This window comes from Electrona antarctica, assembly GCF_951216825.1.
Source record: "Electrona antarctica genome assembly, chromosome: 7".
NCBI classification, from domain to species: domain Eukaryota; kingdom Metazoa; phylum Chordata; class Actinopteri; order Myctophiformes; family Myctophidae; genus Electrona; species Electrona antarctica.
Window position 1 is genome coordinate 20,582,992 of NC_136812.1, and position 62,624 is coordinate 20,645,615.

At 42.1% G+C, this 62,624-nt stretch overlaps 4 protein-coding genes across 5 annotated transcripts in view; 2 read left to right on the plus strand and 2 right to left on the minus strand.

Moving 5' to 3' along the window:
- tnfaip8l1 (tumor necrosis factor, alpha-induced protein 8-like 1) overlaps positions 1 to 958 on the plus strand; it is a 31,034-nt gene extending 30,076 nt beyond the window's left edge. Inside the window, exon 3 of one of the 2 annotated variants that reach the window (XM_079506397.1) lies at positions 1 to 957. This exon is cut by the window's left edge and continues 2,001 nt beyond it. The gene's annotated coding sequence lies outside the window, so the exon portion shown is untranslated. The other variant, XM_079506398.1, reaches the window with a different exon arrangement.
- A 22,765-nt stretch (positions 959 to 23,723) lies between these two features.
- Positions 23,724 to 32,545, minus strand: mydgf (myeloid-derived growth factor). The gene is made up of 6 exons (XM_079504959.1): positions 32,124 to 32,545; positions 31,139 to 31,189; positions 30,732 to 30,793; positions 29,795 to 29,876; positions 25,985 to 26,057; positions 23,724 to 25,283 (listed from the first exon to the last, which is right to left on the minus strand). The coding sequence occupies exons 1-6, from the start codon at positions 32,280 to 32,282 to the stop codon at positions 25,204 to 25,206; spliced, it is 507 nt and encodes a 168-aa protein (XP_079361085.1). The 5' UTR covers positions 32,283 to 32,545; the 3' UTR covers positions 23,724 to 25,203.
- Positions 32,546 to 46,388: 13,843 nt separating this feature from the next.
- loxl5a (lysyl oxidase-like 5a) lies at positions 46,389 to 49,786 on the minus strand (the record flags this gene model as incomplete). The annotated part of the gene is made up of 7 exons (XM_079505415.1): positions 46,389 to 46,501; positions 46,611 to 46,726; positions 46,946 to 47,041; positions 47,161 to 47,317; positions 47,773 to 47,910; positions 48,475 to 48,583; positions 48,715 to 49,786. 7 exons carry the CDS (start codon positions 49,784 to 49,786, stop codon positions 46,495 to 46,497), a joined length of 1,695 nt encoding a protein of 564 aa, XP_079361541.1. The 3' UTR covers positions 46,389 to 46,494.
- Positions 49,787 to 55,071: 5,285 nt separating this feature from the next.
- mibp (muscle-specific beta 1 integrin binding protein) lies at positions 55,072 to 60,267 on the plus strand. The gene is made up of 8 exons (XM_079505044.1): positions 55,072 to 55,306; positions 56,117 to 56,207; positions 57,141 to 57,189; positions 57,508 to 57,682; positions 58,798 to 58,869; positions 59,414 to 59,520; positions 59,803 to 59,888; positions 60,005 to 60,267. The coding sequence occupies exons 1-7, from the start codon at positions 55,275 to 55,277 to the stop codon at positions 59,886 to 59,888; spliced, it is 612 nt and encodes a 203-aa protein (XP_079361170.1). The 5' UTR covers positions 55,072 to 55,274; the 3' UTR covers positions 60,005 to 60,267.
- The last annotated feature ends 2,357 nt before the right edge of the window (positions 60,268 to 62,624 follow it).

A 62,624-nucleotide genomic window follows, 5' to 3' on the forward strand; every position in this document is an offset into this window, starting at 1 on the left:
TCTGCCAAAGAGAAGGAAAGCTGATGTTTTTTCTCAGCTGCCCTGAAAGCAGTCATTCCAAAGGAACATGCAAGAAAATCAGCACTTGGGTGATTATGGCCCTGATGATGAAGGTGCTAATTTTCAAACTTCACCCCTCTCACTCAACCGTTCATTTGTATATAATTTCCCTCCCTATTGTTCTCTTTTTGCCCAATTTGTTTGAACCATTCCATTTGGTGTGGGAGGATAAATAAAGTCAATGCTTGTACATGGGTTTAGCAAACGGGTCGTGCTAAATGCCTTTAAATAGCTTTCTCTCCAATCCCTTCACATCTCGGGTTTAGGTTAAATCTCCCCTTGCTGAAGTCCACTGCATACTTAGAAGAATGAACCACCACAGAATGTTTAAGTACCTCTGCAACAGCTACACTTATTTTACTTAAACTCCCCAACGAAGCATACTTTTCATGTTGGATTTTTACCATGTTGATTGTGAAATACATATAAATATTTTTTTATTTTCATTTATGTACATATGATCATCTGTTGTGTACTTTATGTGTACTGTATTGTGAAATATATAATACAATTTACTTTTTGTAAAAGAATAAATGGTTTGTCTTTTTCTCGCTCATTAAAGCACCAGGCCCCCTCCTGGAATTTGTCGGCCAAATCAGAGGCTAATCTGACTGTTTCTGACCTGGATTTAGCCAAATCCTGTCCTCCTCCACCCAGCATTGTTGGGTCTTTGTTTAGTTTAATAGCTTCCTACTGTGTATGAATGACAAACACGTGGAGTCATTTGCCTCCACAATCCCCATGACCATAATTTCATAGTCCAGCCTGGGGTCAAATGTGGAACAGCATATTGGTAATGAATCTTCATGCTTTCTTTTTTATTTTATTTTATTTATGTTTTTATGTTTAACTTGTTGCGCTGCTATTTAACATTATGCAAAAAATAAAAAACAATATGCTATTCACCCATCAATCAATCTTCAACTTCAAAATGTTTTCCATGTTTGTTATGACACGCCCACATTCCTCCAAACATTTCAATTATAATTGTTTCTATTTTGTTTTCTGTGAGTTGTCACTACTGGCTCACGCTCACCTGCCAGGCAGTGAGGAGCTTTTTTGTCAGTGTACATTTGTCACATTTCTGAGTTGTCACAACTGCCATACCCTTATCTGGCTCACCTTCCAGTGAGGAGCTATTTTGTCACTGTAGTTTTGCACATACGGGAATTCTTTCCTCAATTATTAGGAGCAGTGGGCACAACTGACGATATGCACACCGCGACCATCTTGCCATTAAGTTAATGACAGGGTGGTAACTAGCTGCAATTTCCCTTTGACAGCCCATGACTCACCAACATTAATTGCAGCTGTATGAAAAGCTTGCTATGTGTTTGTTTCATAAATATCCTGTCAATAATCTTTTCCTAAGTGTTGGGAGTTTGGAAGTATCTCATAACATGTCTATGGTAGATTTTTATGAAACAAACGCTTTGCAGATAATTCAAGCTTTTCATACAGCTGCAATGCTGGTGAGTTTGATGTCGTAAAACATAGGACTTTTCTGTTTGAATGTATGGGCTGTCAAAGTGCAGCTAGTTAACACCCTGCCATTAACTTAATGGCAAGATGGCCACGGTGTGCATATGGTAAAAAACAAACAGCGCCCAGGGAACAAATACGAGGTTTATGCAATGCTCAGGGACACTTCAGCACTAATATCTCAAGAAAGACAGAATCTGTCAGCACCACTGCCCTAAACATGTATAGTAATGAAGTTGTTAGTAGGAATAAACACAGGAGCACTCAAGAGGAAGGGGACTAAAAAAAGTTAGGAGCCAAACCGAGTTTCTACCCTTTTTCTTTTTTGAGTGGTGCAACCACTCCAACGAACAGCAATGTCCGTTTGTGTGTGACTATGTGTGTGACCAGTACCAATTAGTACCAAAAGTGGCGCTGTTGTGCCAGAAACGGAGAGAGAGAGATAGTGCTGCATGTTGCCTGCTAATGAGAGAGAGAGGGGGGGGGGGGGGATTTGCACCACTCCGTTCACTTCACACGGGTGTGATTTTTTTTAAATACCGGTAGGCGCTATTTTTTTTTAAAATAGCACCACCAACGCCTGACTTTGTGTGTTCCGCTCTTGACGTCATTATATGTGTGTGGCCAGGTCTATGGACAGATTTCCATGTTTTCAATCGGAAATCTGTAAAGAGTGCAATGAATCAATGAAGACAATTGGTCTGTGTAAGATAAGACCCCAGTGGGCCAGTTGGGTCCATAGATATTAAAAGAAATAGATGCCTCATTGGCTGCTGCAGTTAATTGGAGCAATGTGTCTCCAGCGAAGCTAGGAACATCCTAGCATTGAAGGCGGAAGTGACTACTGGCCAATCACAGCGTGTCTTTTCCGGGACTTGTCAATTCAATCCAAAGGAGCTATATTGGCACGAGGAAACAAACGTTTACATTGCTAAAGCAAGTGCCGCTGGGAAATAGGGAGTCGCGCCTCTGATTGGCCTTCCGAACTTCCCCTTCTGTGACGCACACGGAAGGTTAATTGGCAAGCTTCCGCTATTCTTCGCAAGGAATCTCGGGAAAGTTTTGCCTTCAACACGCTCCAGAGCCGAAGGACGACCTTTTTATGTCTATGGTTGGGCTATGGTTGGGCTCTGGCCCTACCCTACCTTATTGGTCAGGGTCCTTTTCAGCAGGGAGAAAACTATTAAAAAAGTTATATAATATATACTGAAAATATGATTAGTAATTCATATAGGGTACATATTGCAGGGGCTATGTGTATAGAAAAGAGCACTGAGCCAAAAGCCAAGTCAAACGAGTTCAGGATATGATTAGGTTGCTTTTTTTGAGTGTAATCTTCAAACTTTGAAAATTAAACTTCAACATCATTCAATTTGTCACGACTTGATTAGTTGATATGAATGAAGGTTCTAATATGATTTGGTGTGAACCTGCCTTTCATCAGGGCATAATTATAATTTCTACATAATGAATTGACTACAATGAAGCTGTCTGCATCTTAAGGAGTGAGATGAATAGATGAGCAGCAGCAAGGAACCATTACTTATGCCATGCATATTCAATCACACTTTACTGAGTTACAGTATCACTGATGGTCCTGTTAAGCGGATCTGTTCCAAACCAACCAAAGCAGCATCCCACACACCTTAAAGGGACACATCACCCTTTTAGCAAAAAAATATATGTTAACGACGTTTAGAAGATTTAGAACACTTTCCTGGCGGTCTTTGTGTGTTTAATATGTGGTTTTAGATATTTTAGATTTTAGCAGTGAGCCCAGTGTCTCTGATGTCATGGACACTCGCTCACTTACTTCCTGGACTACAAGTTGTCTCAGTAAGACAGCCCTCCTCCTATCCACAAGGAGGAGCAGTGCACCCAAGCATTATGGGAATTGTAGTCCAGGAAGGAAGTGAGCCCAGTGTCGATGACGCTACATACTAATTTCCTACACGGGTTGTGCTTATAACCACGCCCCCGGGCAAGTTAAGTTTACTGAGGTTAGGGTTAGGTATAGTTTTACTGAGGTTAGGGTTAGGTTTAGGTATAGTTTTACTGAGGTTAAGGTTAGGGTTAGGGCTAGGTTTAGGCTGTCAATCACAGCGACTGGCCAATCACAGCGCGTCGACTGCACAACCCGTGGCGTGTAGGCTTTGGTATGTCGCGTCGATGACATCAGAGACACTGGGCTCATTGCTAAAATCTAAAATATCTAAAACCACATATTACACACACAAGACCCCCAGGAAAGTGATCTAAATCATTAACATATTTTTTTTCTTGCAAAAAGGGTGAAGTGGCAGCAATGGGCCCTCCTTTGTAATTTTATTGCTTCGACTTAAGTATGTAATCCATCACTGTAAAAATGCAATTATGTAATGCAATTAATCTAATGCAAATATATTTACAAATTAAATTTTGCGATACAAATCTATATACACATAGCCTATATATGTATCACAAATACAAAACCGCCAGTCATTTGCATTTGTCAAATGGATACAAGCTGATTTGGGGATTATTATTTTTTTGCATATTATATTTCATGGCAAGTCAGATAAAAACATCTATACATCAAATTCCAATCAGTGCTTGAGTTTATAATAACAAATCAATACGCATGTTAATTGGGAGGTTTAGGGGCACTGGAGTAGAAACCTAATCAGGATTATTTATAGATCTTATATTGTAACCTTGATGCTATACAATAACTGCTGCAGCAGCTGTAGTAGTATAGTAGTCTACATTGTCCCACTATAGTGGGCGCTACTGCAGTGGTTCCAAAACTACTAGGGGTCAGGACTCCCAGGGGGTCCCCAAATTATTTGTGGACGTCCCCAGATGATTAGCTTAAAGTGCACCATTGTTTTCTCACTCAACAGCAAATGAACCAACATGCAGTAAAAGTGTATAGTATCTGCACATCATGACAATAAACACATTGTTTTGTGCCAAACAAATAATTAGAAAGAATAAAAAAGGCCAGGGTACAACACTGTGTACACACTTCTTTCTAATTATTTGTTCGGCCCAAAGAAAATTGCTTATTGTCATGATTTGTCAGGAGTCTTTGTCCGAGGCTAATATAAAAAAATAAAAACTTTCTGAAAAACGTCTATGGAAAAATGAATGGTAAATTCTCTTCCGGTGCCCTCGTCGATCTGAAAGGGGGTGGGACTGCAACGCTGCATGTCCGTTGTGCAGAACACACAGGTGGTGTAATGCTCAAAAGTGTAGCTATAGCTATAAAGCAAACTGCAGCCTGCACCAATAAAAGTCCAAATGCCTCCCCCAAAAAGGGACACAAGAAAGGCCATGCAGGGAGAACAAGGACGAACAATAAAATGAAAGGAGCAGACAGTCAATGGCAAAAAGAAAAGTGTGAAGAAGCACCAGACGTCAGACGAAGCAGAATGTGGCAGTGGCACGGTAAGGAGCTATAGGCAGCAAATAAAACGTTTGTTAGCTAGCTTAAACTTTAAACTAAGACTACAAGTTAGACGCGTGAACGCAGGAAGCGAACGCAGCTGTTGTGGCAGTCTGACACAGACACACACACATACACACAGACTTTTTTCAAATATTGAATGAGCTGAACCCTTGTCATTTTTGGGACGGATACGGCATAGACTACGGGCATAGACATCATCTTTTTCTTTTGGCTATTTCTAATGCCATTGACAATGAATGGCCAGTTTTGAGTGTTTGTGCAAACATTCATTCATTCATTCAAGTTTTATTTATTCTCGAAATTACACTGAGTAATTAAACTCATTTTCAGTGTCGTCGAGTAACACAATATCATATAGAAAAACATCACAATACATCAGAAGATGGGAAAAGAAAAACAAAAGGTATACAGTACATGTGAATTACATAGGTTTACAACACAAACACAAACATTGAATGTCATTGACAATGAATGGCCAGTTTTTAAGGGGCGCTAGCCCCTTATAAACAGCTTTTGTCCCTACACTTGTCTCAAGATTTGCTATTGACATTGAAAGGGGAATTCCGGTCAAATGTCCGCTAGATCTTGTCCCCACCCGTCTCAATATTTGCCATTGACAATGAATGGAGAAATTATGTCAGAATTCCGCAAAATATGACATAAATTAAACATCAAAACATTAAACGCCATTGACATTGAAGGGAAAATTCACGTCATATGTAAACGATCAGCTAACCAATCACAGGCAACAGGCATTCTGATTGGCCAGTATGAGATGATGCATGATGATGTATGATAAGAGCTGATAATTCCGCTAAATATATGACATATGTCATAGGTAAACAAGCAAATCGGCTAACCAATCACATGTTGGTGGGAGCACTTGGCCAATAAGGGACCACCTATGTAGCAATGTCAAATGTCCGCTAACATAAATTGATGTACGATGACAAGAGTGCCCTTCACTTCACACAGGTGTGATTTTTTAATAGCCATCGGTTGTCTGCGATTGACGTATACGGTATATACGTTTTATAATGCTTTATTGTCTCCACCAGGCCAAAGGCATGGGGAGAGAGTATGTTTGTCTCCACCAGGCCGAAGGCTTGGGGAGAGAGTATGTTTGTCTCCACCAGGCCGAAGGCTTGGGGAGAGAGTATGTTTGTCTCCACCAGGCCGAAGGCATGGGGAGAGAGTATGTTTTACTACAAATACATCAAAACCAACTTTTAGCCCTGAGCCGGTTGCTAGGCAACGCCTTGCTCTCCCCCGCATGCACGGAGCGTGCTCGTTCATGCGTAGACTACTGTTATAATTAGGAATTCTGTGTCACGTCCTGTCCTAGGACGTACCACGCCTGGACCGCCGTCCCTACCTTTGCCCCTCTGTTGCCTCCCTTCCCCTGGCTGATTGTGAGACTGTCTCCACCTGCGCTTCTAAGCTGAAGAGACTTTGGTTAATGAGCATGGAGGTATATTAGTGACTCTATGTTATTGGTTAGGTTGCTCGATTATAACACTGGCCACATTTACATGCAGACATTCATTCGGAATGAATGGATTCATTCCAGTCATCAGAATAAAAATGCTCATGTGAACACCTCAATTGGAATAGAATATCCCATTCTGAATGAATTTTCATTCCGGTCTGGAGGGGTGGTATATACCGTTTGAATCGGTATAGATCACCATATAAACACTTTATTCCGAATGCTACTGGGAGTTTGGAATACATGTATTATTTTACACATGTCTGCCCTTAGTAGACTATAGTGCTTTATGCCCATGTCCATGCAGGGATGGCCATTTGGAGACATTTTATGTGCGCAGAAATGCGCTATTTTACCCATTAGAAAAATACAAATACACCAATTTTTTTCCCCATAATAAAATGCGCTATTTACGTAAAAACCCATCGGCGAATTACAGTGCCATTGCCAATTGCAGTGTATGGGTGTATGGATGCTGTGTTTTTTAGTTCTGGGTTGTTTTGGGTGGAGGACGCGTACAAATATATTTGTATTTTATTTTATCAGATAATAGCTGTTAGTGTTTGTCGGTTATTCATTTCTTAAGGGATAACGGTTATGGGTTGGCCATCTCTATAGTCCAAAGTTATATTCCGAATGAATGCTTTGGTCATGTAAACAATTGAGGAATAGGAATACTTGTAATCAGGTTCCATGTAAACAGTTGGGTATGAATCTCTGTTCGGAATGAATTAATTCATTCTGAAAACATTTTGTGCATGTAACTGAGGCCACTGTGTTTCCCAAGAGTGGGACTTTATGTTATGTATGCCCTGGGAGGGTTTTCTGAGTTCAAATAAAAGTGCTTGAGTGGCAAGTCGTTGTTGCCTGGGTTATTCTGCATACGGGTCCAAATACTGAGGTGTTCCTGACATTCTGGCTCTTTTCTCGAAAACTACGTCGCTGTCCGTTGTTGTGCTGAACCTCGGATGTCTATCCGAGGTTCTGCGTCTGCGAGCGGTGAAAACGGAAGTACTTGAGTAGTAATCTCCCCAATTCCGGCTCTGCGCAAGCTATTTACCACTTGTGGCCACACGACCGCAGTGTTAAGGCTGAGGTTAGGGTTAGGGTTTGGGATAGTGTTAGTGTTAGTAATCGGTCGGACTAACGGGAGGTCGGAACAATGACATGTCACCGCCCAGACTGTTTTGCAGCCTGACAATGTAGTAGCACTGATCAGTGCAATACATCAGGCGATGCTTGACCTACCCACAAAGCTGATGGGTGTCACGGTACTAAAACCACCGGACCCAAATGCAGACAGAGACAATGTTCTAAAGTTCAAGGGTGTTCAAAGTTCAAACAAACTTGGAATGAATGAGGAGGGAAAGGTGGTAGGCAGGCAGAGCAGAGCAACATGCAGTCAAGTAGACAGGAAGCGAGCAGGCAGGTGAGATCTGGTGGAGCCTTATAATATATACTCTAAGGGTGGAGCAGAGGAGAGAGAGAGAGATGAGATGAGATGTACTTTATTATCCCCGCAGGGAAATTGATACGTTACAGCAGCATAATGTAAAATGTAAAAATAAACAACAGACAAACAGAAAACACATTGGACACAAATGGACATAATCACAACAAGACTTAAACAAAAAAATCCATTTGAGGATGTTCAGGTGTAGGACGGTTGTCGAATTATTATCTGTTTGAGAGCAATGTAATGTGATGCAATATGATATGACCTTATTACCTTTATACTTTTATTTTACTTTATTTTATTGTGTGTCTGTTTTGGTCCTGTATTTCAGTCTTTTCTATTAATTTATTTTTCTCAAGGTGTTCTTAATGTATTGTATGCTTATGTGTAGTCTATGGTGTATATATGTATGTATGTATGTATGTATGTATGTATGTATGTATGTATGTATGTATGTATGTATGTATGTATGTATGTATGTATGTATGTATGTATGTATGTATGTATGTATGTATGTATGTCTTGTGTGTAGAAAAAACAATACAAACAATTTAATAATAATAATCACAACAAGACCAAAGCCCTCAGACACAGGACCATAAGCATTGGGGGAGAAAGTTCTTATGTGTTGTATATGGCGGTTGGCAGGAAGGAGAGTCTATACCGCTCTATGTTCATTCTCGGAGGGAAGGTGAGCCTACGACTAAAGGTGCTCTCTCTTAGTGCTCTCTCTTAGCCTGCAAGTCACCATAGAGTGGATGGGAGGGGTTAGCCAGCATGGAGATCAGTTTGTCCCTAATTCTCCTGTCTGCGACTGACTGCAGCCCCTCCATCCTGAGGCCCACCACAGAACTGCATGGCCTTCTTTGTGATCTTGTTGAGCTTGTTCAGCTTCCAGGCCTTAATACCCCCACCCCAGCATACCACTGCATAAAACAGAACGCTGGCTACAACGGACTGATGAAACATTTTCGGTAGCCTGCTACACACATTAAAGGACTCCGCCTGGTGTCTATCACCAGCTATTTGGTCTTCTTGATGTTCAGAAGAAGGTGATTTTGTTCAGCCCAGCTGCGATGAAGTTCTCCACCACACCTCTGTACTCTGTGTCATTGTCCTCAGTGATACAACCCACAATGGAGGCAATGCTCCTTCCAGCCCCTCCCTTCGTGGGGCAGAAATCTGGGTCGCGCCTGGGATGCAACATTCTAAACTCTGTCTATATGGCTTGTGCTTATAACCACGCCCCGCTTCGCTTCTCACCCACAAGGCCATTTTAATATAGGATTATACAATACCATTATGCAATCTAGCCGAATACTAGGTTTTGACCAGCCTAGTCCTCTTTTTCTACACCAGTGCTTCTGACCGCTCCCGAGATGCTGCTCATTGATGCAGGATGACAATGGTGATAGTGTAGCCTCGGCCGGCAGGCGAACCCGGGTTCCCCATTCCCCAGGCACGTACGTTACCAGTCGACTAAAGAGCCACTGTATAGCCTACAGTCGTCCCCACCACCTGGAAGCGCGTCCGCACGCGCCAGCCAGGAGCTCAGCTCGACTGACTGGGGGGACCTCCGCCCCAGGGAGACTGACGGCGCTGTCGACTACTAGTTAAGGTCTGTGCCACCCGGGAACATACATGCAGAGGTTACCCATACCGCTGCCACCAATGTAGCCTCGCCTGAGTCGCCCGGGAGGCGAACCCGGGTTCCCCATTCCCCAGGCACTTACGTTACCAGTCAAACTAAAGAGCCATGGCCCAATGGACGAGTAGCAACGCAGCACCGTATATCCTACAATAGTGGTCCAGTATTCTATGTCTACTTCAGTGCAGTGGCCTTACAGTATCTACAGTACTACTATTATTTTGTACTTTTGCATTTGACAATGATGGATTGCGCACAGTAAGTAAGTGAAACCAAATGTGAAAAAACACCACCCGGAACCTTTAATTTGAGTCAGTGGAACAAAGATGACAAAGCGATGATTCTTGCAGGGAAATGTAATGTTCTCTGCCGGACTGTATACATTAGGAAATGTGCTGGGAAGGGTAATCCTTAATTTATGTCATATAACGGTGTCACAAAATAGGTTTAAATTGAACTGCAATTTCATAGACCAGTACTGCGGGCAATTTGGAAGGGCATACCACGGAAACCTGTTTATCGACATGGCTAACAACAACCATGTACTCAGTTTTTTCTTCTCTTTTTATGTACCATTATTGCACCAAGAATAAAGCATATTGCATTGTGTTCAAACAGAAGCTGCTGTATTCAAAACCCATCATGCCCCACAGCGCTATTTCTATATCTATATCAATGCCATAACATGATATGACAGCCAAGACATTTTACTAAAAGCCAGCGGACTGCAGTCAAAAGCAGAGTGGCATTGGAAAAGAAAGAAAGAATGTTAATACTTAAGCTTTTTCTATGATAGCCCCTTTCTATTTTCAGACAAATCCTGCACAGTAACTTTTATTTATTGACCTATCTCTGTATATAAATTAGAAGTTTATATATCCTGAGCAGAATTCTGAAATTCTGAAACAGTGTCTCTTGTATCTTGTGTGAATAAGTGATCTGTCGTTCTCACACATGCAAAGCATGTTATTATTACAGTATGATACGGTCAGGTGAGACACTTTGATGCTGTAACTTATTTCTATGGAAATTCATCTGCGGCGGTCCAGCATTACATTGTGCAGGCTATAGTATACACTATGAATCTGATTAGGCCATGTGCACTGTGAGGAAAAATGGAAACCAGTTTATATGAAACCTGTGTTGAATTTTCAAACAGCATCAACAAGGTTTTTGTTTTGTGCGTTGCTTTATCTCATCAGTTCCAATCTCATGCAGGTTATCTGCTTGAGCACACAGTAAAACCCTGAGTATATTATATATACCCCTTCATGGTCCATTTTTACACTCTCTGTGTTAAACTAACATGGAACCCTTTACTCTGTAGTCTCTTCACATCGTCTCTCATCTTGTATGCGTAAAGATGCTCTCCCCTCCAGCAAGCACGGCTATGTCTAACTATCTTTTTTATAGCTAAGTCTAACTGCAACTCGGAAGTCTTTTAAAACTCCTTTTCTCTTACACTCTTTTCTGCACTTGTCTTTCTCTGCTGCGTAATTTATACTTCGTCCTATAACGTGCCGCTCGCCGGAAATAGCTGATCTATTAGGCTTGTGTCTTTTGCTCTTTCTTGTGTCCCCCGCATATCTTGTTATCTCTCTGTCTGTCTGTCTGTCTGTCTGTCTGTCTGTCTGTCTGTCTGTCTGTCTGTCTGTCTGTCTGTCTGTCTGTCTGTCTGTCTGTCTGTCTGTCTGTCTGTCTGTCTGTCTGTCTGTCTGTCTGTCTGTCTGTCTGTCTGTCTGTCTGTCTGTCTGTCTGTCTGTCTGTCTGTCTGTCTGTCTGTCTGTCTGTCTCTCTCTCTCTCTCTCTCTCTCTCTCTCTCTCTCTCTCTCTCTCTCTCTCTGTCATCACACGCGTGCTATTTCCCGCCTCTGTTATGTCTCTTGCTCAAGAATCCTCGGGGAACACCTGACTGACATGTTATTCAAGGATGAAAGGCATGGTGGAGAGGAACCCAAAAGCAAAAACAAACATATATGTATGAGAGGGCATGAGACACTGTGTCACCGTTAGAAGAACAAGCTGTGCCTCCTCGGCCCTGAAGATGTTCCCCGCCGCAGTGGACGGAATCGGAACTTTCATTTCCACTTCCATTTATATCAACCAACACTTTGTGCTGTAAGAACACCCCCCCCACACACAGCACACACACACACACACACACACACACACACGTGTGTATCATGTATGTATCTATATGCACATGCCACATACACACTCTACAGTCTACACCCAGGCGTTTCTGCTGTCCGAGGCACAATGTAAAATTAGCACGCACCCCAGAGGCATTCACACTGTAACTAAAAAGCCATTTTGCACAGAGCTTTTGACAGAGACGTGGGGTATCATCATTCAAAGGGGTACATGTAGATCCATCTCTACCAGTGAGTTATGTAAGCCATTCAATGGTGTGCTATCCTCTCTCCCTCTCTCTCGCGTGTGCTCTCTCTGTGTCTGATGTCTCTGCTTGGGGAAACTGTGTCGGGATACTCTATCTGCAGTGGCTACAAAGTTGTGCAAGGCTGCAAGCACACACACACACACACACACACACACACACACACACACACACACACACACACGCTCTGCTGGTTCTCAATGGACAGGCAGCCTAGATGTAGCTGAAAACAACAGGGTGGAGGCTACATGCTCTCTCTGTCTCTCTGCCATGGCAAAATATATTGTAGACGTGCATGTCCAGGGTCAAACATATACTTTCAAATATAGAATTTAATTTGGTCAGTCTTTGCACATGAAATTCAAATATACTCTGTATACATTGGTGTATCTCTCGTTTCCTACTCCTCCAGTACTAGTTCTGAAAAACAAATGCCTTGCAGTGGCCAAAAGCCCTGCTGTGTGAAACCCATTTGCCCTGCAGGGATGCAGGCAGGAGGAGAGGAAATGAGCGTGGAGGAGCAAAGGAAGTGAGAGAAAGTGCAGAGTGGCGTGATTAGGTAAATGACTGGGTTTGTATTTTGTACTTAAGGCTCATGTACTGTATCTACGCAGTCTCTCTCTCTTTCTCTCTCTCTCTCTCTCTCTCTCTCTCTCTCTCTCTCTCTCTGTATGTCTGTCTCTCTAGTCTCTCCCACTGACTTTACAAGAGAGAAGATATGGCCCACTCTCACAAATGCTTGCAAGTCTGGTTTATTTGGCAGGTGTTTTGTGCTTGTTCTAATAAACAAGCCCTAATAGGCTTCATCAGTGTCGAGCAGGAAACAAAACAGCAATACAACAATAGTGACACCTGTTGTGGATTGTCACTAGATTAGACTACTTAGATTAGGCATGAATTAATTAACTTTAGTTATGATTGTTAGGCACCGTTAGTGTGGTTACGTCTAGACATTTGGTGGATTTGGTGTGGTAAACCTTAGGCCTTAACCAGACATTTGGTGTGGTAAACCTTAGGCCTTAAACTTAATTGATTTTGTTTGGGCATTCTGTCTTTTCAGGGTGGCCATTGTGATAGTTGTGGCTGGAACTGATTGGCTACTTGGTACCAGATGAAGTGATTACTATGAAAACCAGCATTTCCCGTTCGTTCGTTCGTTGCATCACCCATGCCTCTATATATGGTCACGCCGTGGGACATCACGCCTCCATATATGGTCATTGGTCACGCCTCATGGCATCACGCTTCCATATATGGTCACACCTCATGACATCATGAGGTGACTATCATCACCTGGATCTCCATATATGAAGATCACGACACTGACCTCATCAAACCCTGGATAGCCATACATGGAGAAGACTGGATCATCACCTACATGGCGTGATGTCACGAGGCGTGACCATATATGGAAGCTTGATGCCACAAGGCGTGACCATATATGGAGGCATAGGTGACGCAACGAACGAATGGGAAATGCAGGTTTTCATAGTAAATTCTTTCTTCCGATTGGCTACGGCCGATTACATGACACGCGCGTCATGCAGTGCAAAGCATGTTGGGTTACAGGTGCTGAGGTGCATGATGGGTGGGCGGACTGCCATTACCTAATTTTATGGGTCACATGTGTTCGTGTAACACCAATGTTTTTTATTTTTTGCGTGGCGTTACACGTCTAGTTGTGTACAGTTAATATGGAAACAATGGATGGAGGCAACTGGTCTGGTCACTCTGGTGGGTCAGCTACCACTACCTACGCAAGTGTTAAATGAACAGCAGCTGCGACAGGATCTCATTAGGCCACATTGACTTTAAAATGAGCAACTGTTCTGTTTCTCTGCCGCGTTATTTATGGAACTCGCACAGTGGGTGGCTGATTGTTTTGAAAGCTGAGAATTTTAAAGAGGTGCATTGGGCCAAGGTCCAAGATTCCCTCACACACACAGTTGTTTTATACGGTGGTTACATTAAATGACCTGCTTAAAATTCTAATCACTGTGTTATCCATTGGATCACACCAACTCAGTAATATATAAAATTATTACATTCGGTAGCCAATATGTTAATTTCCCCCAATTTATGTTAATTTGCAGTCTATAATCTGAATAGCCTGTATCATTGATTACCTTACCTGCTTATTGTAATTAGCTATTATTTCCAGCATTGTAAAAATATGTCTAATTAATAATTATACATCAGTTGAACTGTAATTTCCAGTCACTAAGCTACGAAACCTTTTTATAGTGAACAGTGACACTTTAATCAACCTAAATACACACACACACACACACACACACACACACACACAGAAAGAGAGACATACAGTACGTGCACAGTGCACACACAAACCCGCTAACTTTTTCTTTTCATCACTTAAACCCTAGACTTAGTAAATTGTACCTGAATTGGCTTTGTACTTTTTCCCTCTACACAAAAAAGAAAAAAAAGAAAAGAGATAATGATCGCAGATCGGCTACCCTCCTATTTTTGGGTAATCTTCCCCCAGAATATGGATGGTGGGGTTCAAGTGGTTAAGAACTATATAATGTGTTCTATTTTAGTGATTTTGGACGACTTACTACAGATCAATGTGGTTTGTGGTTTGTCAAAGTGTGTGTTGGTTTGTCAATATGTGCAACATCTGTGACAAGCTTTATTAGTGGGTATCTGTTCAGTCTGATTCAGTCTGCCATGCATCAGTTGCGTTGAAGAGATGTTTAGACATGCAGGTGTGTTCACTGAAAGACATGCGCGTGTGTGTGTGTGTGCTCGCATGCGTGCGTGCGTGAACAAAAATGCAGATGATTAGTAATGCATATATACTCTATTACTTCTATTCAATTCTATTATTCTATTACTTCTACTTAATTCCTCATGCAGACCAGATCCAGCTGACCAGAAAGTATGACGAAATCATATTAGCCACAAGATCATACAATCCCCTCTGAGTCCCTGAATTAAGTCATATTTCAACCGACCCATTACTAACCCCATTACCCCATTATCCCAAACCCTAACCTCGGTCTTAACCGGCCACACAGGTCGGACTATGTCCGACTTATTATGGGCAGTCCCCGGTTGTCTCTGGCAGGTTCACCATCGTTTCATTCTCCATGCAGGGTGGGGAAAGAGCAGAAACACAACTGGCAGGTGTACATGGGCTTGTCAGACACAAGAAATCTAATCCAGACAGCCAAGAAGTGGAATATGAATGAGAAACCCCAAAATAGCAGCTGTCTCCGCATAATTGGAACAAATGGTAGATGCGGGAATGCAGCAGAAAATAAGATGGCAAAAACAACGGGCATACACAGTACACGTTGACACAGTTTTGCTGACAGTCACAATGGGCCAAGGAGAGTCGTCTCGCAGGCAGGCTGTTTTTCGCAGCTGGGCGGGTTCAAGTGTCTGTAAAACTAGCGCTGATCTCTGTTCTTATACAGTACAAGTTGCAATTATGTGCCCCCTTCACCACGCCCCCCACCGCCCTCCACCTCGCAAACTCCTCTCAAAGAAACTCTCTTTTATCCTAGGCAGCATTTAATTGTGAGGAGCTGAGCCAGAAAAGGAATAATCAGATGAGAGCTGGGGGGGGGGGGGGGGGGGGCTACTAACCAGGGATTAATAACACTGGCATCTTGATTGAAGTTCAGTTGCTCTCCCTGACAAAAAGGGAGGGTGGGAGAGAGAGGGAGAAAGGATACAGCAGGACGGATAACGGAGAAGACACGAGGGAGTGACGGAGAGAGAAAGAGAGAAGAGGGAAAGAGTGGGGAAAAAGTGGGCAGAAGAGAGAGGGAATGAGCATGAGGGAGGGTTTGATTAAGGCAGGGCAGGGGGATAGAGTGATGGGGAAAAACAGATAGATAGAGATGGGGAGAGAGGAGGGAAATAGAGAGAGGGAGTTACGGCAGTGAGAGGGAGTGGGTGGAAGAAATAGAGAGAAGAGAGCAGTACGGCGCAGTGCAGGAGGGCGGGGGGGGAGGGCGAGCAAGAGTGACTGAGACAGAGAGAGAGAGGGAGAGGCAGAGGCAGAGACAGGAAGCAGCGTGCCACTGCTACTGAGCCAGAGAGACGCAGGCAAGGAGAGAGAGAGGGAGACAGAGTGAGAGGGAAAGACCCTCAGCAGCTTTAAGGCCAGACACACAGAGAAGGGGAGTGAGTGAGGGGCTCACAAGCACTGCTGCTACCTACAACAAGAACAACGGAGAGAATAAAGCGAGAAGGAGAACCAGGAGAGGACGGGAAAAGAATGGAAAACAGTCAGGTACAGCCCCGGACGGGAACATGAGTGGGAGGATATAGCTGGAGCTAAGCTCAGGAGGGGGAAGAAACAGATGAAACTTTTGGGAGAGAGATTGAGAGAGAGGGATAGAGGCAAAAGAGAAAGACAAGATTTAAAGATAGAAAGATCAATGACAACAGTTTATGTTGATGGCAAAGTTGAGAAGAGGCTTGTGGAGAAAGAGGAGGAAGGTCTCTCACCTTCAGGAGTGTTCTACTTCCTCGTGTTCCTCTTCATCCTGTGAAGCCTCTGGACAGCTTCTGTCATGTTCTCGAACAGCAGGGATCCGGGACTTGGGGAACGTGGAGGCTTCAATAAGCCCCACACCTCTCACTTCTTGCCCTGGTTCCGCAGCGGTTTGAAGCCCCACCGCCCCAGTGACCTGGGGCTCAACAGATCGTACAAGTGCACTGCCGGGGAGCCCCGCGAAAACCTTGCCCCAATGGAACGAACCAAGGGGATCGGATTCTTTTCCAGGGAGCTGATCCAGGGAAAGGACAAGGGGAAAAAAGGAGAGCTTCGGTGTAACGGTGTGAGACTCGCCAGGAGGCTGCCTGAAATGTTGAGAGCACACAGCATACTGCCTGAGAAAGTGGGTAAGAGAGAGGCCAGTCCAGCTAAATGGAGCCAGTCTCCAGAGCTCGATAGAGACCCAGACATAGTGGCAAGCCCAGGGGACCAGCCTCAAGGTCTGGACCACAGCTCTACCTCTGTCCAGGACAATTACTCTGAACGCTCCACTGTCAGCAACCATCGCAGCCACTTTAACCTCCTTCATTCCCAGACAGACAGAGCCGGCCCCTTGGTTAGGAAGCACGTGCCTTTGACTCCTGTTCACGTTCCTGCATCTCCAGGAGAGTTCAAAGGTCAGGTGGCAAACATTAAGACACCTGTTGTGGTATGCGCAGAGGAGGGGAGGGAGAAGCCGTGGCACTACGACAGCTACACCCACCACAAACGAGACTCGCAATTATCTGGCTGGCTCGACACACAGGGAATAATAGACAGGCGGCAGGGATTTGGCTCCAGTCTCAGCCACTCCAAAGAACTGAGTGGGGACTCCCAGGGCCAGAGAGACCAGAGCAAGCAGAATGGAGACATCTTCTCCACTGACACGCCTTGTGATGGAGTATACCGTAACAGAATTCTACGAGGCCCCAGGAGACCCAGACCCAGCTCAGAGCACATTGTGACCCAGTGCCAGAGGCAGACATGTGTCCGCACCAGGCCGACCAGCGGAGGTGAGCCGCAGACTACTGCAAAGGATGCCGGCTTGTCAGGACCACGGTGCAGCAGAAAGGCGGTCCGGAATCAGATTAAACGAGTGATGGATAATTTGGAGCAGGTTCTAGGAGCACTGAAGGACGTCCACCAGGAAATGAGAGAGGTAACAGTGATATTGACTGTGAAGATTGTGATAAGCGCAGCTCATACGATCAAAGAGATAAAGAGATCCCAGCATCTTGATAAGTGGTGTAATGTCTGTCTCATATCCCTTTTATGTTGCCTAATGTCATCTTCTGACACAATAGTTCACCCAGTAAAAATCAGTATTCAGGTCAATATTCTTCCCAGGACTCAGCCAAACAACAATGTATGATTTATACAGCATCTCTAGAGGCAGAAAGAATATATAATTTAATTTAACCACTTTTCTTAACCTTGCTGGAAAAGCGTATGCCAAAGGAACCCCCAGGCAGCTAGGGGCCTGTACACTTTCATAAAACAGTGCAAGCTAGAGATTGTGACCTCAGAATTACATGCATTAAAAAGTTAAATTCACCTACAATATTATAGGTTGCCATTACTGTTCTGAAACAGCACTACAGGAGGCCCACTTCATGTGAGCCATCACTCTAACTATCCAGCATAATCTGTGAGTCTGCACCACAGCGGCACAGGTGACAATTCATCACACAATTTTCATATACGTGGACGTGGCACTTGATGTGATGCTCCATTTACAGTGTGTTCTCAGTGGTTGATGTGATAATGCTGTCCAACAGTAGGCACTGTATGTGTGCTTCTGACCCCAAGCCCCCTCTCTCTCTCTCTCTCTCACATACACACATACACACACACACACGCACGCGGCACGCACGCACGCACGCACACACACTTCTCCATTTTCCCTTTCTTTTTCTCCAACCGCCCTCCTTCTAGACAGATGGCTAGATCCAAGCCTTTTATAATCCATTCATGGCTAAGCATCTCTGCCTCATATTCCTCATCCCGTAAACGTGACACGTAAATCTGGGCTCTAGCTCCCCAGCATTTGATCTGCATCTGCAGGGCTGGTTTAGCTTGAGGTGGTAACCTCATCATCAGCCTGTTTGATATACTAGGTTCTTTTTTCAAGAAATAATATTACACTGAATAAAGAGCAAACATTGTGGAAAGCAACCAGAGATTTTTTTTGTCTTCAGGACATAGAAGAATGATCAAAAGAGGATGAGTCGTCTATTTATTTCTAAGTTTTATTATTCTGTTGCATGAGCTAGCGCTTCAGCTATTATTCATACTAAAGCATTTTGAAAAGATGGGGAGTCAAGATTAATGTGAATTATATCTTAATGAAACAAAAAATGAGAGAGACCAAAAACAACACAGAGATAAAAGGGAGGCTGAGTCGTACAACTCCTTGTTCCCCAAAGCTTGATTAAAGTATTTCTCATCTCTTCGGCCTCCTCTTCCTCGAGGCCCAACAACTTGAAGAAGACCTGAGGAGTTTTTTTTAATAAACACACTTGGGAGCATGAAGCTGAAAGGCAGACATATTTTTTTCTCTTTTATCTCTGACGACTCTTGATATTATTAACAAGCAGCCACCTGCCCGCAGACACTTCATGTGCATATTCAGTGTACTTTCAAAGTAATATAAAGAAATGAAACGACGACGACGACAACAACAACAACAACAACAACAGAAAAACCTTAATAAAAAAGGACAATCCAGGTCGTCTTTGACATCAGTGAGGTTGTTGTTGAGCACAGAGAACAAAATAATAATTCATTTGTTCCAGCAGGGAGCGAGGAGGATTTATCTGTTCACATAGAGCAGGTGGAGAGATAGGTCAAACATTTTCCCCAGTGTAATTTTCTCCAATCTCTCCAGCTTCCATCAACGTGTGCGTGCGGGTGCGTTTGCGTGTGTGTGTGTGTGTGTGTGTGTGTGTGTGTGTGTGTGTGTGTGTGTGTGTGTGTGTGTGCGTGTGTGTGCGTGTGCGTGTATGTGTGTGTGTGTGTGTGTGTGTGTGTGTGTGTGTGTGTGTGTGTGTGTGTGTGTGTGTGTGTGCGTGCGTGTGCGTGCGTGTGCGTGCGCGTGTGTGTGTCCACCTGCCCCACTGAACCTTCATGGCATCATTCTGTATAGGTGTGTGTGCACCGGTTGTTTTGCATACACTCATGCATTACTGTGCACTCATTTAAATGTGTGTATATCTATATACAGTATGTGTGCGCCTGTGCATGATGTATGACCTGTCTCCCTAGTATCCAGGGATGTGTGGAAGAAATGCACCTACTCTGTATGCCAGCCTTTATATTCCACACACCTTTATAGGCCAATATGAATCTTTATGTTATAAATCCACAGAATGCATCCATTGGGTAGCATGATAAGTTATGTCTTTTCAAGCAGATATAATTTGACTTAATGTCAGTTTGAAAATATTTGTCTGGTTAAAAGGTTGATCACCTAAAGGCAATTCTCTAGAAAACAGAGAATTCAGTCTGTAGGCTATAGTATTTTGTGAACAAATCTGCTGGCAAAGCTACCGTTCCTTTGAAAGAACTGGAAATTGGTTTCCATTCTTTTCTTTTGTGGTATCGTTTAAGACGCTGGATAACTCATCCATAATGCCATGACGAGGCATCTGTTTGTCTCACGGTGACACAGAATTGGAGCTCATAGCTCAACCAGCGTGCTACCTAGTTACTGCTCCATCACTGTATCCCCATCCATCCTTTGTCTTCCAGGTGGTGGAACAGATTGACTATCTGACCTCAACTATTGACCTAGATGAGGTGGAGCTGGCAGGAGAAACAAGAGCAGGAGGAGGAAATCGTACCAAGCCACCTGCTGACAGTAGCTCCAGTTCCAGTTCTAGCTCCAGTGGCGTCACTGTGAGCAGCATTCACCAGCGGCCCTCAGACCAGGAAGAGAATCCAGGAAGTTCAGACCTGACCACAATCAGCAGAGGTCAGCTGCTCAATCATACCAGAAACGTGTCTCCACTAAGCATGTTACAGCACACCCAGGGCACTGTGCTATCGACAGAAGTGACTAAAACACCCAATTTTCCCCGTAAACTTGGGTGTTCTCTAAAGCGATGTGCCCCGCCTTCGTATCACCAGAACCCTCCTCGATTGATCAGAACTGGAAGTCTTTCTCAACCTCAAAACCCGGCATCCTCTTCCCATACAGGCAGTCCTCTTGCTGTTCGCCCCCCTACTCCTGGTCTCTCTCCCTTAACGGTCAACATCCATCATCCAAACAGCATTGCATTCCCTAGCCCCTGTCCTCAGCCTCAGTCCCCTGGGCCTTCCTCCCCTCTCTCCCCCATGCCTCCACAACCTCCTGCCCTCAGCCCTTCTGTCATCATAGAGACCAAAGTGGTGTCTGATCAGACAGTGCATAGTGACCACCCATCTGCTAGTCCACTCTCTCCATTATCGGGCCGCCCTCCCTCTCCCAGCAGCCCACCCACGGACTTTGACTCTCAGCACATGACGGGTGGAGAGAAGGCATGCTCAGATAATTTAGCTCCCCAGGACCACACACCCCCTGCAGGCACAACAAAGATACCTCCAGCACAGAGCCGCAGGGGCCGCAAGCCTCCACCATACCCACACAACGGACGCTTTGAAAGGGTGAAGAAAGTCAAGGACCCCCGCAAGGCTCCTCCGTATCCTGAGAAAAGAAGGCTGCTCTCTACCACTGTGTGAAACAACACAGCAGGAGGGGGAGGTTGATCGAACAGAGCCGAATTCACAGTCACGGCCACCGGCCTGCAAGAGCAGAGAGTGATTTAAGACTCGTCAAATTGAGCAGAGACCAAGTTTCCAAGGTGATGGGACGAAGACGCAACTTGGGGTGAGCATGTCAGGCAAGACAATTTGGCTCTCCTTGTGTACCTTTTCTGTTGGTCTCTCACTCTCATTCTCTCTCCCTTTCACTGTAAGACATCTCTGTGTACATCTGTTGAACTATATTATCATAACAGCTGTCAATGCTGCAGGTTTGAGTCCCTATATGCTTCACTTGGCGTCTCAGCCCACTCTTTTGCCCCCTAGCCTCCCACAGACACATTTTAAGGGCGTATATGGTAATATGAGAATAATCTCTTGTGCAATGAGAAACTCCCAATTAACGGCTCACCATACTGTACGCATTATGCCAATCTGTGCAGTCTCCAATTGTGGAAATGGTCACTCCACTTGAATCTGTGCCGTCTAGGTTAGCATACATAATTCCTGTTTGTATGTTGATGACTACACACTCACAGTACACAGTATTGGCTCAACCGTGTGGAAACTACACAAGGAGTTAGAAAGGTCATGTAGTATGAGAATATTAACAAGGCCAAACAAGGAGTGAAAAAGGCTCTCTGACTCATAGCTGACAGGGTCACCAGGCCAGTTTCTGGGTGGCGACAGGTGTCACGGCCCCTTGGCCTGGCCTGCAGGGCCTATGCTGTGTATATGGTGTACTGCCCTGTGTGTGTTAATCCCACAGATCATGTGGGAGACAGGGGCACAGTTGGCTGTTAGTTGTACCCTTCAAGGGGGCCCCCGATGTTAGAGAAATTCCATCTCCGTCCTGGCTCTGGCTTGACCCAACCAGCCACAATTTCCATCTGTTCCCCTCCAAATGTCAGGAGACGCAGAGGAGGAAGGGGGCAGGTGTGCATATGTCTGAGAAGAATAAAGGGAAGAGAGGAGTGAGGAGTCTGCCCCCCCCCTGAAATATAGGCAGATGGAGAAAGAAAGAAAGAAAGAAAGAAAGAAAGAAAGAAAGAAAGAAAGAAAACACATTGGAATGCTGGCCAGACTCATTACAGTCATTTACCAGAGCAAATCGATGACTCATTCCATTAGCTCAGCCTATGTCTCCCTCTCCAATGAGATCCATCAAGCCATGAGTGTACATAATATAATGTAGTTCATTTCAATGCCATCTTGTGGTTCTTTCGTGTACCTCAAACACAACTGTTTCTGGGCTGTGAAACATGGTTCTAATCAGGGCTCTTTGGAATGGATGCCAATATAATTTCAGGCAGTGTTGGACAGTGTTAGTTGTTTTTCCCTCCTTGATGGTCATACCGTAGCTGTAGCAGTTGAAGTAAACATCGTTTACTGGTACCAGATGGTGAAATGTAATGATGTGCTTAAGGTTTGGACAAGAGACAGAGACAGAGACAGATCACGGTCTCCATGGGAGAATGAAACATTGGCAAATAAAGACGTATTGTAGTAACATTGGAGACTAATTTAAGCACAGATTTTCGTGGTGCCACAGTGAATCCTTGTTCTGAAAAGGTGGCCTATGTGGTGTCTTAAAGGTTCCAGACGGGCACGCACACGCACACACACACACACACACACACACACACACACACACACACACACACAATGTGCAATGCCAAATGTGCTATATCATAGCTACTGATATAGTAGTTATGTACGAGGTAGTAAAAGTACTTATAATTAGCAGTGGAATAGTCTATTTTCGTGTGGGTGTGAGGACCCGTAGTTGAAATAGTGTAATCCTTTAGAACCCCCACCCCCAAAAAAAAGAAGTCAAAGGACATTCGTGATTGCAGTATATACCATCATCCTTGCGTCAAAGATTTTGACACAACCTTTGTTAATTTGAAAAGACAATAGAGATTACTGACCTTTCCCTGGGCTTAACATAAGATGAAGAAATCCCTCTTGGCTCGGTAAGCCCTGTAAGATCACCCTCTATACATTCCCATGCACACCCATGGATTCACTAGATCTCCCCTGTAAAGCTTTTATCCCCAAACCCAATAAGAAACAATGGAAGCATCTTATCTTGTGCAACCTTCTGCTAGATCAATGTCAATTTGTGTGGTCACATTTTAGTTTTATTAGTATACATTTGTAAACTCTAATACATGATGGAATGCACATTCTGTCCCATTTGTATGTAGGGCCGGCCCTTTATTTGACCACAAGTTCTTATAATAGACAATAGCAGTTTAATTTACAGTCCATTAGCACTGGGACTTGAGATGATTGTGGATTAATGGACTAATGGATTAATGGATCAGGGACCTCACCATGACCCAGCTCTGCCACTGCTGTGAATATTATGCCCTTTATGCTATAGCACTCAACTTCTCATTTTATGTTTCCTCTTAACAAATTGTGCAAATGTTAAAATCAGATTCTGACTGACAAAACAAAAACTTCCCATTACATCCAAGCAAGAGACAACATGACTTTATTGAAACATCCATCATACATGATCATAAATCAGAACAAAATAACAGTAGAAAAAAAAACAAAAAAACAAAATTGTGTAACATCTATCTTGTGTCTTTCCATTCCCAATTGGTTGTGGTATTTCCTGTTGTGACCCCAGAGGGAGCCTAGCAAGTGACGGGAGGGGATGTCACTGTCCCTGCCGAGGATCACTTCTAGACAGACTCTTCACCCAGACAAAACATGGTATGTCTCTCACAATCCATCCACATCTTTCACAATTATCAAAATATTCAAACTGAATACCAAACCAGAACTCATCCCTCTGAACGCTTGTGTGGATCTAAGGAAATTGGATTGATGTGAAAAAAACCAATTGAATTTGTGCAAATCGTTGATTATTATTATTATTATTATAAAGCCAACATTTTAACTCAATCTTTGCTTCTGGGGAACAAAGAATTTTGAGATGGGTTCCGCAGCCAAATCCATATCATCTTGGGGGTCCTTGACATGACAAGGTTTTGAAGTTCGAAGTTTTTTCATATAGCAACACAAGTTTTTCAGAAAACTGTTAGGATTTAGAAGACATTTGTAAGGTTTTAATGGGTTACGGAAATATAACCTGACACACGAGAGGGCCAGGTTCAGGACACTGACACGTCCAATATCCCTCCAGATTCACACAAGTCAAAGGGCTGTAGCAGTTTGGCGATGATTGGTTGGTTTCATGCCATCAACCCCCTGACAACAATTTTCACTAAGACTTCTCATTTCACGTGAGGGGAATCTATGCATTGAATGATGATATGGCTCAAATGGATTGCCCCAGAGCATATCTGGAAGGGATGCGGATAAAAAGAATGAAATAGAGATAAGGAGAGAGATGAAGACAGGTGATCTGCTCAACAGTGTTAATCATTCTGCAACTCGGGAAGAAAAGAAAGCAAGTGAAAATTGTAATTGTTCTGGGACACATGACGCTGATGGAGATTACTCACTTTCCCCAGGCATAAACGTAGAATGAATAAATCCCTTGCAACACTAAATATTTCTAGCTATACATCCTCATCTTATGACCTCTATGCATTCTCTCTGGTCCTACAATATAATAAGATTCCCCCAAAGCAAAGCTTTTAGCCTCAGATACTTAGAAACAATAATCAAAGCACTTTGTATTACAGCATAATGTATGGTAGGACATTGAGGCTCGATGTAATGTGTTCCCTGTTCATTGTGAAAAATCAGTTTCACAGAGAACATAACATGAAATTATTGTTCTGTAAAAAACAAAGTGCTGATATATTCAACAGTAAAGTAGCTTTACAATCCAACCTCTGGCTGTCACTGCACAAGAATTGCTCTCCGTCACAATTCCTCCATCTACTGAGGCAGGCAGAGCATGGAGCTCCCGACCTCAGAGCTTCCTCAAATGTTCCAATTGGTCAATACGACCAAAGTTAGGTTAGGGGTCCTTCCCAACTACAGCTCGTCATGTCGTGTCTGGCCAATGAGGGTCAGTTTTGAGAGTTCAGCCCGGAACTTTCCATCGTTCTGGGTAACTATAAAGGAAGATTAAAATAAATATAAGGTTTTCAAGTAATAAACATGTAAATAAGATATACAATATACAACAAGGTCGATATTATAAGATAAGGCTGTAATGTCAGCGCTATCCATTCTCTATATACAGTGGGTTAAAAAAAGAATAGAAAGCCAAATAGCATAGAAATTCTGAGCACACCTTCAGGTAGATTAGCAAATTCTCTCCAATGTCAAATGATACATGGCAACAAGGTTCTGTTGACATTTACAACAATTTAAAATGTTTTCATTATTTAAAAATAAGTCTCAATTAACATCCTGGCTACAGATACAGATGTTTAGTTAGTTTGTGTAAATATGTCTTGAAGTACTCATGCACAGTAATCTTCATAAAAGCTTCCAATTTAGTCTCTGAATGAAAATGATAGTAATATCATTTGTACTCTTTGTAGCTCTAGTACACAACTGGTGCCACAGCGTGAGTAACAACAATCCAGTACAGAGATAGTATTCTATCCCAACCCACAAATGTAGCGAGAAAGAGAGAGAGAGAGAGAGAGACAGTGATGAACAGAGGAAGAGGGAAAGCAGATGCTAACAAGAAACAGGAGATTGAGCTATAAGACAAGGGAGGCAGTATAGAATACAGTGAGAGATGATGTTGACAAGTGAGGGGGAGCTAACATTAAGTCAACAACAGTACAGTCAGTCATTTCACCTGTAGAGTCTCCTACTGAAAACTCCTCCGGCTTCAAAGGCACATCGTTCTGTCCTCCCACCGCCGTCTGTGACTAGAGCCCACGCACACACAGCAGGAGATGTGTGTGTGTGTGTGTGTGTGTGTGTGTGTGTGTGTGTGTATGGGGGGGGGGGGGGGGGGGTGGGGGGGGGGCACAAAAGGACAGGAATGAGCGAGGGAAAAAAAGGAGAAAAAAAAACATTAGGAGGCGGCACTCAAGGAGACAATTTGATTCCAACAGGCGTGGCGTAGAGGTGTGTGTGTGTGGGCTGAGACAAGGTCAAGGAGATTCTGAGTGTGTGTGTGCGGGCGCGGGCGCGCACGCGTGCGTGTGTGTGTGTGAGAGAGAGAGCGAGCTGGCAAGGACAGTTATTTTTATCCCATCACTTAGAGAAGTTGCTCTCCGTGTGTTTGTGTCTCCTTGCAGGGCACGGCGCTGGAATGGAAGAGGAATTTGTGCTCGCTCAGACTGATGACAAGGTGTCAGAGCTGTCCTGACTGAGGAGTGAGGCATGTCAAGGTGTACTGTGCTTTACCGAACCAACCACCACACTGACGTTATGTACGACCAGCGAGTGAATAAATAACGTCGACTGTGCTTAAGACATTCTGCCTTCATGAACTGAAATCCTCTGCCAAGCCTAATGAATATTCCACTGGAGAATATACTCATAATAAAATGAAGGTGAGAAGGAGAAGAAAAAAACAAGGTTGTACTGTTGCTTTGACTTACTATCTGTGATTATCAAAGCTGAGATTTAGCTAGAACAGTCACCAGTGGACAATTGCGCTAAAAATGCACAGGATCGCAATTAGGTGATTACAGGTTTCCATGGAGATAATTGGTGGTGTGTGTGTGTGTGTGTGTGTGTGTGTGTGTGTGTGTGTGTGTGTTTTTTTGTGGGGGGGACTCAGAAGTCAGATTCAAGGGAAACGGAGGTTGCACATTTCAGTGCCATTGTATAGTACTGTACACACTGCTGCTAAATGCCTTGTGGATTAACACCTTTTACAACATTTGTTTTCATCTAACAGAAAGACTATTTGATGTTCCAGTTCAGTTTATTTGGGTGCCTGGGTCTCAACATGAAGGATGGAAATAAAAGACTTGTTATACTACACACTAGTGCCTGGGTCTCTACATGAAGGATGGAAATAAAAGACTTGTTATACTACACACTAGTGCCTGGGTCTCAACATGAAGGATGGAAATAAAAGACTTGTAGTACTACACACTATGCTCTTAGCCTTTGGGAATAAAACGTACCGTTTGTGATCAATTGTACACACATCCCCCTATCTTGGTACCGAGCCAACCTGCAAACCACAGTAGTTCCGTTGCAACTCTCTTTTTATTTGAAAAACATTTTCATCCGTTCTGGGTCTTATTCAGGTTAAGTAGGGGAGCCTGAACAAACAGTCAAAAAGGACACTATACCTACCTATATAGGCTGGGTGCTGGATCAAAATAAAGTAATAAATGAAGAAATGAAAAAATCCACACACCAATTGATGCTCCCAAAATATATTTACTGAATGGTACCATTCAGTAAAGATATTTTGGTGTGCAGATTTTTTCATTTCTTCTTATTCAGGTTAAACCTCAAGAAGACCCAGAAAGGATCAAAATGTTGTTTTCAAGACACGCAAATCTTACATTTACAATACGATTGTTTTTAAATTAATTATGTTATCAATTAAAATATTTGTGTTTTGCAAATTATTTTGAGGTTCCACTAGCAATACCCTAATGGCCCACAGGTTGGGCACTGCAGATCTAGAGACATTTACATTCTGTTTTTAATTCATTTCATTGTTTCGCCCCTCCCGTTTGTAATGCGGGAGCTTGCAGAAACTTCTGGGAAGTCCGATTATTTCATTGTGTGCCAGCTGGACCACAGTCAGCAGTCACCATCAAATATATACATCCCTCTGAGACCACCTCATATGTGTAAATGTAATGTAACGTAATGTACTCACTCAGTAGAGCGACTGAGAAAGGCAGTGTTGGAAAGTAACTAAATATATTTACTTAAGTACTGTACTTAACTAATATTGAGGTATATTTACTTTAATTTCCAATTTTCTCTTCTTTTACTCCACTACATTTATTTGAAAACTTTAGTTACTAGTTACTTTGTAGATTTTGATTATTATTACAAAACATACAATATATACTTAATACTTAAAATAGCCGATATACAAGCTCACAATGCGTCGCAATGTGAGCTTGTAGATCTGCTAAGGTTTATACCCTTCAAAACTTGAAATGGGACATTCTGCACAATGAGTACTTTTACTTTAAGTACATTTTGATGCCAATACTACCGATATGCAAGTACATTTTGAATTCCTGACTTTTACTTGTAACAAGAGTATTTCTATATTGCAGTATTGATACTTTTACTTAAGTAGAAATGTGAGTACTTTTCCCCCCACTGGAGAAAGGGGACTTTAGTTACTTTAAGTGCATCTCCTGTCCTGTCAGTGGAATTGTTGGCACAGTAGCAGATGATTTATTGCTTGCATACGAAGCAGAAATATTTGCTAACTTGTGATTTACTTTGGTTTTTCCAACATTTTTGCAGTTTGTAAATGTAATCCTTAAAGGTATATTCAGTGATTTGACTTCATTCAAATATCACTTATTTTTTCTTTTTTTCTGGATAATCCTCCCTACTATAGAGTGTGCTGACCATATAAGGAGTTCCTCCCTGTCCCCAGTGAGCCCCTGGGGTCAAAAAACCCTAGTTTCAGTTTTGGTGGCGGGTGGCAAAACCGTCATCCAATCAGGATGAGTGGGGCCTTCCTCCAATCATGATCGAGTGGGGGCGGGCCTTGGTGCACGTGCTGTTGGTCTGTTGCACTTCTCCCCCACTGTAGAGCGTGGGGGGGAACATTTTGTTACCGGGGCGGACTGGGTGGTTTTCCAAATCACCAAAATCACTGAATGCTCCTTTAAACTTATTTTGGATTTCGGAATGCGATGGAACGGAAGTGTTGTTCCCATGGAGGCAATACCATGGAATCATTTTGAAATTACATTTGACATTTACTGCTTTACTGATTGACTTCATTGTAGTATGGTTATGGTACAGAAAAAGATCTACAGGTTATTTGTTGAACATCACTAGTACAGCCACTCAACCAAAACAAAAGCTAGTGCTCCAGGTGTTCGTTAACCACCTTTCTTATTATACATCAATGTCACATGGTGAAAATGCCAGATCTACTCTGCAAAAATGTTTGCCTATAATGACGTGACTGACGTCCCCAAATTAGGAATACCAGGTTGGTAGAAACCAAGGAGCAGGTTTCTGTTAATCTGCTTGATTCTACATTCTGCAGGCCTTGTTGTAAGCAGGGAAATAAATGCTGGATCTGATATGTAGCCAATCAAGGATATAATAATTGGTTCCCACAACTCTTTAAAATTATACATTATGTGTTTAAGTGGATTCTCAGGCTGAAAAAAGTAAACCTTGAACAAAAACTTAAAAGTCAACTGACCCGTGCTGTCTCACTCTCAGTATAAAGCAATTACACACTTCAAATTTACTTCACAGTCAGTGATTGATCAAGAGACATTGCCACAGCCTAAACTTTCATTTCACAAAGGGAAAACTGGCATCATTCCGACTACGTGGTTTCCGCTTGCGCTTAGAGTTAGTATTGAGTGCGTCGGAATTGCAGTGCGTCGGAATAGCGGGCTTCGGAATGCCCTTGTGTAACCGGCGATATTAGCATAAGAGCCTTAAAACAATGTTGTTCCCTTTACCCAGTACTTACATATGCGTTGGCATATTCAATCTTGGCTCCCTTCAGCTCAGCTTTGAACTGTGTGAAGAAAAGGTATGACTTTCCCTGGGGCCTGGCAGATAAGAAAAATTGCATTTGTTATCATCAACATTAATTTCCATCCACACTGACCGTACACTTATCAAGTCAGACATCTGACATTTGAACCTCCCTGAGCAATTGCAACATTGTAACATCTGTAATATGTCATTGCTCAACATTGAGATTTGATTATGGCAAAAGAGAAATTAAATTAAATCCTATAATGAATGCATTGGAAATGAGGAGCACAGATTTTGTAAGACTGGATGTCTGGGTCAGTGGGCTTAAGTGCTGAATAAGTTATAATGCAACCTTGTATCACAATGCATTGTGTGTGTGTGTGTGTGTGTGTGTGTGTGTGTGTGTGTGTGTGTGTGTGTGTGTGGTAGTAACACAACACCACAGCTTAGGAGCGGCAGTGACTCAAGGGTAGAGTGGCCAGTAGAGCAGCCAGATGGGAACCGTGAGGTTCCCAGTTCGATCCCGGGCTCCCCCAGAGTTAGGTCGCATTCACACCAGAATGTTATACTGCGATTAAAACAAATCCTGCTGCGTATTGTCGGAAAGTGTGCTTCGTCTGGCAGATGTGAAATCTCATTCGAACTCTGATGCGGATTAAACAACCGCATTCTACTTCGCCAAAAACAAAAGGGGGTTTTGCTTCGCTTCCAACTAAAGCGCACATGACTTCGATTCACTGCAGGTGTGAATGCAATCCAAATCAAATAAAAGAAATTAAGCAAAACTGTGGCGGATGAATTAATGGTGGAGACGGAGAAGGCATATTTTACGCAGCGCAAATAATGGGTGAATGTATTTGTAATGCACAATCTATGTAAAGCGCTTTGAATGAAACCGCTATATAAATGCACCATTTACAGCTTACCTCCACAAAGAGCATGAGAAGAGTCTGTCATCATCACTCAGTCCCACACTCATCAGCCATTGCTGTTCAACATGACAGAACATAATTCATTATCATCATGTGAATATATTATTCACATCATCTGACAAGTATCAAGGTTTTTTTATTGTGGGTCTACGAGTACATTTATTTTTGTTCAGGTAGACTTTGTAGCAGTAATCAATATGAATGCATTAACAACAACAGTAATAATAAGACATATATATATATATATATATATATATATATATATATATATATATATATATATATATATATACACTGAACTACAATTACAGTAATTACTACACGATGATTGGTTGACATGCTAAACATTTTTTAATGGGAGAGAATGTGGTTGTGTGTGAGAAAGAAAGTTGATATGGTACCTCATTGGTTCCCCCTTGTGATGCATATGTGAATGAGCACTCATAGTCTTGCTATAACAGAGGAAGTAGAACATACAGTACTATTAGGACTTATAAACAATGGCATACCGGTAAATGTGTAATTCGTGTTAGACTGCATTAACCAGTTATAATTATTTAAAAAGTACACAGTGTCCTTTCCATGGCTGTCTATTTGAATGATAACTGGTGTGTATGTATGGGCAATATATGTAACAATTTTTTGAAAAATAACACCAAGGCAGGTTCCAAGTTCAGTATTTACAGAATAAGAAATTGACAATCAATCAATCATAAACACTGTGGGTCCTGCTAAGACCTTATTGTTAATGGGTCCTGCTAAGACCTTATTGTTAATGGTTGCGCGTCGGTGTCGCGCACTGAAAATGGCAGATCTACAAGCTCACAGGGGGCGGTGCTGTGACGCTTTTTGAGCTTGTAGATCTGCCATTGTAGATGCGCGACACCGCGTGCAACGAAGCATATCAAGCCTCTGATTCTGGACCAATGAATGACGTCCTTGTGGCACTCTGGCAACGACGTGTCAGCCTCTCAACGGCTTGCCGGCTTGGCTCCTTCCCTCATCAAACCGCGACGACAGCATTTTATAGCAAAAGCTACTACTTTTAATACAAATAAAAAAAATACTAAGCACGACCGATTTGAATGGCTACATCTAAATCACGCTTTGTGCTGCTATTGCTGCAGTAATAACGCTATTACAAACGACTGACGACTGTATTTTGCCATTTGATTTGTAATTTCGAGAAATTCTAACTATGGAAGGACCAGCTAGTGACCATGCCTGTTTAAGTGTACTACAGTAGCCTACTAGATGTTGTAGACAGTACACGTTACATTTGGATGTGTGAGTTTAGTATATGAATACAGAATGCATCGCAGCATCGGTTCTTGTTTAACTCATTGAAAACCCGAATGGCATAAAAGAGACAGAAGAATCACTTACTATTCCCTCAGCGAATGTGTGCACGACTCCTCCTGGTTTAACATTGAATTCCACTGTTTTCGTTTGCTCTTCAGCATTTGCCAAAGCAAATGTCGATATTACCACAAATACAAAGAGGGAGGCCACATTGTGAGCATAAAGGTTCATTTCAAGCGCCATCCTTTCTCAGTTGTGTTGTGGGACCAATTTGACACCAGCACCGCCGGGCTTGCCAGATATGTATGTGGGTCGACTGTGAGTGTCGTCACACAATACAATACAACAACACAGGGAAGGGTATCCGGATTCCGGAATGCTCGCCTTAAAACTATATAAAACACGTTCGCCCTCGTTTTTTCCGCCGACCTCACGCCGAACGCTCAGACAGTGGGGCTGTTCTTATGGCTCTGGTTCTTGTATTCGTGTATCTGTTTTTTTTAAGGTTAGAAATAACAAATACGGTACGCAAACGGTCTCTCAATAACAACTCCCCACCAGTAGGTGGTGGCATAAGACCAATCAACACTGACAACACACCCTTCGCCAAACAACCTGATTGATTGATTGATTGAAATATTTATTAACAGTTTGCAGAATTACAGTACATTTCAAGCACAAACTCAATACAAAGACTGTTAACTGTGAGTGGACGACCCAATGAAGCATTACACTTGTTTACAAGAGGGTCCACCTTGTTCAATTCATCAAACTTTAATCACTAATCAGCTAGAAAACACCAGAGCCTTAGATATAGAAAATACTAAAGCTAAAAGCTTAAAAGATGTCTGGTTGAGTGGAGTACGTAGTTCAGGACATGAAATTTGAGCCTCACTCCTGAAATTTGAGCCTGTGGTATAACAATCAACAATTCAACATGGACTCACCTAATACTGGCGAATAAAAAGCCCCATATGGCGAACGTTTCTGTATTAAACCTATTTTTTTTTTTACTTGTCTTCATACTGTAACTGAGCAGAGAACCAAGCAGCAAATTCACATCAAGCCTGTGTTGTGTTGTGTTGTGCCTGCAAGAGGAGAGAGTCTTTGAGGTGCAGTTTGTACCACAGCACCTCAAAGGCCCTTAAAACAAGGCTTCAGACTTCCCAAAACCAACTTGTCGGGCTCCTACTTGGCCTCACCCCCCGAACTCACCTCACCCCTGCCCACTTTGACAGGCTGGAATGGCTTAGGGTCGAAGACAGAGTACAGCATCTTGCAATGGGTCTGGTCCACAAGATTCGATACACCACCAAGATACCCATGTACCTGTCTAGATACTTCCTTAATGTTAACGAAGTCCACACTGTTATGGCCTTGTGGGTCATATTGTGTATATCCCTGTGTTGCTTCTGTCCCCTGCAGGTGCTGAGCATTGTTGTCCCTAATGTGTTGCTGTCCTGAGGAGGGCCTGGCTTGGAGCCTGATCAGCCCTCTGATTGGTCCTGTGGCAGCTCAGGCCTCGCTACCTGGACTATAAAGCTCACTCTGTGCCTGGACTTCGGGGTGGGAACACTGCTGCGTGTGGTGTGGGAGCACTCCAGCGTGTGGCCTTCCCTCCAGCCGACTGCTTATGTGTTTCATGTCCGGTTTAGTTGTAGTTCCATTTGTCTGTCTGTTAGGTTGTGTTGTTTGGTCATCTGTTCCACTTCATTCAGTCATGTAAGTGTTCATTCATTCTGGGCTCACAGAGCCACTCTGTCATTATCATTCATCATGCACTATGCCACTTTGTAAGTTATTTGTGAACTGAGTATTAAAGCAGATACTCTTTTATGAGCCGTGTTGTTCTTTCATACATGTTACGGGCAGTAAAACCCCTAGACTTAAACAGTTCGTAACATATTTGGGATCTCGTCCGGTCTTTTGTCTTTTTCCAAAAGTGAACCTGTTAATTGGGATTTCTTTTTCTAAAAGTTAACCCATTAGTTGGGATCTCTCCTGGTTTTTTGGCTTTTCAAAAGTACCCATGTTAAGTGAATATTAAGTGGCTGTTTGTCAGTTTTTTGTTCCAAAAGAAAGTTGAGCTTGTACTGTGGTCATTTGGTCTCTCTTTCTTGTTTGGTTGTTGCTAAAACTGAGCCCATACTCCTATATGGTGTCTCTTTTTTTTTTAGTAATATTCGTTTGGTGAACCTGCATTTGTTAAAAGAAAGTAACATGATGTTTTCTTTTTTTTCGGTCCCGTTTGTGATCGGCTGGAGTTGCTATTGGTAGGTATGTTGCTCGTATTTTGTTGCACCTTAAGTTTGGTTAGTTTAGTATAGGTGAATTGGACAAACTAAAAGCTGTTAGATTACCAAATTTCTTAGAATCTCTGTGGCGGGGCTGCTGGGAGGCGATATAGACAAGGGTGGTGGTGGAGCTGTTAGTTCGAGGTGGCTTTCTGAATGTGGCATCTGAGAGACGGATGGTCAGTGCAACTGGTTGGATAGGGGGGGAGGATGAAGCGGAGGCTGAAGATTCTTCCCTGGGTGCCGCCAGAGGTGCTGACCTGCCGAAAAAGGCTGGGGGGGTTCTGGGGAACTAGGGATAACCCTTTGGGGGGTGAGTCCTGATAGGGCGCCGGCTGCGACGCCTGCTCCCCGGCCTGATGACACAGCCACGGGAGAGAAATGCCGGTCTGGAGCGCGGTGCTCCTGCTCTAAGCCCCACCACCCAGAGATTGCCTTGGTCCCGTTTGCTGCAGAGAAGGTGAGAGTGAAGTCTGCTTTTTCAGCGTTTGTGTCGAATGTGTTGCTGCCACGGGAAGATTGGCTTAACCCGTGAGGAGCTTGACATGCTAAATAATGGTGCAGAAAATCGAGTCACATAGCTGCTTTTGCTCTCTGTTCAGTTGTGCTGGTATCGCACTAATTTTGATATAATGTAGTGGTGCGGCGATGGCACCGTTCGTATTTCTGAAATCCATAACCTGATACTGACGAGGGTGGATATGAAATGTAGTGAAATGTTTATTTGGCCGTGTCGTGGTGTGTGCAAACTCCGGAGGCTGGCACCCACGGCAGCAGGCAAACCTCGTAGCGTTTCTTTTTTTTTCTCATTCAAGTTGTCCTATGTTGGACTCAGGTACATTTAGTGGTTGTGCATTCAACCGTAGAGGTTAGTTAAACAAAGTGGGTCTTTCATACCTCGTTTTTGGTCCGTTGGTGGGTAATTCAAACTAGTTCTGAAAGTGTGACAGGTTATTTTATAACCTTACGTACCAAGTTGAATGTAGTTTGGGTATTTGTTTGTTAGTTGGCAAGGCATTTACCACAACTAAATGTGATGTCGATATATGGTGTTTTAAACTGTTCAGGTACTATACTTGCTTCTTGTCGCTGCTATTTTGCTTTTGACAGGCCGCGTGTTGTGTCTATTTTTGCCATGATGTTGTAGAGGCTTCAGAGGCTTCTTTAAATTATATTTGTAGCATTTTTCGATGCGCGTCCGCGCCGCTGTTTTTTTTAGAAATAGTCAGATTTTTGCGAGCAGAAACCAAATTCGTTTTTGCAAACCGGTGGTTTTACACTTTTTCGTGGATTCATAAATACTTGTGACGGGGTTTGGTGAGCCATTGCCCTGACGTAAAGTGGAATTCAGGCATGTGTTTTTATTGCCACGGTTTTTCGATAGCACTTGTCACTTTACACATTTGGGTGTAAAGGCTTGTGTTTTGTGTCGGCTAGTGCCTTGAACAGGTTGAACGTTTCAGTATGTATTGTGGAGAAAGCGTCTTTATTCCACTCTACAGAGTATTAGAGCACTTGTATTGGAGGGTTGTTAAACGCTGCCCTCGTGTGGGCGTTGTGAGTGTGGCAGACCTCCAAATTCAATGGATTGCTCATTTAGGGGTCCTGAGTAGGACCAGGCGTACAAGTTAAGTGATTGTGGATCCAATCAAATTTAGTGATCATGTAAATCAGATTCATCCTTGGATATCCTTTTTTGTTACGCACTAAAAGGGTTGAGATTTTGAAGGGTGGTGATCTGAATGTATTGTGATTAATCTGTCATGTGGGTTTGCTTAAACCATATTGGTCTGTGTAGTGATTAAACTAGTTCTAACATGAGAAGGGTTACGTGGTAACCTGACGTACCAAATTGAATTGGTTTTCGCTAAGCTAAGTTTTTGATTGCGGTCTCAGGAGAGACGTTAGGAGTGAGGGAAATGTCAGTGGAGATTTGGGAAGAGTCTCAGCAGAGAATGTAGTATGCAGATTGAATCTCAGAGGAGGTTTGGGAAGGGTTCTCAGAAGAGAATGTAGTAGGAAGAGTGAATCTCAGTGGACATGGGGAAGAGGTCTCAGTCGAGACATTAGGAGAGAGGGTCTTAGTGGGGGGGAGATACTGTAGGAAGGAGTATATTCAGCATGTTTTGTGTTTTTTTTTTTTAGTGATGTGAAAGTGGAATAATCAAACCTTTTTTGTTACGGGTAAAATGTTTGATCTTAGGGGGGAGGTGTTATGGCCTTGTGGGTCATATTGTGTATATCCCTGTGTTGCTTCTGTCCCCTGCAGGTGCTGAGCATTGTTGTCCCTAATGTGTTGCTGTCCTGAGGAGGGCCTGGCTTGGAGCCTGATCAGCCCTCTGATTGGTCCTGTGGCAGCTCAGGCCTCGCTACCTGGACTATAAAGCTCACTCTGTGCCTGGACTTCGGGGTGGGAACACTGCTGCGTGTGGTGTGGGAGCACTCCAGCGTGTGGCCTTCCCTCCAGCCGACTGCTTATGTGTTTCATGTCCGGTTTAGTTGTAGTTCCATTTGTCTGTCTGTTAGGTTGTGTTGTTTGGTCATCTGTTCCACTTCATTCAGTCATGTAAGTGTTCATTCATTCTGGGCTCACAGAGCCACTCTGTCATTATCATTCATCATGCACTATGCCACTTTGTAAGTTATTTGTGAACTGAGTATTAAAGCAGATACTCTTTTATGAGCCGTGTTGTTCTTTCATACATGTTACGGGCAGTAAAACCCCTAGACTTAAACAGTTCGTAACACACACCCACAACACCAGAGGGAGTGCAACAAACCATGTGCAACCCAGATTCGGCACAAACAAGGGACTAAATTCTTTTCGCTCCTATGCCACCAAAATGTGGAACGCCCTACCAACAGTCATTTAGACATGCAAATCCCTTGACTCCTTCAAATCCGCTCTCAAAGGGCACCTACGGGCGGCTGCAATTCGAAACTGGCCCCCGTAAAATCTGAATGCCACCCCACCCACCCATCCCTTTCCCCCTCACTGTATAGGCCTATGTTTCTTTTCCCGTTTTACCTTCTTTTCCCGTTTTACCTTCTTTTTTCCCGTTTTACCCCCCCCCCCCCCCCCCCCAGATAGGACGTATAGGGCCTTAGTCCTATACTCCCCTCAGAGGGGTCATATTTTATATTATATTATATACTGTATATATTATTTTGTATTGGGATGTTGATATTCGGGACGTAGGGCGTATAGGGCCTTAGTCCTACTCCTCCTCCCAGCCAACACTCCCCACTGACAGGTAGTTCAGTTCAGTACAGGTAGATTTACATCAAAAGGGCAGGTGAGCTCAAACCCACAATTCAACATTTTGGTTTTAAGATGTTGATATTAATTTTGTATTCATCCTTAGGACCCCAAATCACACCTTGGAAAGCATGAGTGTCAATTTCAAACAAAGTGTTTTTTGACTGGGGGGGTCATATTTTGACAGCAGGTCATAATTTGACCCCCCAGTATTAGGATGTATTAGGATGTTGACCCGTTCTGGACTAAGGACAATGTCAGCGGCTGGGTGCGGGACCAGCAACAGCTGAGGGAGGAGCGTGGGATGAAGGAGTATATGCAAGCCCGGTACATGTTCATCCTCGTGTGGGCATCCCAGGGCAACAGGACCCAGTGCCTTTTGGCTGCTCCTCTACCTCATGAAGCACCCAGAGGCCATGAAGGCTGTCAAGGCAGAGGTAGACCAGCTTCTGCGGGAAACCGGGCAAGAAGTGAAGCGCGGTGGGCGGTGGCCCTCTCATCGACCTGACCCGAGACATGCTGATGAGAACACCGGTCCTGGACAGTGCCGTGGAGGAGACCATCCGACTGTCTACCGCACCTGTCCTCACCAGAGATGTGCTTCAGGACATGACCCTGAAGATTTTATCTCTTCCAGATTAGATTACTGCAATGCACTTTATTCAGGTATCAGTAAACAGAACATTCACAGACTACAACTGATACAAAATGCAGCTGCTAGACTACTGACGCGCACAAAGAGAAGTGAGCACATTACACCTGTCCTTGCGGCACTTCATTGGTTACCTGTACGTTTTAGAATAGATTTTAAGATTGTATTACTTGTTTTTAAAGCTCTAAATGGTCTGGCACCTGCTTACATCCATAATCTTTTAACTCCCTACAAGCCTGGCCGCTGCCTGAGATCATCCAGCAAAACCCTATTAAAGGTTCCAAAATCTCGCCTTATCACAAAAGGCGACCGGGCCTTTGTTGTACCGGCCCCTCGGCTGTGGAACTCACTGCCTGAGGATCTCAGGCTGGCAAACTCAGTATCCTCTTTTAAATCGCGGTTAAAAACTCACCTTTATTGCACAGCCTTTTTATGAAATGTTTTAATTGTGTTTATTTTGTTTTATTCTTATTGTATTATTTTACTGCTATTATTATCTGTAAAGCACTTTGTAAACTTGTTTTTGGAAAGGTGCTATATAAATAAAGTTATTATTAAGATGGCGGTTGGATGTGAGTACGCCATTCGTGAGGGCGACAGAGTGGGTTTTTTCCCCTTACATGGCTGTACCTAGAGGTCTACCCCAATCCCCTTTCATTCAAATAAGACCGCTTTCTAAACCCAGATGGGAGCAGGAAAACAGATTGTGAAGCCTGTACCTCTAGGCTAAACAGCAGGCCAACTGGGTTGAACTTTAGTCTGACGCGTGCAATGATTAATTCAATCCCCAGTCGTTGAATCTCTTTTAGATATGTCAATCCTTTTTTGAGTGGTGTAAACCACTCCTACAACTGGCTTTTGTGTGCATAAAAAAATGACCATGGTTGCTATGTTCAAAATAATTTCTGACGTAATTAAATCACACCCGGGTGAACTGGATGACCGTAGCAACCGTGGTCATTTTCTCTGCACAAAAAAAGCCAGTTGTGAAATCACATCCAGGTGTGATTTCATTACGTCAGATCAGAGCTGATCAGGGTATATAATACCTTACCTTATATAATACCTCACATCGGACAAAAACTCCAGGTGAATCAACTTCATGGTCACAAATCATCACATCAGAAGACGAGTCTACCTAGCCAAAGATATTGCCGAGACAGACCCTCCTGACCAGACCCGATCTTTAAAGACGGTGGGAAGCCCAGTAGACGAGACGGCTGCTCTTTGCCGGGACAGACCCTCCTGACCAGACCCGAAGACGACCCTATCAGAATCAGACAAGGCCAATAGACGAGACGGCTGCTTTTTGCCGAGACAGACCCTCCTGACCAGACCCGATCTTTAAAGACGGTGGGAGCCCAATAGACAAGACGGCTGCTCTTTGCCAAGACAGACCCTCCTGACCAGACCCCAGCCAGACCCTCCTGACCAGACCACAGTTCATAGCTGATTAGGCTGACAAACACCCCAGTTGAATCAACTGCATGGTCACAGATCATTTTCAAGGAAAAGAACATCAGAAGACGATACTTTCCATTCACATAAAATGAAACAACATAAAATTGATATTAATTTCCATTTCCATTTTCAAGTTGCAGACAACAGTGGAAGAATTAAGATATTAGCATTTGATCAACAATGCAAAAAGTTTTTTAATTTGATTGAAGAAGACAAGAGCTATTTAATCTCTGACGGACAATTTAAAAGTGTAAACCATACATTTTATAAGGGTAGTGATGAATATGAAATTACACTGACATCAAATACAGCAATTATTCCATTTACTGATAATTTAGATATTCAGCTACCAGATTTTACTTTCACCAAGATTGCTGATATAGAATTTTTAAATGTAAGGGATGTTATAGATGTAGTGGGAGTTTGCATTCATTTCTCAGAAGTCGAAATTTGCAATACACGTTATGGAGAACGTAAAAAAAGAGAATTACTACTAATGGATTCATCAAATACAAAGATTATATATACAGCTTGGGGAGATTCAACTGACATGGATATTATGTCTCCTTTTCCTATTTTAATTTTAAAAAGAACCAGCGTAACCATGTTTAGAGAGAAACAGTTGAGTGGAAATACAGATACTATATTATACAGAGACCTTGATATACCAGAAGTTGTTGAATTAAGATTATGGTTTGAAAAAGAAGGTAAGGAAGAAATATTAAGTGAGAAACCAATAGAGTTAAAAGATCTTTCTTTTAATATGAACAGTGAACATAACTTAGAAACAGTTATATTAATTAGTTATTTTGGAAGGATTACTGATTTTAAGTTGGAAGATTCGTCAATGGGTAAATGTAAAAGTTGTGATGATACTGTCATTGCATTGAAGAATAAAGAGTACTTTTGTTTTGGATGCAATGCCAAATCTGTGACCTGTAAATCAGGATTAAAGATAATTTTAAAAACACAAGATATAGTAATGAAGAATGAAGAGCTATGGATAACTTGTCAACATGATATTATTGCCAAAATGTTGGGTGAGTCCGAAGATTATTTAATTGAATTGAATATTAATAATAGGAATAAGTTTATTGAACATTTAGATGAATTAAAATCAGAGATTGTTTCGTTTAGAATTAGTATTAAAATAAACACAAATAACACAAAGAAAAATGTAAGTATCTCAGCATTAGAAATAAATAAAATCGATAAAAAACAATGCAAGTTAATTGATTCTTTACATAAATAAATGTGATTATAATAACTGATATATATTTTTTTTATATATATTTCTTTTTATATTTTTTTTATATACATTTATCAAAAATGATAGCTTTTTTTTACTTAACATATTTTTTTTTCAACTAACCACCAGAGAAACAGAGATGCTCAATGCTGAACTCAATAGCCTAGATCTAGGAAAGTGGTCACTCAGTTCACGCGGGTGTGATTTCATTACGTCAGACATTACGTCAGACCACAACTGATCATGCTATATAAAACCTTACACCACTCAGTTCACACGGGTGTGATTTTATTAATAACATCCACTTTCTGGCAGCAGTATTCAAAACTTAACTGAAACTGTGTAAACTTACAAACAAACAAACAGACTGAACCATCGACCACCATCGGAAACTGTGTCGTCTTCCCCTGTTGCACCTGAGTGCCATCACCTAGTGACAGACAGGTAATAAGGGTTGCCATGACAACTAGGGATGGGTATCGATTTTTGTGAATCCGGTACCGGTACCGGTTCTGCTTATCGATGGTTGTCTGCTTATCGATGGGTGGTTGTCATTGACAACCACCCATCACCCATCACTGACTGACTGATTGACATGACGTCATCATATAAGAAGGACTCATCATTTCATCATTAATTCGTTCAAATAAATAAAACAAAATAAACAAAAAGCATTTTGGTTCCAACACAGATTTTTATAAAGCAGGGAAGAAACTCATGTATTATAACGTGCCGTTTGGAGGTGGGGTCACCATGTGTCCTGGGCGATTCTTTGCCATCAACGAGATGAAGCAGTTCATTTTCCTCATGTTGATATACTTAATAAAAAGCCAGATGAGGAGATACCTGATTTTGACATCAAAGACCCCAGGAAGAGTAGCTGCTGTGACTCTAATGGGGATCTAATAAATAAATCAAAAATTAAATCAAAATTGATTGCTGTACTGGCCTTTCTTATAACGGTAATCTGTCTTTTGATAAACACAACATAATAAACTTGTATAAATAAAATTATTAACTTATTAACTACTGCCAGTTAATAAGACTGTGTGCCTTTCTACATCGTTCAAAGGTATGTTTGTTTAGCACCTGGAGATTTTTTTAGATGCGAGTGCTTATCCAGAGTCTTCTGCAGTTCAAGAAATTAGGAGTGAGCGCATTCTTTCTTCCTTTACTGGTTTATATTATATTATTTATCATTGTGGTTTTTAATAGGCTATTATTTAATTGTCTGTTTTATCAATTCCAAATTTGTGCTGCTAATTTCTTTTCTTTTTTTAAAAAAAACAATGGCCTTTCATCCATATAATCTCACCAACATGTTCTTGTCTTCCATGATATGAGATTGCACTATGGAACTAGATTCGATGTTAACTTCAGGGGTAATCCCAGAGAATGTATTGGCTACATCGTCGTATGACGATGAAGAACATGAGGACTACAAAGGGTTAAGGTTAGCTTGTAGTTAACTATATATCATGGTGTGAAAAGACAATAACATGGCTGAAGCCAACCAAACATGAACTTGGTGCCAGAAGAATAGAGACTAGACTAATAGAGGACTCTGGGTGCACGCCTTATGTTGCGTTCACACGGGGCAGATTAAACGATGCAGTCTACCATTCATTGTCAATGGATGCCAGCGACATGACGTGGCAAAGGCGCAAAGATGCATGTAGCTGCTCCAAATCAACTCACAATACGTTTTTGCATCGTTTCATCTGCCCGTGTGAACGCACCAATAGTCTCTTAATGGGTGCATCCCATAGTCTCTTAACAGCAAGCATCCTCGATGTCCACATGGTTTGGCTTATAGAGATGTAGCAGGAGGCCACCATTAGCTCTGTTCTTCTAATATTATAAATAAAAATGAGACAATTTAATTCAATCAATTAATATGTGCTATTCACAGAGAACAAGGCCCACTAAAATGTTAAACACTAAAATGTTAAAATAACAAGATTGTTTCAGTTCAATTACCCTTCCCTTTTCTTTCTACTCTTTCTACTCTCCTCCACCCCTCTGTCCCGTCTAACTCCTCCATTCACAGCCTCATCCGGATGCCCACCCCCCTTTGCAGACCCACTTCCTTGCCCAATAATAATAGAATAACAGGATTTCACTGTTCAAAATGAGTGTGCATGTACTCTGATGGCCTATGGACTATTATGGTGTTTGCACAGCAGCTCTGAGGGGAAAGTACTGGGTCATTAAGCAGTACACATTATTCTGTTTCAATCATTCCCTGAAACAGAACACCTGTTAAACGTGCAATGACGTGTAAAGGGTCTAACCAACCAAGGAGCACTTGTCTTGCCCAGGTAAACATTGTTTCCTCTTTAGAGATGTCAGACACTCAGCTATGTTGTAGTCCCAACAGTCATGAAAAACACTCTGTCCTATTTCGAATCCAACATTTTCATATACAAACATGGTCACTGTACACTTTGTAAACCGACAGATCTTCCATTTATACAAAGTCAACACAGACCATATTCCAAGAACAAATTCTGTTTTGAAATTCAACATCATTTTGACATTCAATTATTTGATTAATGGGGACAGGTCACAAACGTAGGCTTACAGTAATTTATTCTCTGTCATACAGTGACAGGTGTTAGACACAGAAAATTGCTGATCTACAAGCCCACGACACGTCACAGATGTGACACGTCGTAAACTTGTAGATATGCTATTTTTGGTCGTATGGTGAAGTATAAACAGGGGTTTAGAACAACTCACAAAATTAGGTGTCACAATGGTCTAGTCTAGTCAGTTGCCTCTAGGAATTTGTTGACTGGAAGTCTGAGACAGTTGGGCCTCTGGACTAGCATGAGAGACACAGTCAGCCTATGATAAGGATGGTGTAGCCATGGTGCTGCTGATCTCAGCAGTCTCCGGCCAGGTTTTCCTGTCCAACTGCGTAACTGTGGAATTTCTCTTCTCCCCGCCATCTGCATGGGGGCAGGCAGGGCACCTCTGCCCACCATGCACGCTCCGGAGGCTTAGCACGTCAGCCTGCCCTGAGCAAACTCCCCCGGCAGTGGATGTTCTGACTGACCCGACCCTCAGTCACACTCAAATTCACATCAGCAACTAAACCTCTGGGGCTCTCCACCCAAAAAATGGTGTGGGCTTGATAAAAAAAGGCCATGTTTGGATAAGAGCATGACAGAAGGGGTTTACAGAGTGGGTTCACATGCACCCAGTGTAACACACATAGCCTGCCTATGCACCTAATCTCTCTGACAATTCCTGTATCCATGCCTGCCCCCTCTGAATGTATAACAGAAAATGCACACATGTGTTAAACCTCACCTCACCCATGCTAAACAATCACCCCAGTCTTTCCCAGGAACAAGTCTAGTGGTACACATTACTACACAGTAAAATCATCAGGTTAATTTATCCATTTGTAAATCTGAGATTGTGCCGTTTTACTTTGGCTATTCGAAAATAGCTGATCTACAACCTCACAACGGATAATATTGCGATGCATTGAGCTTGTAGTTGTGCTATTTTATTAACAAATTGAAAGAAGAAGAAGAAGAAGAAGAAGAAGAAGAAGAAAAAGTCTGAAAACAAATTCAGACGTCAAGTGGTTACATTTATACATTAACAGTAATGATTTGACTGTGCAGTCTGTAGACTGGCCGCATGATGGAGAAAGTATCTCACACCTCCCCAGACAGAGCTATGAGCTGGACTATTGTAAGTCTGATTCAGTGGCTGAGTCAATGTGAGAGCTGAATGAACACTTTTTAGACAGATGCTGCATAGAGCTACAGTACAGAGACTGTACTCCATGACCTCAGCACCCACCTGTCTGCCTACACTTCCCATAAACATCCCAGACTCATCCTGTTGCCAAATCTTTGTCCCTGCTTAGGTCTTATGTGATCAAAAATAGTGATACAACCACGCACACTCATGTTTGGCATAAACATTTCCATTGTGAATTGAATTGAATTTACCTTGGATGTCTTGCACAACCAAATTGTATTTCCTTGACTATGCTGAATACATAATTAGATTTCAATTAATTTGATCCATTATGTGTAGTCGTCCTCAAAAGGCAAAGGTTATTGGCAGCTATAACTGGGTGACTGAAAAATATGTCACTGTAAGCAGTCGACTTTTTGTACATCTCATCAAATTGGAGATATTCCATGTTAATAGTTATTCTAAACAGAAGTTTTAGACAGACTATAAAGACACGTCAGAAATTCCTAGACACAACACTAAAATATGCAGTGTACAAATGGAACCAAGTTTCAATGTTTGCAGTGCACACATGGAGTCAGGAGCGCAGATTGTTTTCCAGTCATTCTGGTTAAGTCAAATAGCATAACGTTAGGTACCCTGGTGAAAAATGTCAAACACTGTGTAGCCCTTTCATGCTCTCTCCTCCATTTCCGAGAGACGTAATGCATTAAGTGGTACCATTTCATGCATTTCTCTGAGATGTGCAGTTTTATTTAGATCATTTTAGAAAAGTGCCATAGACAGCCTGTTAAATGTGAGTGAAAAGTGGAATGACATCATTGTATAAAATGTTTGTACAAATATAGTCAGTGATGCTTAATTCCCATCATTAAATTATGAGAGAAAATGAATAAGGCTTTAGTCTTCAATGGCATTCAGGTCTCAAAACATTACGTCAAACTTTATTATAAAATGCAACCGTATAAAATTAAGTACAACTTACAAACATTATTTATACATAATCAGCATATTGTTGAACATTATGCTTTAGCAGTACATGGCTAGTCTATAAAATAATGCACAGAATCTTACATACAGAAAGAAAAGTGTATGTGGGAGTACATGCATGTACACGCAGTATTGATTCTCATAATGGTTAATGGTACTTACTCTGAGCACTGTAGCCCAAATGTTACCAACCATGAGCAAGCACCGACTCAGTCATACTGTGAAAGTCAATATTAAGGTCTGTATTAACCCTGCAGGTCTCCGGCTAATCTAACCATGTATGGCCATGCATAGTTTAAAACATGCTAGAACCAAATGTCTTAAAATTAGGATAGCTCAACTCAACTAGGATAACTCAGCCTGGTTCAACCAAGGTGACGTTAACTACACATACATACAACATACATACAGTACATACAGTACATACATACATACATACATACATACATACATACATACATACATACATACATACATACATACATACATACATACATACATACATACATACATACGTACTTACGCACGCACACACGCACGCACGCACGCACGCACGCACGCACGCACGCGCGCACGCGTGCACGCGCACACGCACACACACACACACACACACACACACACACACACACACACATATACATACACATACATACAGCAGTCATTATTAATTTCCTGCTAACAGCATACAGTATATACTATTAGCAGGAAATGATGAATGATTGCTCACTGAAGTTCTGATCAAATGTTTACACTGAAGAACATATTGACTGCATGTGCCGAGCTTGGGCATGCAGGTATATGGTAGAAAATGTTCCTCACCAGCCAAGTTAGCTTCTGTGGAACATACAATAGAATAGCGTGTAAGTAATCATATGTTGCTCTGTCACACAATGTATGCTTTTGAGCCTCATTATAAAGAGCTTCACACTTGTGTCTGACTTACACAGTGATCCTGCAGTTTCTCGCTTGAACGTAGGTCCCAGTGTACCTGATGTCACATCGCACCACATTGTTGGAGAAATCTGACTCCTGGACAAGTTGAGAGGGGTTCACTGTCACCTGGGATCGAAATAGAAAGAGAGAGAGAGAGAGAGAGAGAGAGAGAGAGAGAGAGAGAGAGAGAGAGAGAGAGAGAGAGACTGGATTTTATTCTGTCTCATACAGCATGTGTCTTTGAAGCAGCTAGCCTTTTGAGTCTTTTGACATTTTCCTTACAAAGCTTATCAGTATGTTATTAATGATGATATTGTCTCCCACTGTACCCCATTACAGTCCTACCTTGAGAACATAGTTTCCTGGTGGCACATCTGTAATATCAATCCACTGGCAGTCAATGTTTGCATGATATATATCATAGCAACCCGGACCAAGCCCCTGACAGAAATACACATGCATGCAAATGTTATACGATTAATTAATTGATTGTTTATTTATTAATATTGTTTCATATCATACATCAAATGGACACTGGCAGAGGCATCAGGCAGACCAACCTGTGTGTGAGTAGTGCAGGCAAATCGCCGTCGTATCCCTGGGTCACAGGAAGTGTCTTCCAGACAGAAGCTGGCTTTATGCCCCTCTGCCACCTTCCTGCCAGTAAGGATATCCAGCAGGTCATAGTTACTGAAGGCCTCCATGCTGTGGTAGTGTCTGAGGTGAGAGGAGACTGGTCAGTCTGTCTGGCATACAGTATGAAAGACAGATGAACCCTTAAGGTTCCATTTGTACACTCTGAGTTAAATTAGCACTTTATTTGACTTAACGTGGCAACCCAACTCTGGTACTTAAAAGAAAAGACTATAAAGCCAAAACCACACCAAAGGGTCGCGTCGGGACAAAACATTTTCTAACGTTTTTTTTTAAATGGTTAAACCATACCAATGCAACTCAGTGAGTTGCAATGAGTTGCATTGGTGTGGTTGACCTTAAAAACTGTTTTGTTCTGACCCGACCCTTTGGTGTGGTTTGAGCTTAAGAACTATTCACAAGACCTTTCCATATACTGCCTCTTGTGCACCATATCAATTGCAACACATTCATATTCATACAGCATGCATACAGGTGATGGCAGGCTGCAGTGTAGTGGTGATGGTGACTGGACTCACTGATGACAGCTGTGCCATTCCCACTCATGTCTGGGTTTCACCGGGAGGAAGTCTGCTGTTCCCTGGTTCTTTACCCTCTGGGGGAAACGGAGCAGAATCCTGTAGTCAAGGTCCCCCACACTGTGATGGTTCGCAGACCTCCAAGAGAGAAGAGGGGACAATAAGACAGCTGAGTCTACCCTGTCCAACTGTATAGTGTTTTTTTCCACATTTACTTAAGGGATCTACAGTCTTTCATTTAGAGACATTCTACTTGGCAGAGTGGCTGTTCAGACCAGCGCAGTAAATCCAGTTTGGTACCTTTAGGTCAGGATATTTTCAACACAAGTCATAAGGGTATTGTTACTGTTATTTATATACTGTATGTTTAATTGCTCACATAAAAACAACCAAACAGTGCAGTAAAAGAATGACAGATGAAAGAGAAAAATAGATGATAGCAAAATTGTGGCCATATATTGAACAAGAGTAACAAAACAATGATATTGTTTTGTGTTTTATAGGTCTATTGTTTGCATATTAACCATCATTATTATTTCACTGATTTGCAAAGGTTCTGTAAGTGATCGTTTATATGAAAACAAAACGTTTCTCTCTTGACTGGATGAATGGTGTCACGACCTGAACATTTATATTTATAACACTAATGAAAATATCACAACTATCAATGTGAATAATGCATAGCACCATATGGAGTTATACCTGGATAGACAATTCTCCTCAGCAGCACAGCGTAGGGCATACATCTGCACTCTCTGGATGTAAGATGCAGCTTGGATATAATAAGGATCAGGAACCAGATCTGGGAGACCTGAAGAACACAATGGATCCACTATTGTTTAGACTCAGAGAGAAGTGTATAGTAAAGGAGAATATTCCAATTTCTAATGTTGAAAATTGATATCTTTCCATTTTAAATCTTTCACTCTGCTATAGGCCTACCATTGTGGAAGAGCCTGGTGCCATAGCCCGTTCCGGGTGGATTACGCGCAGGTGCCCTGTTCCTGCCGCCTGGAGGGTACACATTATAGAAAACAGAGTTCCTGTGATTGTTGATCTGTGCATCGCGGATATCATCGTTTATTGTTCCGTCCGCTGTCCTTGTCACTTCGGGGGGTGGGCGAGGAAAATCCGTCTCCACGGCGTTATTGGACACGGGGGAAACATTTGACGACGGTATGGGTCTGGTAACTCTGGTTAAAGAATGCGCTCTGTGAACACCCCGAGAGTCCCCTAAACTAGAAGGCTGGTGAATGCGTCGGATGGTACCGGTGTCCCTAATTACATTACCGACCCACGGAGCCGTGGCAGGTGGCTGAGCTGTGGATTCGAGGCGATGCTCTATTCGCAGACGAGTGTCCCGACTGCGCGCAAAGTCTGATGATCCTACCGATGATGACGCGGCGACCTGTTGCGGTGGAGCCGTCGGACCAACGTCCCCCGTGATGGGGCTTTGTCCTCCTCTCGGGACCCCGCTGCCCGAAAACTCCTGGATGGCGGCAAGTGTGCGCGCGGTGGTATTAAATGAGGGTTGGCGTAAACGGTGCGCTCCCGCTCCGGGGTATCCAGCAGTAACCACAATGTTGTTCCTCGTGGGCGCCATGCGCGGTTGAGGCTGACTTCGTGCGCCCGTGGCGAGCAAATACTGACCAGCATCTGCACCGAGAAATGAAGCGTCCAGACGGTCCAGTTGACGGCGCGCGTTTACTATTTGAGAAGGAGCCCCGGTTCTCTCCTCCTCTCCCACAGATCTGGTCCTGGAGGACCTGCTCACTACAACAGGTTGCTGTCGGTTCCTTTTTGTCGACAAGAAGACCTGGGGATGCCCTTTGGCTTGAGCAGGTGCGCGGTACTCAGTCCCCGTGCTCAGTAAATGATACACCCGGCCGTTATTCTCCCACTGAATTCTCTGTCTCCACGGTCCAATACGTTTGCGTGCGTGGTGTTGTCCGGTGCCAAAATGTGCCAGAATTAGAAGGAGAAGGTAAATGGACGCTAAAGCAAACTTCTCCATGTCTAAACGTCTTGTTTGGTGTCTTTATTCGAAGATCCCCGACATTGAGACATTAGCTGCGTGTCCTGCTTGTAAGTTGTAGGGCTGGGCTGCTGGCTATTTGATTTGGACACTTCTTGGAAAATATGGGTGATGTTTCAGGTGGTGTTTTGGACACACTCTTGATTCCGTCACGCAGCGTCGCCACGGTGAATATTTGTGTTGAGACGTCTCGGTGTTTGACTGTTTGTTTGTCCACGCATGCATCACAGACTGCAGAGGTCTAGGACTTTTTCCATCACATTTTCTTCATTTAGCCTTTACCATTTGGCCACTAATTGTAACCTTTGTGAATGTATTCTTCTGGGCTGCATGGGGTGACTTTTCAATTAAGTTTTTAACGAATAAATTATATGATCATATAATTTATTCATTCATGCATGCTCGAGCATGCCATGAATGAATGAATGAATGAATGAATTCGCTGGTAAAATCCAACCCAACACAAAGTTGCAGGTTTACTTGAAGCCCTTCCATTTGAGCCATATAACACACATACTTGTTGAATTCAACACTTCTCTGATCCTAATCCAAATGGGTTTCATATATTTGCTTTGAAATCCAGGCCAGTTATTCAGTGGAGTATAGAATGGAATGAATCTTATAACAAAATATATTAATATCAGCCTATATGAGGACAGGTGGCAGCAGGCTTTGCAACACATTTTGTTTTGCCTAAACGGCAAATACCAAACTTAAAAATGCTCTTTGGATTAGTGCCTTAGGATAAGCCGCCCCTTATTTTTGGTTGTTTATTTTATTATAATTAATTCCTAGATTTCCTACTCGAGTTCACAATTAGCTATAGTTCATGCATGGGATTACAAGTTAAATATAGTTAAAAAGATACAAGTTCTTTTGAAGTGATGTGCTGCTTGCCCCTTTCTTTTTTCTTTTTCTTTGTTTTTGTTTTTATTGTATTGTGCTTTTGATTTATACCTTTCTAGTTTGTTCTACTTTATTTGTATACATTTATGACACATCTTCATGTGAAAACCTAAAAAATCAATAAAACAGTATTATTCATGTTCATGCATAAGTGTATTTCATTTTGTCATATTATTTTAGGTATAATGTTAGTCTTTTTTATTAAATATAATCACTGTGTTCTTTGCCTGCCTGCACTGCGCCACAAGGGGGCATTACACTCCAGTGAACATCCCGTATTGATGCAGGACCTCTATGCCTTAGGGGCGACTTGTCCATAGCCTTCTCTGGTCCATAGCCTTCTACTGCTTCTACGATTCTGCCCTGCAGTATAAGGCTATGGGACTTTCGGTTTTAAATCTCAAAATCGAAATCAGACCAGCCTCTCCTCTCTTGTGGAAATCTCACAAACGTTTGACCTACTCACCAATACAAAGACGGGTTGTGTCAATAGAAAGCCTACTTTCCTTAGTGGACGCACTCTGAGCCCCCCACCACACATATAAACGGTACCTTTTGGCCAAAAAGGGTACTTTTAGTTACTCCAATGCGCCCTCTACCGATATTGCCCAGAGAACTGCCTCATAGAGAATATTTTTCCTCCGGTGAAAAAAATCCCTTTCTGGCCAAAAAGTACCGTTTATACGTGTGGTGGGGGGCTCAGAGTGCGTCCACTAAGGAAAGTAGGCTTTCTAATGACACAACCCGCCTTTGTTTTGGTGAGTAGCAAAAACGTTCTTTTAAAATACGCTAAAGAGGAGAGGCTGGTCTGATTTCAATTTGAGATTTAAAACCGAAAGTCCCATAGCCTTATACTGCAGGGCAGAATCATATTAGCAGTAGAAGGCTATGGACCATGCAGAGCTAGGGGCGACTCACACCTTTCGATCTAGCATACAATATTGATGCATGCTAGATGTAAAGAAAGGGTTTGTTTACATTTTGCCCCAATGCATTTCCAATGGATGTCACATGGTTTGACACAACATTTGTGTTGTATGGCTTTCGGCTGTGTTTCGACTGACCCCCACCCCCTCATACAACACAAATGTTGTGTCAAACCATGTGACTCCCATTGGAAATGCATTGTGAGCTTGCATCAGTCAATACGTCTCATGCATCAGCTATACATCAATCTGTTGCGAAGGTGTGAAAGTCAGGCCTTAGACACCTAGGGTAGCTCATTAGCTTCATTAATGATGCTCAGTGACAAGGTAGGTTTGTTTCCCTGCCCACATCCCTGTTTTTGTCTACAGGCAGGTGTTTGGGTGAATTTCACCCGGTTTAGAGGGTATAATAATAATAATAATAATAATAATAATAATAATAATAATAATAATAATAATAATAATAATAATAATAATAATAATAATAATAATAATAATAATCATCATCATCATCATCATCATCATCATAATCATAATCATAATCTTTTCATAAAACATTTTCCTCACATGTTCTAGGAATGGGTGGACCAAAGGAGAAGTTCCCATGAACTGCTTCCAAGCCAAGAAAGAAATACCATGGAGCAGATGGTTATATCAGAGTTGTGATTTAGGCTCAAACCATTAGAAATATGTCATTTGTTTTTAAAATGATGTAGACTAGAAGTGGGTCTGGGTGAGGAATGTGTGATTGCTGGGAAATGTCTCGCCCTGTCCTTGTATTGCCCGCCATTTAGCCTCTGCCACAGTGCCACAGTACTGTGTTTTGTGGTTGCTGGCAGGCGTACGTGTGGATAGTCATGGTAGCCTCTAGCTGCCTGCTGGTCCCGAGTGTGAGGGCACAATGCCAGCTATATGCTGCAGAGTACAATGGTGTGTTACAGCATCTTCTATGGCTTCTATGGCTGATGGCCCATATACAGTATACGGTATAGGTATACACTCCTCCCCTGACACTGTAAGAATCTCAGCTAAATATACTCACACACCCTGCCTATGTTCACACAAGCACAGTCTTTCGACAGTGTTGGAGTCTGAGCACATGTGTGTGAACAAGTGGGGGAAAGGGCGTGTGGCCATTTGAAAATAGCCGATCTAAAAGCTCACAATGCTTGTAGATCAAAAGATTTTTATACATTTCATTTGAAAACTTGAAATGGGACATTCTGCACAACGAGTAGGCTACTTTTACTTTTGGTACTTTAAGTACAATTTGAAACCAATAATTTTGTACTTTTACGCAAGTAAAATTTGAACAGTGGACTTTTAGACAGTATTGATACTGTGAATACTTTTTCCAGCATAGCCGGGGAGCCACAGGCCCAAACGCTCAAGGAATAGAGATTAACCTGTGATGTCATGACATACTTTTTATTTGTGTTTTTTCTATTCACTTGGTCATTAAGGTCTACAGAATGAGAGGTCTGCTCTGCCGGAAAGTTATGGCCATTTCTGTATACAAAACCATAGACGACCAATATGAGGTAACATTTTCCAAATTTCATCATACTTTAAGTCGCATGTGACATGTCAAACTAGGGGGTTTTCATGATTCTGAATACATTCCAAGCATTAGTTTGCACGAAAAACACTCCTTGGCCTAATTTCGACCATAGCCACAATGTGGTGACCTCATCACATTTTATGAGGAGTTTTTCGTGCAAAAATGCTTGGAATTAATTTAGAATGTTGGTAAATAAAAACGTCTGGGTTTCCGAGGCTACCAAAAGGTTGACGGTTTGATTCCCCGGACGGGCAGGAAAAATCTGGGTCAGGAAGTAATTGGTCAACTCATCACTCACCCAACACCGCATAAATGCCCTTGAGCAAGGCAATAAACCCCTAACTGCTCCAGTGGAGCTGTTTAGTGGCCAACAGTATAAGACTGTGGTACTGGTCACCTCCCAGGTTTTAATGTGTGTGTCTGTCTGTGTGTTTCTATGTGCAGGGCGTTGCTGAAAATGAGCACTTGTGCTCAGCTACTACCCTGGGTAAATAAAGGAAAAAGAAAAAAAGTGTATTTTATCGATTCTGACATTTTCAATCTCGGAATCGATAAAATACATCTATATGAGACTCTAAATCTTAGGCTAATGTTAAGTATGTCATATCTAATAATTGTCATTGTCATATACTGAGTTGTATTCCAAATATGTATTAAATACATCTATGAGAATCATAGAAGTTCACTGTTCTACTCGTGGCTTACTGAACAAGGATGTTACATAGGCTAGGTCACTTCAGTTACACTGAAATGATCAGCTGAATTCCCTTTACTGGTGTGCCTTCTGTTCTCTCAAATTTTCCTCCATCTATGACGAATTCCCCAGATAGAGCAATCATTCATTGCTGAGTGGTAAATTAAGCCTTATTAAAGCTCTGCTGGATTGGAATCCTGTAACATATAGGACACGCTCCAGTCACTGGCTCATACTAAAGGTCCCAAATCTAAACACAGAGGGGGGGAAAACAGCCTTTTGTTTTAGTGCCCCAACCACGTGGAATGACCTACAGCTTAAATTAAAGATCTGTTTCCCATAACATACGGTCAATTTAAATCTTTGATTGCAGACTTACCCCCAAGTGTCTGCAAGTGTTTTTTAAACATAGCCTACGTGCTACGTCACGCGTTGAGGAAATGTTACTGTTGCTTTGAAATATTGTATTATGTGTATCTCGACGACACTACAAATGAGGATGACCTCAATGTCTTTCGAGAATAAATAAAGGTTTGAAAGATGAATGAAAAAAGATTATATCATCAGGAAGGCTCACATGCACATCTGACTACTTCTGTTATTGATCAAGCAATCTGGGAACCCATTGGCAAAACAAAGGAAAGCGCCCTCTTTTCACTCTGTCTCGAGAGACTATAAAGTGAACCAGTATAGGCCTAGATACTTGACCTCACATGCCCTCTCATTATTTATAATAGCCGGATACTAAAAGACCTGAAAATAATACAATTTGGGGTTAAAAAAAAAAAGAAAACCATATCTCCCTGTCTGAATGTCACTTTCACGGGACTAGCAATACACCCCAAGTAGTTTTCCATCCCATGATCCCTGCCCTGGTATCAGTTGGATTTAGAAAGAGACATGCGACAGGTGACAGCCTGGGATTCTGTCTGGCTCGTGATTGGTGTGTTACGTGGGAGCCTGTCTGCAACCTGATTGGCCAGTGGCCACAGTGAAAAAGGACAGAACTCGGAAGAACAGATCTACAAGCTATCGTCGCACCGCATTGCGGCGCGTCGATAGCTTGTAGATCTGTTCTTTTTGGTACGCGACACCGTCGTACGTAGGACTCATACCGCCCCGGGGGGCGGGGTATAAGGACGTGACGTAAAGCAAGCCGAATCAGATATAAATTTCAGGCGGCTTGTGGTTTGTTGTGAATGGCGCTTCAGATAGGAGGCATCTGCTTCTGATACACAAATACTATATTTGTAGTTGTACTTATTCGCGTCGCGTTTCGCTTCTACTGGATTATTGTTTTCATCGTTATCCTTTCATTGACTTCATTTTCTTTCTTTTTTTTGCTGTTTTCTAAACTGAACGCATCTCAAGAAGAACTGAATGAAAATGAAGTACATTATAGGAATTGGCGGGTAAGTTGTAAAAAGACCGTAAAAGCAGTCTTAAAGATTGTTTAGATTTCAAATAAGGCTCGGTTTGTCTACAAAGTAACATAATTTATAGACGAAATGGTCTCTGGTGATTTAGGATTTGGAAACCCAAACAAACGTGGTGCCAGGTGGCAATATTATCTGTGACTAAAACCTGATCATTTAAAAAGGTAATTGTAATCTAATCTTAAACCAACACCATTTACGTTTTTATCAGCCAGCCTGTGAACTATGGTGCTCTTTAGTGCTCTAGACGACCGGGGTTTATGTATTATCATTACATGTAATATCCTGGCTGGTTGAGAGCGGGACATTTGAAATGACAGCGCGGAAGTCTTATCAGAAGTGGAGGGAGACTTTGTTTCGGGGATAACGGGGGTGAAATACTATATGGTAATGGTTGTAGTCCGTCTTGAACGGAGTAACATTAATTATCATTTCATAAAATGCGTTCTTTGATTCTTTTGTGGAGTTTAAACGAATCGAATACACAGGACCCGTCTCCAATGGAAGCAAGCCATAGTGCTTTCTTTGGTTTAAGTTTAATCCTTTTACTATCCTTTTGTAACTGTACTTTCTGTGCTTTTTTTTGCCAAACTGTTAATACATGTTTAATCAAAAGCAGTCCACATAACACATTATTATTATAGCCGAATCTTCAAAATACATCCTGTGTGCGTGCTCATTGCTCACACAGTCTCTCTCGCGCGCCCAGCGCCCCCCCCCCCGCCACACGGTCAGACACAAGTGTAGCTGGAAAGATAATCTGTGCTTTTTTACTTTTGTCTTCAGAGTGACTAATGGTGGTAAAACCACGTTGACAGATAAGCTGATCAAGACGTTGCCCAAGTGTTGTGTTGTGCACCAAGATGACTTTTTCAAGGTAAGTGTCAGAGCCGAGCTGGCATTATTGTGGTCTTTTTTTTAGTTAGCCTCCAATAATTGTTGTTTGCATGTGAGAAAGGTAATGACTGTGTGCTGGGCACTACCAACCCCCTTGCCTTTCTGCTATCACACTGACCTTGATGTTTATGTATGTATGGAATATGCATGCATGCTGTTTCTTTACCAATACTGTCCCCTCTTTTACTTGACACAGCAGTCATGTGTTTTGTTTTCACATGAGCCCCTCTCTTGACCTTTCCGCATACAGCTGAGCGTAGTAGTGAATAGTGATTGCAATGCTTAGTCATTTCTTGGCTAGCTAATTTGACATGCTTTTTCGAACGCAGCAAAGCCTAATCAATTTAATGTGCAATAAAAGTTCTGGAATTTACAGTAAAAAAAAAACATGACAATTCTTGGCAAATATCAAGGTAGAGGAAGAACATCCGCACACCAGTTTGTAGAGCTCTGAGACTTACTTTATTTTAAGGCAACAATTAAATGCAACGTTTCGACCGACTAGGTCTTCATCAATATGCATATTTGCCTGATGAAGACCTAGTCGGTCGAAACGTTGCATTTAATTGTTGCCTTAAAATAAAGTAAGTCTCGGAGCTCTACAAACCGGTGTGCGGATGTTCTTCCTTGATGATTGCCTTGATGCCTGACATCCAGCACCTGGCCTGAATATAGGCATTGAGATGTGCACACAATCTTCTCTGTGAACAATTCTTGGCAAATAACTTTCACTTGTTTGAGCTTTTAACTGACTGCACTCTCATTTTGTAAGTGGCAGCATTCACTCTTTCGTGCATGCTCTACTTGTGGCTGTGCTATGTGTGCATTTCGCTTTGCTGTTGGCGTGTTGAATGGTCTTAAAGTGTTCGGCTGTGAGGTTGCAGCAATGTTTTATTGGTGACTGTTATTTCAGAAACCCGATCAGATAGATGTCGGGGAGGACGGCTTTAGACAGTGGGATGGTAAGACTGGATTTCACCATAGGAGACGCTAGCTCATTGTTTTTACATGCATATATATATATATCTACATGCATATATAACTGTCCCCTTTTTTAGTTTAATTATATAAGTGTAAAATATAAACTTACATTCATCATTTCAATCATAATATTACCCTCACACAAGTATTCTTTGAACATAACCACCCCAAATACACTTCTTTGAACATAACCATGCCAAATACACTTAGTTGGCCATAGTTGCATTGTGGCTTTGTTTCTAAGTTTATTTTTTTTTCTTCTCTTGCCGACCCATCCCGCTTCCCCTCCCCCTATACAGTGATCACCGCCCTAGACATGGAGGCAATGACCAACACGCTTAATGGCTGGATTGAGAACCCAGTGAAGTTTGCCCGCTCCCATGGTGTCAACCTGTCTCCTGTCTCCAGCGTGGGCAACCCTGATGAGGACATCCACATCTTGATTGTTGAGGGCTTTCTGCTCTACAACTACCCGTAAGTTCATTTAATTCACCAGTTAAAACTTGATACGTGTACAAGGCCAACTGATAAATATCTGCTGCACATTGTAAAATTTTACTCGGAACAGAATAGTGTACCCTTACGTTTCCATTTGTTCAGTCTTTGGACTTAAATTAACACTAAGGAGAGAAATTCCATCTAGCTTGAACTGGTGCAGTAAAAGCCCTTTTTAACACTCGTTTTTATGGTGTGTTTTTATTGTTTTACAAGAGTATTGGAGAGAGATGGGACAGCTAGAATAATAGACATTCAACACTGGGAATCATACCCGCAATGTTACAGCGCTGGTAACTGGTCTAGCTATCTGGCTGAGAAGCAGTTCACTCAGTCCTCTTGTTGTTTGCAGAGATGTACATATTGGGGACTGTACTTGTAGAAAAAAAAAGATCATCTACCTATAGAGGGTATGTGTGTGTGTGTGTGTGAGTGAGACATCATAATACCCGGCCGGAAGTTATACGGGAACGCATACTGAGTGGCAAAAAAATACTTTCTGGCCTTGACAGCCCATACACTCAAACAGAAATGTCCTATCTGATTGCATTAAACAACGTTAAACTCACCTTGCCACTCGATTGCCACTCACTTTATGCATGCGCATGCCCTCTACTACTAGTACGTAAAATAATGCCTTATCTCTGTTGAAATGATTCTGCCCCATCACTTTTGTGCATTTCCTCCCCTACCACGGTGCAGTTCGGTGAATGGAAGCAGGTTGCCTTGAGATTAGAACTAATGCAGAGAAACTCGTGACAACAAACCTATGGGGAGGGTGCTACTGGGTCACGTGGCATCTTGTTACATTCCCTACTACTAACTACAACATGCACACAAACATTTGGCCCCATAATGCAGTGCTGGGCAGGTCCTGCAGTGACAGATAAGCATTTCTGTCAGAGCTGTGTGTGACTCCTTTCACGCTGTTTCACAAATTGTATATGTCATACATTTTTCAGTTGTGAGATTTTATTTTTGCTTTAATCCACAATCTACATAGTGAGCTTCAATGCATCACGAGCCACAGAAGTACACTGAGGACAATTGATGTGATCATAACCTTGTTGACCTTATGTGTCCCTTCTCTGCAGCCCTCTGATGGATGTGTACAACAAGTGCTACTATATCTCCATTCCCTACGAGGAGTGCAAGAGCAGGAGAAGGTACGGATATTGAACAGCATTTAAGCCTGTTGATGGAGTTCATCAGAAGCATCATACTTGTCACTTGAATTTTGCATTTGTCACATAATCTGGCACAAAAATAATGCTGTTTGGAACCTCTAGGTCTAGGATATCATGGTTGTATAATGTTTTATATAGCCTCTTCTTCAATGGGGTTTTGTGTATAGAAACGGTGTGGCTCAGTACAACAGCCACATTTATTTGATATATATATATATTTTTTTTAATTACAATTAATTGAAAGCATTTAATTTCATTGTTGTTGTGAACTGCTAGGTACTATAGCTGCTAGATGGCATTGTGCTGGTAGAACTGCATTTTTTTTTGCCAGCAATGTAATTTATAGACAAAAGGTATCCTTCCTCCAAGTAGTACTGCTTGTCAGGGTGTAAATTGCAGACTTACCTGTATCACCAAAGAGGGGGAAATCTGTCATTTAATTATGAAAAATGACGGAACCAATTTGGATCTTGGAACCAAAAGAAATCCAGTGCTGTTAGTTATACTGTATCGTCTTTTTCAGTAAAAGACAGTACACCGTGCCAGACCCTCCCGGCCTCTTTGATGGCCATGTGTGGCCCATGTACCTGAAACACCGGAAGCAGATGGAGGATAGCTGTTTAAGTATCGGTATGTGCATTGATCTGTTCTTCTATGGGAAATGTCTTCCATCGGGGTTCACATAATGTAATGTAGCAGAACACATTTCTGTTACTCAACATATTCTTTATATTTGGGATATATTCCCAAACACTTGTATGGGGGTCCCTGGCACAAAATATTTATAGGGGTCCGTGGCCTTTATATAAAATTTGGGGGTCGTTGAACATGATAAGGTTTGTGAACCTCTGATCTAACTGACTTTCATGTTTCCACCTCCTAACAAGTAACCTTTCCGTGTGTGTATTACAGAATACCTGGACGGTTTGAAATCGAAAGAGGAGATCTACAATCAAGTGTATGAGGACATTCAGAACACACTGCTAAATCGCTTATAGGTGAGGCAACTCGTACTACAATAATGCTTACTTTCAATATGTTAGTAGTAGTACTTGCAATCTATTGCTCAGATGGCATTTGACTAATATATATATATTTTTTCCATTTCTTGCAGCAGGAGCAGCTGTCTTCAATCCTGTATAGATTTGTACATAGCAACTAGGACATCTTTTTGTACCCATTTTCTTTCTTTTTTATACTTTGTTGTAAATAGGTAACTTATAATGTGTTTTTTGTCACCTTCAGTTGGCTTGTGTCCTGTTTTTGTGAGGATTGTTGAATAACGTAACTTAACAGACTAGTGCTCGGACCATGATTGTTACTGTCATACATCTGAAAATAAACACATATCTGCTGTTGGGCACACTTGATCAAGAATCCTTTGCGTCTTTGTTTTCTGTTATAAAGTTTGTAGTAGTATAACATTGACTATTGCATGGTTCCCAAACATTCTGGAAAACCCAGTATTTGTATGCAGATCTGTACAGTGTACACCCATAAGTTCCTCTGATACACTTTATAGTATCTTAAATGCAGTTTAAGGGGGTATTAGCTTCAATTACTGGCACCTTTGACCTCTTGGAAGTTCTGCAGCTGCCAAGCAGTCAGTGAGTTACTTTGGTTAAAGAATGGGTCTGTGTGTAGTATGTACTTGCAGACAGTACACATTTGTAAAATAACTAACTTGCATTTTACAGTACATACAAACCAGTGTTTAAGACTAGTATTTTTTTTTGACTACCTGGGTAAATATTTTCGTCTCCTTGAGACAAACTGATTAAAACCCCTTGCTACACATGGAGTAGCAAGTCACCACAGAGCCTATAAACAAGTCACCCATTGTTTAAGAAACCAGGGCATTCTGGATTTCATGAAGGTCAACTCTTAACTGCAAGCATGGCATAGCTTTACAAATTCAAAATATGAGACAGCTACCGGTATGCGGTGTATGGTATGGACTCATATTGTATTAAATTCTGAGGCTTACTGTAATATTTCTGTCATGGGAAATTGTGACACATCTATATATCCATCTCTGAGAAGTGTCAACAGGGCTGTAGCTGTATAATGCCTGAGTGGGTCACAGACTAAACACAGGATTTAGGCCATTAGCACTGGATTTTGCTGCACACGAGGTTTCGCGCACGTGCCGATAACAAAGTTTCACCCAAGTTTCCATGCTCATAAATAGCCCAGATAATTGCTCATTTCCCTTCGAGGATACCTCATCCCTGCCATAGAGAAGTCAGTGTGTTAACGTTAGCTCAGCATACCACTGTTGATTATAGGTTAACAGCAGTGCACGTTATTTGGGTTAGGGTTCGGTTGTACAAGTTGAATGCATACATGTGAGTTGAATTGCTTCATTATACTTTAACTAGGAAGGCAATTGGACTGTAATATCACTCGGTCATCACATCTAATGGAAATAAAATTCCGGCGACCCCAAGGATCAATTAATGGATAAAAATAAATTATATCTATTTTGTAATGCTAATTAGAAAGGACTGTAAATATATATACCTTCAATAACCCAGCAGGGAGACCAAATACCGTGCTGTATTTACCTTAATGAGTGATTAGCCCTTTAAATCTTGAATGACAGTCACTGTACCATAAAAAAATAGAAGGATACCTTAAAAACGAATTGGAGACAGACGAAATAAAGTTCTGAGAGGAGGTTTAAGGTTTTAACTGTAATTTTTAGTAGGTAATAAAGTCAATTTACATAGAGAATGTGCTACATGGTTCAGATAATAATAATAATAGTACAATACATCACTATAATTTAGAGTATTCAATTGTTCCAATATGGATCCGAACTGCACCTCTTCACAGTATCTTCCTGGCTTATACTGCAGATCACGTCAGTTGTTGATAAACGTTCATTGGACCAGCACATGGATGATGAGACTGGTATCGTGTCATCTTCCTTGGTTCCGTCATTGAGGGCCATAGACCGGGAAAGCACAGAGGCTGGCGTTGCTATGGCAACCTGATAACTTTCCCTGCACTGTGAACTTTCGACAGAGAGAAACGCTCCTTCTCACTAGGCCCCAAGGCCACACTGATATCGAAGCAGCTGCATGTAAACTAAAATCAAAACAGCACACTACAGTATGGTGAATTTTGTGGCTACAGGCAGACAGTATGGAGACTTCCATAAGATATTAAATGGGACAGATGAAAACATATTTTGGCCATAAACATGGATGACATGACATTTATGATGATAAGAAGAACAACCCGGAGTAAACAGGCAGTAGGCTAAGAGTAAAATGATGATATGAAGAATAAGGTGACAATATGACCTATATGAAACACGGTCTGGGCCAATGTTCTATCTGTGTTGACCAACAGAATATGATGGAGTGGCCAACTTGACATGATGTGTAAACAACATGTCAGAATTTATCTAACAGCATCATTTATTTATTCACTGTGTTTGTACATATGCTTGTATTGTTGTTGGGGTTAATCCCTCAAGAATGTTAAATCCTCGGCTGGAGTTGGGAGATGACTCACTGGACCTATGGTTTCCTCTCAGCTGGACCTGCTGAAGGTGGAGCCGTAGAATCGGGACTCATTTGTGAGTCGCAGACAGATTTTTATGGGTCCCTTTATTCTTTGTTTAAAAAAAACATTTCCAACTGGAATCTGGAACCGATAATTCTATATATTTTGTATTCTTGGACAAATGTGCCTTGTGTTATTTACATACAGTAGACCTGGCT

Excerpts from the sequence above, each read along its gene's own strand:
- mydgf (XM_079504959.1), bottom strand. The coding sequence starts at position 32,282 with ATGGCGCTTGAAATGAACCTTTATGCTCACAATGTGGCCTCCCTCTTT. Across the intron at positions 31,190-32,123 it reads ACACATTCGCTGAGGGAATA|CAAGACTATGAGTGCTCATT; the intron begins GTAAGTGATTCT and ends CCTCTGTTATAG. Across the intron at positions 25,284-25,984 it reads TTCAGTAGGAGACTCTACAG|TTACCCAGAACGATGGAAAG; the intron begins GTGAAATGACTG and ends CTTCCTTTATAG.
- mibp (XM_079505044.1), top strand. The coding sequence starts at position 55,275 with ATGAAAATGAAGTACATTATAGGAATTGGCGG. Across the intron at positions 57,190-57,507 it reads CGGCTTTAGACAGTGGGATG|TGATCACCGCCCTAGACATG; the intron begins GTAAGACTGGAT and ends CCCCCTATACAG. Across the intron at positions 57,683-58,797 it reads TTTCTGCTCTACAACTACCC|CCCTCTGATGGATGTGTACA; the intron begins GTAAGTTCATTT and ends CCTTCTCTGCAG.